The 72089-nt window shown below is 40.0% G+C and overlaps 1 protein-coding gene and 1 long non-coding RNA gene across 2 annotated transcripts; one reads left to right on the forward strand and one right to left on the reverse strand.

Annotated features, from left to right (window-relative positions):
• The first annotated feature begins 8523 nt into the window (after positions 1 to 8523).
• LOC307094600 lies at positions 8524 to 53296 on the forward strand. The gene is made up of 4 exons (XR_013813104.1): positions 8524 to 8612; positions 23023 to 23291; positions 25078 to 25133; positions 53231 to 53296. It is a non-coding gene; the product is annotated as an uncharacterized lncRNA (long non-coding RNA).
• Positions 13179 to 22670, reverse strand: RGS21 (regulator of G protein signaling 21; the record flags this gene model as incomplete). Its single annotated transcript, XM_079763738.1, has 3 exons — positions 22601 to 22670; positions 19456 to 19622; positions 13179 to 13382 (listed from the first exon to the last, which is right to left on the reverse strand). Exons 1-3 carry the CDS (start codon positions 22623 to 22625, stop codon positions 13179 to 13181), a joined length of 396 nt encoding a protein of 131 aa, XP_079619864.1. The 5' UTR covers positions 22626 to 22670.
• Positions 53297 to 72089: the final 18793 nt, after the last annotated feature.

Here is a 72089-nt window from a genome sequence, read left to right on the forward strand (position 1 = left end):
CCAGGTGAGGGTTCATGGTGTTAAATAGCATGGAAGGCCAACTGCTTTGCATTTGATAAAGTTAGAAATTTTGGTGTGCTGTGGGCATTATCTCAAGGTCAAAGAAGAACATTCCTCTGGAAGCCAAGAATGAATTTTATTTCATGTAGTTGACTTACTACTTAGTTATTCACAGACACTTAAGTGTCATAATAAATGTTAGCTTTTTTTTTTTATTGACAAAAATTCATTGAATTGTCTTTCTTCTTCTATGACTTAGGAATACTGATTGATAGTGTTTGTCAGGAAAAATCCCCAATGAAAAACTGCACTGCAGAATCTTGAATAGCTGTAATTGAAAAATTGGAAACAGAAAATGTTCTTAAAAAATTTTTTTGTGTGTATTAAATGATGTGAACTGGTGATAACTGTATACCATCTGGTGCATCTGCAATCTAAAAGAATGGAAAATTAGATCTGTAAACATATGGTAAACACAGACGTTTTGGTTAGGAATAGTAAGTGGAAAAAAGAGTCTGTCATTCAAAGTCCACTCTGACCACTTCTCTTAAATCAAGTTCCCTTTTTTAAATAAGATCTTATCTCAGCTGGCATACATGCTAAACTATCACCCATTTGCTTTCTCTATTGTGTGACTGATATGCCATTTAAAGGGACAGTATGCCACTTCAGTTACTGTTCAGTTAAGACCTTTTTGGTGCTGTCAGAAGAAGAGCTGCTCAGTTTTAAAATGCGGGTCAGTTAAGAGAAGGTAGCGGACCGGGCCAGTGTGGCTCAGTGGTTGAGCACCGACCTATGAACCTCCTGGGCTAAATAGGCCGTATTTTACGGGACACATAGCATGCCTCAAAACTCACAACATTTAAGAATAACTCCCCATGGGGTATTGATATTTTAGCGTGGCCTTGTTGGGTTTAGCTGGGGCAAACGTGGCTAATCTATGCTTAGTAGTATATTACTTAGGCACAATGTGCTTTTAAAAAACAACAACACAGGCGCACATAACCTGTGCAGCTGTCCCTAACCTGTGGAACCCCTTGCTTCAGGAAGTCTCCTCCCAGCTGTAAGAGACTAGCCGTGTATGGAACAATTTGCATTTAAACCTGATAATCAGGAAGAAGAGGTTCTTGACAATAGGAAACTCCGATAGAGAATACATTGTATATGCAAGTGTGCTGATTTGGATGCTGAAGATGAAATCTAACAGTGGGGCCACCGTAGAAATTAAGGCCTGTGCCTCCCCCAGTGTCCGGCGATGACGAGTGACAATTGATCCCCCGTGGAAAGAAAGGGGACATCCGCACGGGTCCCAAAGGGACATAGATGCTCTGTGATGTCTCGCTGAATTCCAAACGAGTCCTGACTGATGGCACACCACGAGGCACGGAAGTACTGCAGACACACGCCGTCAGGTGCCTGTGGTTAAATAAAGCGCCGTGGAACGTTCCTTACAGGAAACGAGTTGTTCCTATTCGGAGGGAAAGGGGAGTTCATTTCTTTCTTGCGACATCGCCTCGCAAGCGGGAGTGCCGTTTAATGCAGTCGCTTTGGTTTCCAAAGAAACTCTTGGCAGTTTTCGGAAGTTACTTTGCAGTGTTTTCAGACTTGGCTGTGCTGAGCTTGCCATCTGGCCCAGAAGGTGTCCTGGGCCTTCAGGGGGCCACCTTTTCCGGGTTGGCTATGGGAAGCAGTAGTGATGCATTCTGAATAGGTGGACTGATGGGCAGAATCGTTCATGCTACCAACAGGCTTTCCGGTAAACCAGGGAGTCGAGATGTTCTCATTAGTTAAATGCATGTGTGCGTGTGACTTGCCATTGAGTCGGCTCCTGGTGGCCCGTGTGAATGAACATGTGACGTCCACAGTGTCCTGTCCTCACAGCCCTGCTCAGCTCCTGTAGACTCACGCCTGTGGTTTCTCTTAGGAAAGCAATCCATCTCCTATTTGCTCTTCCTCTTTTCCTTCTAGTTTCCCAGCATACGTCTTTCCTAAGGACCCTGCCTCCTCATGGCATGCCGGAGTAGGACAGCATCAGTGTTGTCATTCTGCCTCCAGCCACGTTTCACCTTAATTTTCTCCGGAGCCCACTGGTTTATCTTTCTGGGTGATATGATATCCTTAGAGCTCTCCCCAACACCATATTTCAAGTGAATTGACCTCCCCCCCGCCCCGCCCCCCGCCACCAGCCTTCTTCCCTGTCCAACTTTCACATCCATATGTAGTAACTGGAAGACAAGGGCGTGGATGGTCTTGGCCTTGGTCTCTAATGACATGTCTATGCGCTTGGTGATCTCTCCTTCTTTTGCTGCCCTTCCAAGTCTCAGCCTTCTCTCGATTTCTTGGCTGAGTCTCCATTTGAATTGATGATTGGACCAGGTGAGCAAAATCATTCACAAGATCAGTCTTCACTGTCTGTTTTAAAGTTGGGTGGGAAGGGGAGCAGAGGTTGCCACCGTAAAATATATCTTTGGGGCCCGGCCAGTGTGGCTCAGTGTTTGAGCATCGACCTGTTGAACCAGGAGATCAGGATTGGATTCCCAATCAGGGCACATGCCTGGGTTGTGGGCTCAATCCCCAGTAGGGAATGTGCAGGAGGTGGCCGATCAATGATTCTCATCATTGATGTTTCTCTCTCTCTCCCTCTCCCTTCCTCTCTCTGAAATCATTACAAATATTTTAAAAAATAGTATTTGGGGATATTATTTTAAGATGGTTATTTTTAAGAAACTCAGGAAGAAACTGTGACCTTCCCCCTAACTGCATAAAAGAATTTAGAGAGTGGACTTGGTCCCGGAATGGAGGTCTCATCATGGATAATGATAATTCAATGTGAACTAGGTGTCATTGACTGGGAGGAACTTAACAAGGTCCATTTTATCAGAGTCCTCCCTGTGTCTCAGGGTTAAAGATGGCCCAACATACGTTTGTTTACCAAACACGGGCTTCCCCATCTCCATATGGATTGTATGACAATTTTAGAGAATCAGAAACCTTAGGACTGATTGACCATCATAGAGAAAACTGTCTAAGGTCTCTTCTTTCTGTATTTCTCTCCTATACACATACTCTTCTTATCCCAATTCATAAACATTTTTTTCTTGAAAGATGGTAACTATTGAATTATACTTCAGCAAATTTTGTGCCTGTCCTTGGTATTTGTAGAGTGAAAGAAAAATGGAAAGAAGTAAAAAAAAAATCAGTAACATTACCAGAGGGGGAAAATTTAGCCTCCAGCTCCAGCCATTCCCTGTACATGGTCTCTGCTTGTTTTTATGACAAATGAAAGTAGTATGAAAATTACTCACAGTCGGGCAGCAACCTGGATGCAAACCCATGTGCAGAAGGCCTTGAATAGAATCTGACTCCGCATCCGTTCATTTTAAATGCAAATTGTGGAATCCGAGTAGGACCGGCATGTCAGAGTGGAAGGGTGTGTTCCAGGCATTGAAGAAAGCCGCAGCGCTGGCTGGGAGGCTCAGCCACTTATTTATAGAAACAAGTCTGAGAAGGGAAGGACCCAAGCACAGGCTTGCGATTCTACTCCTGTCACTGTTAGATGGATGGAGGCTACAGCCTGCAAAATCTTAGTTATCAGGGTTCTGACCAAAAGCATTCGAGAAGGAATAACAACAGGAAACACACCTTTACAAAGGTAAAGCTATAAATTATACCCCTCTTCAGGTTATTTGAGATTCCTGTAACTTAGGGATTGGGGGACATTTTCCAAATTAGAGGCAAGGAGTCATTATCTTGTGTGTGAAATTAAATATATACACAAATACTCAGTCTTCCTCACAGGTGTGTTTCCCTCGAGGACATCTCTTGATTATCATAAACTAAATAAGTAGCAAAGACCAGGGAAAATGATGAAATTCAGAGAAAAATATTAATGAGCAATCAACCCTAACTAATATGGCAACACTTTAAAGGTCCACCCCCCTTCTCTGGGCATGGACGTGTTAGGGTCAAGTGTCACTGAGATGAGTTTGAGAAGGTGTGTGTGTATGTGTGTGATGTGTGTATATGGTGTGTGTGTGGTGTGTGGTGTGTGTGTGTGTGGTGTGGGGTGTGTGTGTGTGTAATGTGGGGTGTGTGTGTGTAATGTGGGGTGTGTGTGTGTAATGTGGGGTGTGTGGTGTGTATGTGTATGTGTGTATGTGGTGTGTGTGGTGTGTGTGTGTGTGTGGTGTGTGTGTGTGTATGTGGTGTGAGTGGTGGTGTGTGTAGTGTGTGTGTATGTGTGCGTGTGGTGTGTGTGTATGTGGGGTGTGTGGTGGTGGTGTGTGTGTGGTGGGGGTGTGTGTGTATGTGTGTGGTGTGTGTGTGGTGTGTGTGTATGTGGGGTGTGTGTTTGGTATGTGTGTGTTTATGTGGTGTGTGTGTATGTGTGTATGTGGTGTGTGTGGTGTGGGGTGCGTGTGTGTGTGTGGTGTGTGTGTGTGTATGTGGTGTGAGTGGTGGTGTGTGTGGTGTGTGTGTGTGGTGTGTGTGTATGTGGGGTGTGTGTGGTGTGTGTGTGTGGTGTGTGTGTGTATGTGGGGTGTGTGTGTGTATGGTGTGTGTGGTGTGTGTGTATGTGGGGTGTATGTGGTATGTGTGTGTGGTGTGTGTGTAAGTGGGGTGTGTGTTTGGTGTGTGTGGTGTGTGGTGTGTGTGGTGGTGTGTGTGTATGTGGTGGTATGTCTGTGTGTGTGTGGTGTGTGTGTGGTGTGTGTGGAGGTGTGGTTTGAGTGTGTGTGTGTGGTGTGTGTGTGGTGTGTGTGTGTGTGTGTGTGTGTGTGCGCGCCCTGTGCTGGGTGGAGAGAAGTCCCTGCCACTGCAGCTGTGAGTTCTGTTGGGGCCAGACCCCAAGGCCCTGGCGCTCAGCAATTAAGATTAATTGGCAAGCCACCCTTCCGTGGGGATTGTGGGAGAGCCCAATTAGCAGCAAGCGTTTAGTTTTCCACCAGGGTTCCCTTTTCCCTTTCCTCTCTGTTTAGACTTTGAACTGGATGAAAGTGTAGAGAACTTTTTCCTTTTTAATGGTGTGACTTCCGATGCGAATGATCAGGTAGAAAGTGCTCTCATTCTGGAATACATATGTCTGCTCTCCCGTTAGCTTTGCACACCGCCGTTTGGAATCCGGCGTTACTTCAGGCCCAGCCCCAAGGCCATTTTGCCCAGCACAAATATTCCAAAGGTTTGAGGAGAAGGACAATATTCTAAAAGTTTGGGGAGAAGGACAATATTCCAAAGGTTTGGGGAGCAGGACAATATTCCAAAGGTTTGGGGAGAAGGACAATATTCCAAAGGTTTGGGGAGCAGGACAATATTCCAAAGGTTTGGGGAGAAGGACAATATTCCAAAGGTTTGGGGAGCAGGACAATATCCCAAAGGTTAGGGGAGCAGGACAATATCCCAAAGGTTAGGGGAGCAGGACAATATCCCAAAGGTTAGGGGAGCAGGACAATATTCCAAAGGTTTGGGGAGCAGGACAATATTCCAAAGGTTAGGTGAGCAGGACAATATTCCAAAGGTTTGGGGAGCAGGACAATATTCCAAAGGTTTGGGGAGCAGGACAATATTCCAAAGGTTTGGGGAGCAGGACAATATCCCAAAGGTTAGGGGAGCAGGACAATATCCCAAAGGTTAGGGGAGCAGGACAATATTCCAAAGGTTTGGGGAGCAGGACAATATTCCAAAGGTTAGGGGAGCAGGACAAGAGAAGGACAATATTCCAAAGGTTTGGGGAGCAGGACAATATTCCAAAGGTTTGGGGAGAAGGACAATATTCCAAAGGTTTGGGGAGCAGGACAATATTCCAAAGGTTAGGGGAGCAGGACAATATTCCAAAGGTTTGGGGAGCAGGACAATATTCCAAAGGTTTGGGAAGCAGGACGAGCAGAGCAGCGCCTCTGGGATGGCAGCGCCAGCTCCATTTTGAAGTGACTCATTCATTTCTTTTTCACGGCGTGCAGGTTAATACCGCTCCCATGTGGCACCTACGCAGGACACCGGCCTTGTTGGCTTTTTGGGTGCTGGTTGGGAGAGGAGTCCTAGAATTCCCAGGGGTCCACATGTCCCCACTTTCAGATTCAGCACAGAAATGAGGAGACCAGTGAACACCATCAGAGACAGAATGAGGACCAGACTGGAAGCATCCACTCCCCATGGAGGCGGAGGGACCTGGGCTTTCCTGAACGCATGCTGCTCTCGCAGTTCCCAGTAACTTTCATATCCTTCACCTCGTGGGGGAGGATTTGAGGATTGGTTTAAGGCTCACTTATTGCTCAGATTTCTTATGAGGCACGGTCTGTTCCAAACAGACAGACAAACACACTCGCACACACATCTCCTCTTTCTCTCTTAAACTCTCTGCTCCATCTCATCTGACTCACATACAAGGCCTTCTATTATTGCCTCCTTGTAATAATTCCCTCCTAGTGAGATCAGTGAAGGTAACACACAGATGAACCCATTGAGAGAAGTCCCTACGTATCCACTTTTCTGTCAACCCCAGTTATGAAGCAATTCAACAGCTAATTACTTGCTGGAGTAATTAATGGTTGAAAGGATTGCATTGATGACTAGATACATAAATGGATGGATGGATAGATGGATATGTTAGAGCAATAACTGCTTTTTTTCATTATATTGTCAACTTGGATTATTCTTATGTTCCAACTATAGATTGTACAATTCAGACTAAAAACTGCAGGAAGGAATTAATAGCAAAATAATAGGCAAAATAAAGTGCATACAGTCATTACTTATTGCAAACAGTCTGGTGCCCAGCCTTAGACATTTATAACACCCAGTAAGTCAAGTTACTTAAGACGTTTCCCTGTTTGGTGGAGATTTCTATTAGGGTTGGAGTACAGATAGTATAAATTTCAAAAATGAGACAAGAAAACACAAAACTCAGTGATTTTTAGCCCATTGTTTTGATAATGGTTTTCCTCAGAACTTCATCCCATAGTTTATTGAGTGCGTTATAAATTGTGTCTGTGCAGCTGATGAATTAACAAATTGATAAAGAGCTGTCCTGTGCCACTCAGAGAACATGTTTAATTTTTTAAAAAATGTGTATAACCTCAGAATTTAGTGTTCAGGTCAATACTCACAAATGGATTTAAACAGGAATGGAGTGAATGCTTTGATGCCTCCTACATAGGGCTTTCAGGATGGTAGCAACACGGAACATGAAGCTGACTTTCTTCTTTGTTTTTGTAAAATATATTTTTATTGATTTCAGAGAGGAAGGGAGAGGGAGAGAGAGAGAGAGAGAAACATCAATGATGAGAGAGAATCATTGACTGGCTGCCTCCTGCACACCCCACACTGGGGATCTAGCCCTGCAACCTGGCATGCATCCTGACCAGGAATCCAACCAGGACCTCCTGGTTCATAGGTTGACTCTCAACCACTGAGCCACGCCGGCTGGGCTGAAGCTCACTTTCAAGTGGGCATCATTGTTTGGCTGCCATATTGTGTAACTCCAAGGCGCAGCCACAAGCCGTGTACACAGCCAAAGCTGTCTCTGGTACATGGGGGATTTGAAATGATGGCTCCTTTTCAGGAAACAGCCCACAGCAGATCTGAGAGCAGGGAGGTTTCCGTTGAGTCATCTCATTCCTGACACTTCTTTTAAATGCCATCTGTTTAACTCCAAGTATTGCCATCTTTAGAAAAATATAGGGCATGTCCCCCCCCCCAATATGTTTTTGTTGATTTCAGAGAGAGGAAGGGAGAGGGAGAAAGAGACACATCAAGAGAAACATCAATGATGAGAGAGAATCATTGATCTGCCGCCTCCTGCACACCTTCTACTGGGGATGGAACCTGCAACCCAGGCATGTGTCCTGTCCAGGAATCAAACCATGACCTCCTGGTTCATAGGTTGATGCTCAACCACTGTGCACACCAGCCAGGCTAAGGCATTTCTCTTATCTAGTCATAGGCGGTTTGTTGAAGAGCTTCCAGAGAGGAAAAATCCCATCTCAGATAAAGTAATGCAGGTTGACATATTTTTATGGGGAGAATCTTTTCTGATGAAAAGTGACTGTTGCCTTTCCCTGTTGAGGATGACCTCCTCACCTCCGGGAATGGCTTCCCTCGGATTCAAGTGCAGCTCTGTATTTACAGCTCACGGAGCAAAGATGTCCAAGCATCTCCCCCAGCTCCCTGTAATAAGACCAGCTATTTTCTAGGCCTTGGGTGGCTGTGGGGAGATAATTCTCCATGGGCCTCTTGCATTTCTGCCCATGTTGCAAACAGAGATACTGAGACTTTTGTTCTGGCCTAATTTTTCAAGATTGTTTGTAGAGCGAACAGCCTTGGAAAATAGAAGCAAGGATAGGTGTGTTGATTGCCCATGATCAGAGAATTAGGTTTCCTAAGTGCAGGCGTTCTCTCTCGTAACACAAGCCAATGAGTATCCGGGAGGCACTTGGCCCTTTTGTACGTTACTCTTTGGGAGGCGGGACTCGAGGATTCTGCTCCTCTGGCTACTCCTGTTGCCATGAGTAATGACGTCTTTTGTTTCAGATACAGAATCTATGGATTACAGCCAACCTGTTCACTTCAAAATAGGATAACATCGCCTGTCATCCCCACTGTGTGAGCATAGTAAGGTAAGATGCATTATTTCAAGCATTGTGATATAGAATCAGCCTGGCCGGCGTGGCTTAGTGGTTGAGTGTTGACCTATGAACCAGGTTCGATTCCTGGTCAGGGCACATGCCTAAGTTGTGGCTCAATCCCCAGCGGAGAGATGTGCAGGAGGCAACCAATCAATGATTCTCTCTCATCATTGATGTTTCTGTCTCTCTCTTCCTCTCCATTCTGCTCTAAAATAAATTAAAATATGTTAAAAATTAAAAAAAGAATTAACTAAAGCATTGGTTTTAACAAATACTTGTAACATATATTAACTAACCCTTTCCTGGTGGCTCAGTCGTTGTACGGTAAGTTTAGAATAGTACTAAGGAGAAATGTTTCATTAGGATATAGCATGCACATTTATTCAGCGTTAATGGCAAGGATAAAATTACATTTGCATAATGTATTGCATGCTCTTGACAGCCAGTGCACTGTATACTTTGTCCAAAAGTTGCCACTTTTCTAAGCCTAACATTTTAATCTTGAGAGGAAAGTAATTTTAAGTTAAAAGAATTATATCGTTAACATTTTTAAGGTATTTTCTACCATAAAGATCCTCAATTATTTTCTCATATTTCATGTCCCCAAGAAATACTTTTTCCCAAGGCATGTTTCTGAGATACTCATACTTAGCAAAAATATATGTTTGTTCACATTCAAATACGATTATAGTTAAAAAACTGGTGTGGCTTAATTACTATATTTTAAATTCACGGAACATCATAATTGTTAATACGTTTGGTAAGATTCTCTTAAAATCTTTATGAAGCCTAATTTAAAAAACAATTTTAATGAACTATAATACAGTTTCATAATTTAGGCATTTCATAAAATAAGCATTTTCATTAAGTACTCACACAGGGATTTAAATACCTTTTAATTTCCTACTGTAGATTTAATACAAGTAATTCACATAACAGTGTTCTTATTGTATTTAGGTTTTAGAATTAGGTGAAAAGTGAAAATTCAGTGACATAATAGTGTTCTTTTTCATTACACAAATTTAGTAGATTTTAAAAATAGTGCCTGATAATTATAAGGTTAATAGTGATAATAAATATGTTTGAAATCAGGGACATGCATATTTCATAGTGTATTTATTTTTAACATGATCTTTCATGGATTAGGTTGGGTGGTTTATTAGGGACTAGCAATATCCGTGCAGAAATAAATGCTTGCTTTCAAGAACTAACATGCTTGCCTGGCGGGTGCGGTTCAGTGGGTTGGGTGTCATCCCATGGACCAAGAGGTTCGGGTTCAATTCCAGGTCAGGGCACATGCTTAGGTTGCGGGCTTGATCCCCAGTGTGTGGCGTGCAGGAGGCAGCTGATCAATGATTCCCTCTCATATTGATGTTTCTATCTCTCTCTTTCTCTCCTTCCTCTCTATTTAAAAATCAATAAAAACATTAAAAAAAAGAATTAGCACACTTTATTGTATACACTATTCTTTCTTCTCTCTTAATTCTTCTTTGGTTTCTGTGTTTTCCCTACTTCTATTTCTGTAGTTATCTTATTTCCTCCTCCTCCTCTCCCCCCTCTACCTCTCCCTCCTCCTTTTTTCTCTTCCTTTCCTCCTTCCCTTACCCCTTCCCCTTCTCTTCGCCCCTCCCTTTCCCTCCCATTCCCCTCCTCTCCCCCTCCCCTCCTCTTCCTCCTCCTCTTCCCATTCTTTCTCCCCTTCCCCTTCTCATCCCCCCTCCATTCCCCCTTCCATTATCCCTCTCCTTTCCCCTCCCTTTCCCCCTCCTCCTCCCCTTCCCCTTCCCCTTCTGCTTCTCCTTTTCATGCTTAGAGGGGTGGGCTATGGGAGCATTAGACAGGATTGGCAGGTGGAGGGGGAGAAGGAAGAATCTGGAGTGTTTGCCCCTCTCTCTGTCTTGGGTGATGTCTCTAACAGGGACTGTCTTCTCCACGCCTTCAAACACAGCCCTCCTGTGGGTTCCAGTTTCAGCCAGTCAGCCTTCATCATGGTGTTCGGGTCCCACCAGACACTTGGGGCTTTTGATGTTGTTAACACTCCCTCTTCTCGGTGTGCCTCTAGCCCTAAAAGCAACAGTGGCTTCCTGCTGATGTTCGTCTGTTTCATCTCCATTCTTTGCTTTGCTTTTCCGCTCACCCATCACTTTTATAACATGCACGAAATTCGTGCAAGGGGCTTGGCCCTCACAGCCGTGGCAACTTGCCTCGGCCCTTGCAGCCCTGGCTTCGTCCAGAAGGTTGTCCGGAAGGAAGTCTGGAAGGTTGTTCAGCTGTCTGGTCTAATGAGCATATTACGCTTTTATTATTATAGATTCTCTGTGCTAAATTTTCTCTTTTTGACATACCCAGAATGGTTTTTCTTTTCCCTATTGGACCCTAACATGTCTCTTGAAGTGATAATATTTTTTTCCTTGTGCACACTAGTCAGACTTTCTTCATTTTCTTTTACTTCTTTCTTTTAGGGTTTTCTCTCTTCTCTTTTATTGACTTTTCACAGATAGAATAGACTATGATTCCATCCACACAACACAGCAATATGTGAAACACAGTCAACTGAATTTCTTATTAAGCATCTTGTGTATCACAGTATAAAAGAAGTGAGTAACATCTTTTAAAAAACAGTTAATCAAAGCTGTAACTTTGTGTACATATGTGTTTGTATACTTACTATCTGGCTATCTGTCTAGTTCCCTTATTAATAATTTTGGCAATAAGTATTTCATATTTGTATTTGAATCATATTTTTAACTTTTAAAACTTGAAGCTTAGATGATAAGTTGATGCCTCTCTTTTTTCTTATTTGATCATCTGCTCTTTAATGATTTCTATACAACATGGTGTTGGATAATTAAGAGTGGATTTTCCTCTATTGCTAATCTTAAACGTCAGTCTAGACATTCTCCTAACAGAACTCCACTTAAAGGCTGCTCTGAGTTATTATACTTCATCTTTTTAAAAAATATATTTTTATTGATTTCAGAGAGGAAGGGAGAGGGGGAGAGAGATAGAAACATCAATGATGAGAGAGAATCATTGATAGGCTGCCTCCTACATGCCCCCTACTGGGGATTGAGGCCACAACCCAGGCATGTGCCCTCAACCGGGAATCCAACCATGACCTCCTGGTTCATAGGTCAATGCTCAACCACTGAGTCACACCGGCTGGGCCAAAGTCTTTTTCATATCTTGGAATAATTTTTAAATTTTCTATTTAAGTAGAGACTAAATTAAGGTTAGAACCTTCAGAATAAATGTTGGAAAGTATATAGTGCTTCCCTGAAACTTCACAATGAGTTTGTATTTTTCTTCCTTTTTAAAAAATTTGCAAGTATACAGGGAATATTCATTTGCATGTATTTAAATGTTTATTTTTGATGACGAAGGGGAGATAAAATTTTGTCTATCAAATGAATTGCTGTAGAAACATAAAAATGTCATGTTGTTTTTTCCTTCATTTTTTAATGTTCAAATAATCTGCAAAATAGAGACATCAACGAAGATAAATAAATCTGTGCAAAAAACATGGAAAGACAGAAGATCTGTTGAATCCCTATAGCTTCTCATATTGACAGGAAATTATTCACACTTATCACAGGACATTTATATACAGAAAGAAATCATTTGGGAACTTCTCCAAGTAAATGCAATTTATGATTTCTTTGATTTTTATCAACAAGTTCCAGCACTAAATGAGTGAATGGACACTTAACTCCATACTTACTTGAGTGTGCAATGTTGCAATAATTTGTGTTTTATGGAACAATCGCTGCTGTACAGACCATCATATAAGGACTTATCCATGCTTCTTATTTCTTCTCTTTTCCTTATATTCTTACTAATCTAAGAAAATCAATCTTCCCCACCCTCAAGGCCCTTCCATACATGTGTATGTGATTCCGTTGAATTAAACCAAATGGTACATTTTGACAAAGTTTGATCAATGGTGTTGGTGGTGATGGTGTGTGTGTGTGTGTGTGTGTGTGTGTGTGTGTGTGTGTGTGTTACTGAATTTTTTTTAAATTGCTCTGAGAGTCATAGCAGTTTAGATAACCACCACATTATTACTTAGCAGATCCTGATAAAAAAGAAATAGTTGAATACACTCAAGGTGTTTGGTTCAGATTTGTGTTTTATGGAAATGAGTTTTTTTTTAATAATGCAAAGAGTATTTAAAATCATATTTATGATGCTAAACAGCCTCCCTCTCAGCAACATGAAGATATATAGTGTCTTGAATTTATAATGTTGTAAGACTATCCACTCATGGTTTAAGAGTGTTTTATATCTCTACAAACTCCCTTTGAACTCTCCCAGTAGAAAAATGTTAAGTATCCGATAAAAGGAATAAATTCTAAACAAATGACTGAGAATTTCAGGCTTCATAGTTAAAGCATTATTCTCCATCGGAGTAAAACATATTTCCTAAACCCTAAAAAACTTACATGGTTGTACATGGAAACCATTTTTGCCTTGAAGTGTAGTGATTGCATTGATCTGTTCAATCAGTTGTTTCCCCCCTTAATTATAACCTGGTTATTAGTGTGTCCTTTATCTTCCCTACAAGAAAGGGAGCCATTTTTTATTATTTCCAACCTGTTTGCTATTGACCAGTTTCTTGTAAATCTCTGACTTTAGAAATCTCGGAAAAGAATCCTTGGCCATGAGACTGTAGATTAGCTTTTGAGCCTCATCAAAACACTTGAGAGTTGGTTCTGTAATATTCTTTGAGATGAGGTCCCTGGTACTGAAGTCGATGTTAATCTGTGGAAATAAGGTTGCATTGCATGAGATTAGCTTAATCAAAGAATACACGATTTATACAGATGGCAGATACACATGCTATTTGAGGTTTTTTTCCTAAACACAAAGAGAATCTGATGCAAAACAGCAGAAAGGTCATGAGCTCATTTTCAGATGCAAACACACGTTGGGTGCATTGTTTCTAGGTTGGGAGGCTTGGCGTTGACAGAGAGCACAGCTAAAGCCTTACTTTGAGATTATTAAAATAAAATGGCAAAGTGAAAAGGCAACCAAAATATTTTATGATTTTAAATTGCTTTTCCCCACCCATCCTTTATTTCCCCCAACCCAGTGTTTTGATCTTAATACCTAAAATGTACCTTCCAGAGGTGGACAATAACTAGGATTTACTAGGATGGCTTCCACTAACCCATTCCTATCACTTTTCATTCTATATTCCCCCCACCAGTGAACCAAATCACACCCCCCCTTCTACACCGACCCCAGGCCATCTACATGTTCCCCCTCCCCTTTTATGGCCTCTCCAAGGACTTTGTGTTGCTTAGATGATATTTGCATTTTCCACATCCCTCACTATGCCTTGCACAGGGTAAGGACTCGATAAATATATGTTGCATAAATAAAGTGAAAAAATGTTACTATGTTTGCTCAAAATCATGTTTACATTTTGAAGAGAACCAGTTCATTTTAGTGTAGTACTGATAATAAATATTATATACGGAAATAATTAATCTTGCACTTCTGACTTATCCGTTTCATTTTCTGATCTGCTTGTTTTTCTACCAAGGATCTGCCCACGTCAGCTGTGGAGAGCTGAGTGATGCTCAGAGATGCTCCTCCCAGGAGACTATCACTGGTCTTAGGAAGATGGGTCTTAGCAGCTCAGCTTAATGTCAGGGGCAAAACATCACACCCACATGTTTGTTTAAATGTCATTATTTATCTCCAAGTTGTTCAAGCTTGAAACGTGGAAATTATATTTTTGACACCTCTTTTATTTCTCTGCTCTCCTATCATATAAATATACAACATTTATACATTACATGTATATACAGGGTGTCCCCCAAAACATGTATACACACTTTTAACAGCTGATAGCACAATTGATGTTTCTTTCTTTTCAGATATAACCCATTGGAATTAATAATGTCAGCCAGTAGGTATACATTTTTTGGGGACACCCTGTATATTTTTCCTCATTCATCTTTTACTTTGTAATTTCCCAATGGTCATTTTTCATTCTCACTCCTATCTCTCTAGTTTAGTTGTTGTTTTTAAAATCTTGAATCTATTCCCAAACCAAGGAATTTGCCTCTTACTTGGTACTTCTCATAATGTCTTTCCCCTCTGAATACTCTAAGATAGCATTACTACATCAGTTTCACCAGAATGTCATTTCCATCGGATAAGTATTCAGCTGAAAACCTATTGTTTTTTTATGACATAAAATTTAAACTTCGTACCCTGGCTCTTGGGCTTCCTCACACCTGGACTCCAATGTGCTATCCCCGAATTGTCTCCTACTTGTCCTGGTGGGAGCTCTGAAGCTGGTCTAACCACCCAGAGCAAATCTGACACCTAAAGCTCTCATTTATGCTGTTTCATCATCGTGCTTAAACAGATTTGGGTACAAAGGCATTTGTGAATGTTAAGTATTCAATCCGATTATCAGAGGAAAAGGATTTGTTAATTCTCTGCCGTCTCCAAGTTCTGCTCCAAGTCTTCTGGACTTTTTTTTTTCCTGGTGGCTCTGTCTTCTCCTATGGCTTCCATGTGGTATAATAGCTTGGTGTGGATAAAAGGAAGAAAAATTAGGAAATCATGCCAGAAGTTCATGTGGGAAGTGATGGTGATCTAGGCTGTGCAATGTCACAGAAAACGAAGGGAAATGCATAGATTTCAAAGGTATCTAAAAAGTAAATGGATGGAACTTGTGATTACATAGTTATGATCTGGGACAAGGAACAAAAATCTTTAAGAGTGGCCCGATTTTAGAAATATTCTGAAGAATGAGATGACAGAAGTTCTGATGGGTTGGATATGGGGTATGAACAGAAGAGAAGAATCAGGGATGACTACCAAGTATTTTGCGAGAGCAATGAGAAAAATGGTGTTGCCTTTGACGGAGATGGAGAGACTCAGGTGGAAGAAAGTTTGAGCAGGAAACCAGGACTCAGATGTGAATGTGTTAACGTTGAGATGCCCTTGACAGCTATGGCCTGGAAGAGATCCCGAGAGAGCCACTGCCAGCAGAGAATGAACGAGGAACACCTCCCTCATCATACTGGGTGTTGGTTAGGAGTGGAAACAGCATAAGGAATTGTTAAACAGCTTAGGGCGGAGAGGAGGAAATGAAATACCAGAAGCCAGTTGGAGACAGTACTCAACTACGAGAGGGATCAATTTTGCAAAATGCTCCTGAGAAGTCCATGTAAGTGAAATTTGAGGATAGGCTACTAAAAGTGCTCTATTCTCCTTCACTTCTCTGAAATCTCAGTATCAGGAAAAAAGTTTAGTACTGATAATATTTTTAGTACTGATAAAATACACCCTGTATATTTTAAATATTAGTCCTAATATATATATTTTCACTCATAAATTCCTTTAATAGAATCACTCCTGGGAAGCAAGTCTGTGGACTTCACCCCTAACTTTTCACTCATCTCAAATATAGTTTTTGGTTGGATTCTACCAGAAGATATGTGGATACATTTCTATCTCAGACAGTCAGACACCAGTGGTGCTGAGTTGGAATAAAGGGACAGTGGGAGGGACTTACCCAGGGGTGACCTTCAGAGAGGCATACTTTCCACCTGTACCATCTTGAGGAACTTCTAAGTCATTGAAAGTTACATAGAAGCTTAGATTTTGCTAAGCATCTCAAACTGGTAGGTTTGGACCTTTTATCAATGGATGAAATAAACAGAGTTCCTTCCACATTATTTACTGATACGAGTAAGTCGCTTGCATTTTGTTTGCATGGGTACTCTTCAGTTTCAAGGACTCTGAGGGGTATGATATTTTAATTCCTTATTTTTCAAAAGGTCACAGATTATCTTAGAAATTTGAAATCACTGTACTGCCAACTTCAGAAAACAGGACGAGGGGTTGTGATATTTACGGGATGGCAGCCTCGATGCCATCACAACCATTTAGAGGCTTCTAAATCCTCTTAGTTTTGAAAAGGCCTCAATACAGCTGATATCAGAATGCTGTCCCTGGTAGCTGTTGAGAAACTATAATAACCCTATCTAATAAAGAGGGAATATGCTAATTGACCCTCATGCCATCGCAAAGATGGCAGTGCCCACAGCCAATAAAGAAGGAATATGCTAATTGACTGCCCCACCCTCAAAGATGGAGGCATCCACAACCAATAAGGAGGGAATATGCTAATTGACTACCACACCCTCAAAGATGGCGGCGTCCACAGCCACAAGATGGCAGTGCCCAGTCCCCTCAACCCTGTGGTAGCAGCAGAGGTGTGATGGGGCATCACCTTCCCCTGATCACCGGGTCACCTCCCGCCCCTGAGGGCTCTGGGACTGTGAGAGAGGGCAGGCCAGGCTGAGGGACCCCCCTCCAGTGCATGAATTTTCATGCACCAGGCCTCTAGTAAAAGCATAATATGCTAGTTAGACCAGATAGCCAAAAGACTTTCCAGATGACCCTCCGGATGAAGCCGGGGCTGTGAGGTCCGCAGCTGCGAGGGTCAAGTCCTTTGCATGAATTTCGTGCACCGGGCCTCTAGTTTTATTATAAAGATCCGGGATATTTTCAATGCTCATGTGATGCATGCCCAAGTCCCGTTTTCTACGCCAGCAGTTTTAAATTCTCTGGGCTGTCAGCACATTATTTTTGCAGGAAGAGTACATTTTACAGTGTCTCTTTTGGCTTTCCTCTGACCCTGAACTGAGCTTGATATATTTTCACATGATTTGAATAAAAGGTTGTCAATGGTGCTCTTGCATTCAAATGAGCTAGCCTTCCTCATTTAGACTGTAAGTGTATCAGGAGATTCATTATGCAAAGGTGTGTGCCTGTGTATGTAAAAGGCCCCCCTAACATGGGGCAGGCAGCCTGTTAGCGAGCCCTCCCTCACAGCAGCGCTTAAAAATCCCTCTTCAAATTAAAGCCACCTATAATCTTGCTTTGGGTGACATAATTCTATGTAATCGCCACTAACACCTCTAGTCTTACTTCATTTTGGCATCATTAAAGGCGAACGCACTTCCTGAATGATATTCTCAGGGGTGGCTGTTAAAGTTGAGAGTGGAAGGCTTTGTAACATCTGGAAGAATTCCATCCATGCACAGGACCGCATTCCTCTCTCGTGATTGGTTTTAGAGACAGAAATAAATGATGCATACTACTAACATCTTCACTTGGGCAAGAGAAACGAAAGAAACCATCATATATGCAATCATAACGCAGAACACCACAATGTATATGGATAGCTAAAAATCCTAAAACAATCACTGTTAGCTAGATGGATTCATAAAGAAGAAGAAAAAATCTGGCTTTCAACCCAATATCACTATAAATAGAATATCTTTAGAGTTGATTTCCAAGTCTTTTAGGGGATGATGCATTAATCAACTTGATGAATCTCATATATTATATTTTACATTTTTTTAGAATTGTTTATTGATTCTTTACATGGTGACTGGAAAATGAATGTTTAAATAGACCCACAAGAGGTGAATTTCATGTTTTTTTCCTCCTACAAATTCCAGGCACTGCTTCAGTGGTTCATATTTCTGAAATGTCCTACTGGGCCCAATATGTGCTGCCGTAATTAAGGTCCGTGTAAAACTTGAACTATGGCAAGTTTATGCCCTAGATTTTGTGAAGGTGTTTGCACTTATTCTATTCTGTCTTTTTTCCCCATAAGTAAACAACCCTTTTTAAACCACGAGTCTTAATTTTAGATCAGAACATATGGTAACTGTCGCTTAGAAGGATGTGGGTATTGCCCCTCTGGGAAGATGACTTGTACTAGGTAGATAATGTAACTTCCTGTTTGCTACGTATCCATAAAAATATATTCAGTGAGGAATCAAAGCAGTTTTAAAATAGAAGTTGCTTAAACTTGAAAGTTAAACACTAGGGGGGTATGTGGAGATGATCATGGTTTTAGTGCTAGAAATTAAATAAAATAAAAATGTGATGTTAACATACAACACTTTTGGGGGGCTATTATCAAAGTCATTCCAGATTTCTCTCTAAGGCTTCCCCCCTATTTTTCTGACCCTGAAGTGGTACAGGTGGGTCCTGATCACTTGAGACAGTGCCTCCCACCTTTGGCTCATTTTCACCATCAAAGAAATACAAGTCAGCAAACCCTTCTTTTTCGGAAAGGAAGACATGATTATCTGCCATATTGGGGACCTCCAAAACATGAAACAGGAAGAATTTATACTGTTGGTTAGGAGTTGTTTCTTTCCCCACACATTGTTTTCTTTTTCTTTTTAAAATATTTTTATTAATTTCAGAGAGGAAGGGAGAGAGAGATAGAAATATCAATGATGAGAAAGAATCATTGATCGGCTGCCTCCTGCATCCCCCTGTGGGGATCAAGCCTGCAACCTGGGCATGTGCCCTGACTGGGAATCAAACCTGTGATCTCCTGATTCATAGGTCGACACTCAAAAATGGAGCCACACCAGCCAGGCCCAGATGCTATTTTTAATTACAAATTTTTCAAAATTCTATTCCACATTGACTTCCCTGATTTCGAAAAGGAAAGACAAGGCGAACTCGAAATCCAAGAGCACATGTCAGTGGGATTTCTGTAGCGTTAACTCCAGAGCTGTTTAATCTGAGAGAGCAGGTACTATTTCCCCAGAGCATGAATGCTGTGCTAAGGAAACAGACACGGGGCTGAAAAATACTTGCTGAGCCAGTGAAGGAGGGAGGGTCATCCTCAGGAACATCTCCTGGAGTTTACGGACACTTTCTATTTGGATACATAGCGGCAATTTGATTTCCCTTTAGATGGAGTCAGTGTCTTTTAATTGCAAGCAGGATTGCTGGGAGATGCATATTCACGAAGCTGGAATCTTTCACTCACCTCTTTGGGGGCATCAGCCTCAATGAATTCAGAATAAATCATCTTGGCTTTGGAAGCAATTTTTTCGGCACTTTCTGTTTTCTTGAAGTCTTCACAGGCAAGCCAGAACTCAACATTTTCTTCACTAAATTCTGATTTGAGAAATGTTCGAAAAGCCTCTAGACCAGCTATAAGATATGTAAGAAAAATTTTGTATGCCATATAACTCAGTAACATGCTCCAAATAAGTATATTTTATAGGGTGAGTATTCATGGAGTCTTCAGTGGCAAGTATTTATCATTCCTCTAACTATAACATTTATATGTTTGAGCTTTTAACTTAAAAAACCTTACTTGGATCAGTCATCATCATAAATATAAAATATTGTATCTGTCGTTCTACAATTAGCTCCATTAACCAAGAAAACCTGTACTTTTTCTCTTTAGATCCGAGGAGTCCAGGAATTATGTTTAGGGGAAAGTCTTAAGGTCAGTTACTTCATAGAAAAACACAGGAACTGTGCTTTTTTATACCCATTGCACTGAGCTCAGACCAAGTTAATGATGTTTCTAATTTAAAGCCAGAATTTATTATTTTAAAAATATATCTTTATTTATTTCAGAGAGGAAGGGAGAGGAGGAGAGAGAGAGAGAAGCATCGATGATGAGAAAGAATCATCGATCAGCTGCCTCTTGCACACCCTCTACTGGGGATCTAGTCTGCAACCTGGGCATGCGCCCTGATGGACCGGAAATCAAACCGTGAACTCCTGGTTTATAGGTCCATGCTCAACCACCGAGCCACACTGGCCAGGCATAGAGTAAGAATTTCTTGGTTGTTCTGAGTTGTTGAGAAAACACAGTTTGATGCTGGGAGATTACATACTGTTGGTTTGGCTTATTACAGCAAAGGAGGAGGGGCTGGCATTTATTAGTTTGGGGTGAATCTATTGGCCAACTCTAATCCCTAACCAAAAAAAGTAACTGGCAAGATATTTGGTGTGAATTCTTCTCCCTTTAATGGGGTGGTAGGTGGATTAAAATAGACTTAACGATGTTTTTTTTTTTTTAATTTTTGCAATAGAGTTGAAATAAAAAGTCACTGCAAAAGGTTATCGGGTGCCAATTAAAATTCTCCGTAGAAATATTGGAGACTATGGATGTCGTTAATATGTGAGCATTATAAAAAGTTCAATGACCTGCCTGCTTCCTGAATTTAAAAATACACCCACGAAGCTCTGATCACACAATTTCAGGTTCTAAAAATCCTCTTACTAGCCCTTAAAGAAAATTTACTAGGAGTTTGGTCCAAACAATGTGAATTTAAGGGTTCTACACAGAATTTATGATAAAATGTATTTATATTGATAATAAAATATGCTTTTAAGAATACTGAAAGAATAGTGTAGGTTCATGAAGGCACATGAAGCTTTTCCCCAATGAAGACAAAGAAGATCTAAATACAACCTAGAGAGACAGGTAGTTAGAGATCAAGAAGCAATCGTTGTGTTCTCCCATCCTGAGATTTCAGTGAAGGAGCATTCTGGACTAACAACTGTTGTCATTCAGGGACACAATGGAACAGGATACACAACCCAAACTGGAGCTAGTGATCGCTGTCATGGACACACTATTTATTGAACTATTTTCTCTATTCTATACATACAATTTCGATGTTCAAAAGATGTCAAGTGAATTTGGGATAATATGCTGCATACAATTAAAATCCGATTATCTGAGGGCACGCTCTGCAGGGTGGAATGGCTGTTGGTTAGATCCAGCAGGGGCTGATGAAAGAACGAATTCAGTCATCATTGGAGAAACCTACTCTAACGCCTGTGCCCAGTGCATGGGAGGCATCTCACGTCAACAAAACACTTCGGTAATCTGGTGAGCCATCTTATTGTCAAGAGCATTGAAGGCATGTAAGCTCTTTCTCTGGTGGTATAAAATACAAGAACCAAACAGCTGTTCGGATGAATCTGTGGGCATGAATTATACACCCAGGAGATGTGCCTACTCAAGCATCTGCTCTGGTCTCCGAGCCTCACGGCTGTGCTCTGTGGGACAGCGCCCCCCCAACCCCCCCACTACTCCGAGCTGCGAAGTCACTGTGGGCTGAGAAACTTCCTGCTCTGAGCTAATCCAACCTGTCCCACTGGGCATCCATTTAAGGAAAAAGGAAAACAAACCGTGCCATTCAAAACTTACAAAAATGCAATTCTGTATTCTTGAGGTGTTTCCTGTCTGACCTTAGTTGAATTATAGGATGAATGTGAATTATTTTTATGTCTGTGCTTTAGGAATGAGTTATTTAAGAGTGATAACATCAGAATGCAGTTTCATCTAATTCAATATTACTCTATATATGAATGAACAGCTTCATCATGTGTTAAATTTATTCAGCTTCATCATGTGTTAAACTTTTCTAATATTCTGATATTTACTTTATGGATTTAAAATGGGAATGCCATTTGATTAGTTCAAACAATACAATATTTTAAGATTTCTCCATATATGTCTCTGTAGTGTCATTTTCCCCTCATTTGAGATAGAATTGCTACAAAGCAGAATGATTTATCACAAGAAGTTCCAGCAACTTTCATCAGTGACTATATTGTGTTTTCTGGGATATTTTATTTATAATTGGCCAAGATTGCCTTATTGAGCCATCCTATCTAATATAAATACACATTAACACATGTGTACATTAGCATACACACATTCATTTCAATATGGTTTTGTATTTCCTAAAAACAAGAGAAGCTCAATTGAAATAAATACTTTGTAAACTTTACTTTGGCCTACAGGACATGAAAAACAAGCGATTTATCTAAGTTCTCAACTTTTCAATAGTTTGTATGTTTCTTGCAACTTGTAAGAGAAATAGTCATTATATACATCACATGATAATGAGTCTAAGGACATGACAAGATTCCGCACTTGCTTTCTGTTTTAATGTTTGGAGTTTCTATAACCCTGTTTTATTTTTGGCCCAACCCAATTCCAGTTAGACTCCAGACCTGTATAATTTATGTGACGGTGGAGAATCTTATACTTTGAATATAGATCAAAATCACACTATATAATATGTCTATCGCTTTCAGGATTTAACAATTTACTTTTAAGTGTTGTACGTTCAGACCTAGTCTGAGTTGGTTCTCACCTTGGTTGGTTAAAAGAGTGTCCATGTTTTCAGACCACGCCGCTGCCTCTGTCGTTGGTGACCTGTGGAAACAACATCTACCCTTGACAATAGCATTGTGATCTTTTTCTTCTGTAATCTATGGTCATATCTGAGTTACGAGTGTTTGTTGAATCACATCATTTAAATGAACTTTGCACCATGGATCCGACTGCGAAAGATCAACCAGAATTATCCAGGGTGGGGCAAGAGTAGGTTTACATTTATGAGCGCACGAAGCAGAGTTTATTCTTGTATAATTGCAATGCATAATCAGAATAACTGTGTATTTGTGTGTGTACGTGTGAGATTTGCCGAGAAAATTCACGGTGGAGCTGGAGCCAAAATTGCACTTAGTATTTCATGGGGTTTTGGCTGATTTCCTTTCTGTTTCCTTCATTAAGCGAGCACCATCAAGGCCAGCAGTCCCCACACTTTGTGTCCAGAGAAGAGCCAGGCCAGATGGGAACTGCGTGAAAGCTACCAGTTACCCCGCTAATCGCGCCAGCCAGAACCAGTTGTATTGCATTAAAAACTGTGGCATCCAACGACTTAGCTGTTCACAGTCAATTAGCAGTGCGCTGGAGAACGGGAAATTCAAGCCAGGAGCCCATGTGCTCGGGGAAGTGACAGCTGCCTCCTTAGCCAGCATTTCAGAGCCATCTTCAAATTGGTAAGTAAACGTTGCAACAATGAATAATCTTTGCAAGGATCACATATATCTTTTGTCTCTAACTCAAACATTTAATTCATTTGCCAAGCTTCACCTAAAGGAAGCTCAGTGGTTTTTCTCCCTTCTATAACCTTTCTTTTATATCTGAGCAAGGATAAAAATGAACCGAGTTGTTGACATGTTTTAGAAATGGGCAAGAAATCAGTAGAGAAGAGAAAAAAATAAATCAGAAAGAAAGGCAACAATTAGCATATTTGTCATAAATGAAGGAAACAAGACACGACTCAAGTGTTTCATTTGCACATCTTCGGAGATAGAAATAGCTTTAAAGGGCAACTCACTTCATTGGCATCTTCCGTCGCTCTGTCTGACTGTCACGGGTGATGCCACGTTTCACTTTCTGATGGATCTGGAGGCTGAAGGTGGTAGGACAGCGGGGACATCAAAGTTACTATGCAGATACCTGTCCCCTGGGTCACCATTAGCATTCTTTAAATCACGCTAGCCTCAGGTTTTTCATTTTGTTGTTAACTTTCCTCTGGTCAAAACACTTAAACTTCTAAGTAACAAATAACTCTCTGAATCAAGGCGACATCGCTTCCAGTCTGTGGTGTCGCTGAAATAAATTCCATGTGAAAGTTTGGTTCCTAAAGCTCATAGACATCCATTTGCAACACAACTATTGTGTGCATGAGGTTAAATCAACTCAGAAAAAAAATGTATAAAGTTTAATATTTACCTTCAGGTCTTTCAGCTGTCAAAAGATTATTTTGTTTTTCTTGGTTCTTTGATTTTCAAAAGTCTGAGGAAGACTCTACTTTTAATAGTTATCTTACACAACTATATATGTCTATTTTTACAATTTTATTCATGGACTAAAATGTTACAGCATAAGGCATTATGCTTTCTTTTTAAAAAAATGTGTGTGCTTTTCACAGCTTAATCATGTATATTTTTCTATTTTTTTAAACCATGAATCTCATAGCATTTTATGCCAATATTTCTTTATGAAATGCTAATGTTTAAGGTTAAATTGCTTGAGTATATTTATCAACACTAAGGCCACATATTGCCATTTTTATTCGTGCTTAAGTTGTGTACGTATAACCCCATGCTGCATCAAGCTTTTATCCCAGCTTAACAGAGTTCTTTTGGAGTAAAATTCTACTGGTGTATATTTATGACCCTCAGTGTAATCAAACACTCCTGGGAGACTGATGAATTTCAGGGCGGAAGGGAAAAAGGAGTCAGGAGACAGCAGAAATCTGCGTCTCCCCTTACTGAGCGCGGCCGCTTCCCCATTTGGTGGATCGGTAGAGAGGCCACAGGTACCTCGGCTGCAAGGGCCCTGGGCTGACGAGCCTGATGGGAGTAGAAGGGATGACCTAAAAAGCCAGTGTATCATTAAGGAAGGATCTCATCAATTAGCTCAGCCCATTTTGTTCATTCAAGCCCCATTAAGTCATGTTCTTATGATATGCAAGAGCCGAATCATTAAGTAGATTTAGACTTTGTTTTGCTGCGGGGGGATAATGAAGTACTAACTTTACAACATATGCGTGAATGTTGAGGAAAAATAAACTGTTAAAATGTAAAGACAGCCCCCCCCCCTATTAAAAATATGCTAAGTCTGTAAGAAATAGGAGCCAGAGTAGGCTTATTTTACATACACACTTTAAACTAAAAAATGAAATTTCTGTTTTGCATTCAGGGCAGGATTCCTCATGACCCTTGACTGTTCATTTACTGGGCACGTCCCATTCCTTACATGCTTTTAATTTTTCAGGGAAAGCTAAGAAGTGGATCCAATGAATGAAAATGAAGGCTCCTGATACATGAGCGGTGAGTAAATACCCTGTCTTCTTAGGTTAAACAACTCTTTATTGTGTCCAGTCATCTTGGCTAAAGAAGACCATACGTAAGTATTGTTGAGACATCTAGACATCGCCAGGGGTTGCAATACCATTGGAACACAGCTCCTGCGAGTGTGATAGGCTGAGTCATGTCCAGAGCATCCTACACAGTGCTATTTATTTATGTTTCCTTTATTCCTCTTCTCCTTGCTTGACATTCACGGAACCATAGTTAAGATGTAGCGTGGGATGCTATGGGCCGTACCGCTAGCATCATGCAATCCACGGGGGTTTCTCTGTAAGGATATGAGATTTATTCTAAATGTTTTGAGTGTTTGCGTTATGTAAGAAATCACTATAGGAGGTATAGGAATACAAAAATTCAGTCAGATAGCATGAAATTGGCCATTTTGGAATATTAACCTGTGAGGTTGTGTGTAGAATGAATTGGAAGAGTGTGAGAATAAAGGCAGGGGTGGGGAGAGGTAGACGTATAGGTGGTGGTTGGAACAGGAGATGATGGATTCGGACAAGAGCCATGGCAGGGGATGCAGAAGTGCATGTCAGTCATGGGGTGCCCATGTAGAAGGGACAAGACAGAGCGGATCACAGGACAGAGCTCAAACCTGGCAACCTGCAGATAGTCTTCCTACCAGCACTCACAATGATAACAAAAGAAGAGCTGGTTTGGAGAAGTGAGCCGGAAAAATCAAGTTTAGAGATACAGAAAGATGTTTACAGAGTGTGATCAACTTCCTGTCACATGCGGGTGACAGCACTTCACCGCTAAAGGTAGGAGAAGAATAATTATGTAAGCATCGCACCTGGAGAGTATTATGCTAAGGGAAATATGCCAGTTAGAGAATGACAAATGCCATATGATTTCACTTATAGGTGGAATTTAATGAGCAAAATAATTTAGCAAACAAAGTAGAAACAGACTCAGATACAGAGAACAGACTGACAGCTGTCAGAGGGGAGGAGGTGGGGGGCTGAGTGAAAAAGGTAAAGGGATTAAGCAAAAACAACAACAAAAACAACAACAAAAAACACAACCAACCAAACAAAAAAAAACCCTAAACTCAAAATATGGTGATTACCAGAGGGAAATGGAGTGGGGGAGGTGGAAGAAGGTAAAGGCGCGGGGGACACATGGTGATGGAAGGAGACGTGACTTGGGGTGGTGAATGCACAATACAATACACAGATGATGTATTATAGAATTGTACCCCTGAAACCTATGTAATCTTATTAACCAATGTCACCCCAATAGATTTAAAAAAGTTTAATTCTTGTGCTTGCATAATTTCATCTAAGTGAGAGTATAACACTTGGTGAAGTGCTAGACAATGTTTGTATTTTTAAAAGCATGGTGAATTGATTGCATGACACCCAAGTGAAAATGTCATAAAACTTTTTTTTTTCAGAAAGAACAATAATAGTTAAAATAATTGGACACTTAAAATGTGTCAGAAACTTCCTCCATATTATCTCCTTGGCCATGATTGTATGAGAGAGGCACTATTTTTATTCCCATTTTACATACGAGGAAACTAAGACTCAGAGAAGTTAAATGACTTGCTTAAGGCTGCATTGCTCGAAGAGGGTAGAGATGGAGCAAGGTTGAAAAGCAGGACTTGGTATTTGAGTAGTTCAACCTGTGAGATTTAATTTCACCAAGGGCATAGCGCAGAAAAAAAGAGCGCAGAGAGCCGAGGGCATAACTACTTACTCAAGAAATATTTAAATACTTTAGGAGCTTTGATAGGTCGAGCAACACTTAACATGAACTGGGGAAGAAGACAGCACAATAGGTCAGAGGCAGACTAAGCTAGAGAGTGTTGTGGATCTCCTTTAGGAACGCCGTTCATGGCATTTTGGTGAATAGAACAGATGCTCAAGAGTGTCACGTGACTAAGAGAGGCTCAAGAGAAGGAGAGGTCAGATATTGTGTAACTGGCCAACGTGGTCACTGGAAGAACGAACAGGACCAGCAGGAACGAGCTTAGATGAGAGGGACAGCTCACAACCAAGTTGCATGAGTATTCGTCCATATTATGTTCTTATTCAAATAAAAAGAAAAAGGAAGGATAATAATTATTATTGCTATTGTTATTAGTTTTACAATTGTCTTTCTGGACTTATATAATAGGCTAATAAAAGCAGTTATTTGGGGGCTGAATAATTTAAAATTTGTCTCTTTTTATAAACAGAAAGGAAGAGAAAATAATATTTTTCAATTCTGCTTTGCCTCCAGTTATGAGACGTAATTTATAAAGCAGTGAGGCTGAGTGTTGTATGGTTTATAAATTAGTTCTGAGAGCACTCTGAGAAAGAAGTTTGAAACGTTTTGAGCAACAGCAACACCACTGAAATGTGTCTAATCTCCCAAAGTGGCTGCTTAGGAAGAGAACGCTCGTTTCGCTGCTTAGATCTCGGAATGCTTGTTGACAAATCCATCACATTGCTTGCTAGTCACATCTCAGGACTGTGTGTCCTAAGTGCTCTCTCTCTGTGTTATGTTAGAATCCCAAGTCACTAATAGTCAAAGAAACATCTGCCTCCGTAAAGTGAAATACTGAGAAGTTTAACAAGCCTTCTAATGCAGGCAAAAATGCATTTTCTTATGCTTTAAAAGTTAAATATAGTTTTGCATATCAATGCATTCATATACCTAAATTAATTATAATTAATTTTGAATAGTATGATAGAGATAAGTAAAGCTAAACGTATTATTCAGATCAAACCATCAGCTTCTCTCTCTCTCTCTCTCTCTTTTTTTTTTTTTGGTAAAGAATTTTTAAGTTCATGCTGTGATCTCATAGTCTTCATAGGTATTAATGGACTTCTTATAGTCTTTCTTTACTGTGACTGAGTAGCTTAACAACATAGAGACGAATAACCATTTCATTGACTTTTCTCCCCCATGTTTCAAATTTCTGTGTTGGCATCTGTACACTCAGCCTTTATTTGATTTTTCTCCGAAGCTAACGTTCCCTTTCTCTTTACTAGGTGATAAAGAGTCCAGTAGTCCATGCAAAAAACACAGAAGGCAGGATAGCAGTCATGGAGATAGTAATAAAGCTCAATAAAGTAATTTATAAAGGAATATTTCAATTGGAAAGTAAGCTATCTTTTGCTAAAATATTTTGTTCACTTTTTGTGGCCCAACAGAATATTCAAGACCTTTTGTTTGGGAATAAATATACTATCTGGGTAGTAAAATTTTGACATATTAAAAAAATGACTCTCTGCACATTGTAGCTTTTAAAATATGCACTAGAGAGAAGATGTTAAAATCCTGGTGTTTGAGAGCATTAATCTATATATATATATAAAAGCCTAAGTGGCAAACGACCGAATGACCAGTTGACCAGTTGCTATAATGTGCACTACCACCAGGGGACAGATGCTTAATGCACAGGATCAGGCTCCCTCCTATCTGGATTGGGCCTGTGGGGATTGGGCCGAAACTGGCTACCCAACATCCCCCGAGGGGCCCCAGATTGCGAGAGGGTGCAGGCCAGGCCGAGGGACCCTACCAGTGCACGAATACATGCACCGGGTCTCTAGTCCCTAATAAGAAGGGAAAAACACAAATTCTGATATATATCTCTAAATGGAATTTCTCTGTTCAAGCATAGCCTACAACTGTGGTCGGCAAACTGCGGCTCACGAGCCACATGCAGCTCTTTGGCCCCTTGAGTGTGGCTCTTCCACAAAATACCACGGCCTGGGCGACTCTATTTTGAAGAAGTGGCGTTAGAAGAAGTTTAAAAAATTTGGCTCTCAAAAGAAATTTCAATCGTTGTGCTGTTGATATTTGGCTCTATTGACTAATGAGTTTGCCAACCACTGGCCTACAATATTCTTTACTATTGTATAAGGCAGAGTCTTCCTTTATTGTATTGTCGTTACTAGAATCAATTATCTAAGTCATGATGTAAATTCAAGTGTATTTAATTCTGCTCTGGCAATCAGATCCAAATTTCAACTTGGGATAACTTGTCCCTTCCTACTTATTGGTTATCCAGAATGGAAAAGGAATAGAGAAAATTCTCACCAATCCAGCACCTTTCTTCCTCAAAACACAAGATGAGATTATTTTTTTTCTTTATAGCAAGATATTTACTCTTGCATAATAATTTCAGTTTCACATAAACTGTATATGAAAATATATATATACTAACTATGTATATATTTAACTTTTAAACTTGGAAAATTTATTTTTACAGAATGGAGAAAGAAAAAAGGCAGTGGGATCCTAGTCATTCTTTTTAGCAAGTATCAGTACAATATCTGGCTAGATACTTAGGGATATTCAATCATCTAATATTTTGACAGGCTGAATGAGCTCCTCTTAATTTGTGGATTATTGCTGGAAGAAGTCTCTTTGCAACCTTATAAAGAAGTCAGGAAGTCATCAAATTTGTGTGCTGCTGGGAATCAGACTGTAGCAGTATCAGTATCTTCCACTGAATGTGTCATTACTTTGACTATTTGAGCCGTTTTAATCATCTGACCAGGGTGCTTCGGCCTGACGTATAGACTGGCTGCAGGAGACTCAGGAATGTCCTCCATACATTAATTTTCAATCAATCGATTTTCAGACAGAGTGTTTTACAGAGAGGACATGATACCAAGTTGTTAACCTGGGTATGAGTACAATGAGAACACTTTTCTCAGCAACAACAAAAATCTTTGGTTTTCCATTGTTGATCTAGACTCTAGAGCATCCGGAACCCTTAGCATGATAGTATGTAAACGCCTTCTATAAAACACAGATGTTTTTTCTTTCTCTAAGATAAACTGCCTCTCTTCTCTAACCACTCTAATGCATGGAATGTTCACTTGGAATTTTCTACTCATTTTTTGTCTTCTAAATATCTCCGAAGTGTAGCTTTATAGTCACTTCTTCTTAGAAGCCTTTGGAGTTAGTTGTCCAAGGATCCCTCTTATCCATAACCTGCTGGCAGGATGGCAAGATTACTCATTTCCCTTTCCTACTGCAACCCTGTGCCCAGTCTTACTTCCTTTTTTAAAAAATATTATTTTATTGATTTCAGAGAGGAAGGGAGAGGGAGAGAGAGGTAGAATCATCAATGATGAGAGAAAATCATTGACCCATTGCCTCCTGCATGCCCCCTACTGGTTATCGAGCCCACAACCGGGAATTGAATTGTGACCTCCTGGTTCATAGGTCATGCTCAACCACTGAGCCCATGGGCCGGGCCAGTCTTATTTCCTTGTCTGAGGCAGAGAGCCTTGGACATCTCACAGCACATGGAATAGTACGTTGTACTCTAAGAGTGCCTAGTGAATATGATATAAAAAAGATAAAATGAGATGGAAATGGTCAGAAACCAATGTGTAAAAAGAGAATACTGGAGGTGTTAAAAAACAACAACAAATAACAATGAGAAGGAAGTTAATAAGTAAAATATCTAATGATAGTGATTGTCATCAATAAGCTTCTATTGCATGCCAGGCATCATATATAGGTTTACATAGAAAGTTTGATTGCATTCTTGGGGAGATGCTGAGATTCTCATTATGTATGTGAGGAAACAAGCTGAACATGTCCATCCCGTCTGCCCCAGAGCCACACTGTGTAAGTGAGGAAGCAAAGCTTCAAACATGCCTTGAACTGATTCCAAATCTCTTCTTTCCTTGTATCGGATTTCAAATTTCAAATTATGTGCATCCTTTATGTGAAAGTGTGTGCCATACATTTGAAAGAACAAAAATAGTAAGCATTATGTATTTTTAAAATAAAAGTCTAATGTGGGTGAGAGTAATATAACGTATCTCAATAATGCTATTTGTAGGTCTAGACATGGCAATCTGTATTTAATAGGAAGAGTGCATGAAATACAACTTAAAAATAGGAGTTGTGCAAACTCATTAAGCAAGATTTCAAGCTTCATAATGACATAAATGGAATATAGATTATGATTTATTTTAAGAGAGGTGCCACCCTCGTCTCAACCCAGCCTTACTGGGAGAAGGGACAGGAACTGATGGGGGTGGTGGTGGATATAGAACACATATTCTTTTGCAAATTTAATACTGTTATTTCACGTACTTTATGCTCTCGATTTTTAGGAGACTCTTAGTAAGTTACTTCTTAAGACATAACCTAGATTAGGCGAGAACAAGCTGACCCAAAGACAACGCTGTATATACAGGAAGTCCATCTTTTTATAACCATTATGTTTGGGGAGCCATCTGGTGAACTAGTTCACTTTCTCCACATTTTATTAATGATGTGATTTTGAGTTATATTGAAAGCCAACCAATGTTTTATTTTACTCTTTTTGAAGACTTTTATGTTGACACTAGAGACCTGGTGCATGGATTTGTGCACCGGTGGGGTCCCTCAGCCTGGCCGGTGGGGATCAGTGGACCTCCACACCCCTGCAGCCCGGCCTTACCTGCCAGCTCATCGGGCTCCAGCCTGCTGTCTGCGTCGATCCCTCACAGCACAAAGTAGTGCGCTAAGCAGCAGGCGGCCAGGGAGGAGCCCGAGCCCGGGCTGGGCGCCGCTCCCGCCCATCCTGGCCCCGCTGCACCTGCCACCGCCACTGCTCCAGTGAGCAGGGGAAATGTCCGCGGGAGAGGCTTGCGCTGTCCCAGATGCGCTCGCCAGCCTTGAGCCAGGCATCTGGTGCCTGTCTGTTAGCTGAGTGGTGCTCCCGCTGTGGGAGTGTATTGATCACCAGGGGCAGCTCCTGCATTGAGCATCTGCCACCTGGTGGTCAGTGTGCATTGTAGCTACTGGCCAGTTGTCCGGTTGTCTGGTTGCTTAGGCTTTTATATAAATAGACTAGAGGCCCGGTGCACGATATTCATACACAAGTAGGGTCCCTAGGCCTGGCCAGCGATCAGGGCCAATCTGTGGGGTCCCCGCTTGCACCCACCTTGGCCTGGCGCTGCCTGCTTGCCTGCTCCACCCTCCTGCCAAGGCCCCACTCTCATAGGGACCCATCGGGGCCAGCAGTGCCTCCACTGCCACCCGCTGCCAGTGCCACGTTGCTGATGCCTGTCATGTTCTGTGCCGTCCCCTAGTGGCCAGTGCATGTCTAACTCCCGGTTGTTCGAACTCCCGCCCATGGGGACAATTTGCATATTAGCCTTTTATTATATAGGCTAATTCTAGATTCACAGGAAATTATAAACGCAAGATAGAGAGGTCCCATGTACCCTTCACCCAGTGTCCCCCAGGGGTCACATCTTGTGTAATTATAGCACCTTATCCAATTGGCATCGGTACCTGTGTGTTTAGTGTTGTCATTTTATCACAGGTGTGGATGCATATAATCCATCACCCCAGTGATCTCCTTCATGCCTTCCCTGTATCGTCACCTCCTCTGCCTTTTATCTAAACCCTGGAAACCATTCATCCGCTTTCATTTCTCTATTTTTTGACATCTTGACAGTGGTCTGAAGACTCATTGATTTTTTGATATTAAAGAAAATTCTCTATGCTGATGTTTTTATATTATTAGCACTGTTTGTGCTAATAAATGTATGTATGTATGTATGTATGTATGTATCTATATCCCTCTGTGAATACTTTTGTTTTTTTATGTGCAGATTTCCAAGTGCAATGTAATTATTATTTCTACTTTCCCAATGTACAGTTCACATTGAGGTGAAATACTATTCTAAAGGGAACAGCAAATCATATTTCTGACTTTTAGTTCAGTTTCTCAGCCAGTGCAACATGAAATCTCTGTTAAGTGCAACTACTAATATCTCATCCCTCTGAGAAATAGATCTTTTTCACAGAGAAACCTAAATAAGGGGGGGTCTTATACCAAATGTAGATCAATAATCGAAGTGAAGGGAAAATTCTCCTAGTGGGAAAATCATTTCAGTAGAATAACTGTAGAATTATTCTAGTAGAATTTGTCATCATACCAGGGCTTTGCCAACTTCATTTTAACCAAAATGTAACTATATATATATAGTTGGCCAGAAGACTCATTGATTTTCTGACATTGAAGAAAACTCTATGCTGGTTTTTGACATTATGACTGTAGATAAACATACATGTGTCTATGGAAACAGTTAATGTTTATTACATGTGTATCACATCTGTCTGTATTTAGCTATGTGTTTGCTTTTATTTGTCAAATGTGGCATTTCTTAGGGTTAAGTAATGAAACATGATATAAACATTTATATGAGACAAAATTAGTTTTTATCAGTTTTTTCCCCTCCAAACTACATTTTTTTTTGCATGAATTCCTTAGCATAAGTCTATGCATTTATCTAATAAATTACTAGGTTAATAATCTCTAGGCTGTGCCTTTTTATGGCTTGGCAAATGACTTTTTCCCATTCCAAATATGCATTTGTTTGCATTATCTCGATGACTATTTGGATAATCTTCAATAAATCTATGCACACCACCTTAAGGCCGGCAATATTCAAATCTTCAGCTGCAGCTCCGGTCCTTCTCCTGCTCACTTATTTTTTCATCTACTTAAAATGTCCACAAACTTATAAGCTTATGCACATGCTTATCATCTTTGCCTTCTACCTCAGTGTCGGCTTCTTTCATAATGTCTTTTCCAGTCAATTTTTCTGTCATCTACTCAGTGACCTGAGCAAAATAATTCAGGGAATCATTTCTGACTCTTCCCTCTCACTGACCACATTCCATATGGTTTCTTCACATCACCTCATTCATTCATTCATTCATTCATTCATTCATTCATTCATTTCACCTTCTTTTAAACTGTTTACCTGATGTCCTTCCTTGTCTTCATATAGGCCACTCACAGTGCAACAAGATTCATCTTTCAAGGAAACCTGAGGTTAGGTTTTGCCTGCCCGATGTCTTGCAAACGAATGCAATTTCCTTCCTGGCCAACCTTGATGCAAAGGCAGACCGCTTGAGCTGCCTCAGGGAGGGAGAGTGAGGGTGACTGATGGCTTTTCATCTCAGACTTCTCCCTCTGCAGCACCCTCATTGTATCTGAAATTTCCATCTCCCTCACCCTTTGTTTTAAAATGCAACACTTGTTTTTTAGTTTTAAATATATTTATATTGACTTCAGAGAGGAAGGGAGAGGGAGAGAGAGATAGAAACATCAACGAAGAGAGAGAATCATTGATCGGCTGCCTCCTGCACGCCCCCCACTTGGGATCAAGCCCGCAACCTGGGCATGTGCTCTGACTAGGAAGTGAGCTGTGACCTCCTGGTTCAACGCCCAACCACGGAGCCACGCTGGCTGGGCAATGTGTGGTTTTTTAAAATAAACTGTTCTGGACTATAGTTTTACAGAGAAGTTGCAAAGATAACGCAGATATCACATACACCCCTCATTCTTTCTTCCCTCCCTGCCTTAACATGTTACATTATCCTGGTGTATTCATCAAAATGAAGCAATCAACATGGGTGTATTACTATTAACTGAACTCCAAACTTTATTCAGATTTCATCCAGTTTCCTACTGATTCCCTCTTTCTGTGCCAGGACCCAACCCCGAATGTCACAGTGCATTTAGACAAAACTTATTTTGATAGAGAAAATTAAATACATTTGTTGAAAACTTAGTGTAGGACAATTTTCAGATTAACCATATTAACCAGCCAGTCACTCTTCATCCCATGAAAAAAAATTAGAGAGAATAGCTGTAGAAGAGCAAACAAGTAGAAAAAGCGCAGTGAAAGTTGGGGCGAGTGTCTCGGGTATTTGAATGGGGAGCTCTAGTGTAGGATTCCGTGGTGTGTGTGTGTGTGTGTGTGTGTGTGTGTGTGTGGTGGGGGTATGGCCAGGAAACCCTAGGAGACCAGAGCACACCCTGGGAAAACTCAACGTAGGAGATACATCATGAGGGAGGAATGAATACAGGAGCAAAATGAACCATTGCAAACAAACATTTCAATTACTAGTATAAGTTTGTTTGAGAATAATATTGCTAGATTACATGGATAATGATTGAATAGTTATGATTCCAAACCCAAAATGGGAAAATCTTTGGGGGAAGATTAAAAGTGTAGGTACCATTGGCCAGAACTGCAGATATTCACATTTCTTCATAATAGGTCCCTTGGGGGGCAGTTGAGGGGGAGGGTTTGGGGATGGAGAAGGTATTCTGAGGTTTGGGGTAACTAGTTTGATTACTGTCTTGCCGTCATAGGATTTTATTTTCTTCAGCTGATACGGAATGTGTGATTGACCTTAGGGGTTTGAATGCCGTGTTATATTCAAATGAATCATCTCAGGTTCCAAAGGGGGAAAAATCTAACCTTCTGGCTCAGCCATCTCCACAGGAGCCTGAGGGGTTGTCTGTGTGGTTCTTAAGCTCCCCAGAGGCCTCAGCGGGTCCCCTGGAACACTGTTACTTTCCCGTGAACATATTGTGTGTCTACAGGGATGTAATACGACAAATCTGCATTATTTTTTTTTTAATGAGACATTTCAAGAGATTTACTTGTTATATCTGTATTTGTGGGGGAGGGTATGTGGCTGTGGGTTTGTGTTTTGTTTTTTGTTTTTTTAGAATCAGATTTTCCATTCTAAGAGAATATAATGTGCTACTCAGAATTAAGGATTTAAGTTTTGAAAATGCAAAACATATTTTTAAAAAGCATCTTATCATCCTCCGATCAGGCTCTTCATGTTTACGATGTTAGTGTGTAGGTAAGGTTCATGAAAATAGTTTGATTTATGCTAATTGTCCAGCCACATAGCAGGTCTTTTAACTTATCATCACGTTTATATTATATCTGGCTATGCAAATAATTCATAAAAAAAGCAATAACGAGGCATAAAAGTAAAATTAATAAGAATTTGTTCCTTGCTATAAAGTGCCAATAACTTGCTTATTTATTTATATGTTTAGTGTTAGTACCTACATTTATGATCAGAAAACAGCCAGGATCAGGAAGATTTTTTATGAGAGAGGGATTTCATCGATATGCTGGGGGATTACAGAAGCCTAGAGTCGTAAAACTTTCCACTAATTCCAATAAAATCCAGTCCTAATGTCAAATCAGGGTAAGTTTATTAGGCACTTGTCATAACAGCACTTGTTGTAAATTAGATCATTTTATGTTCTTGCGAATAAGGAAAGTAATTAAGTTAGTTTCATTAGTTGATGGACAGTTTTAAAAACTCTATTTCTTTTGAAAAATCAAGGTGTATTGTTCTTTCTTTTACTAGATAAGTGGTTAGCAGAATAATTAGCTTGACAGAAAGTCCTAAGTCTAACAGAATAAAACAATTTTGTTATGAATAGTGACTTGTTTTTATTAATAAACTTTAATATACTTATTTTAATGATGTGATGCATTAGCTTAGGTTTTAAATAGTAGGATTTTTATTATGTAAAAATTTTATTTAAAATAAATATGTAATTAGATGAATTAAAGACAGAGATTCATGAGAATATCTGTTACATAGTTTATGCTTTGAAAATATATTAATTGCGGGCTTTAGAAATGACATGGAGATTAAAATCTTTGTAAGTCCTTAAGCATCATAATGAGCCTGTGTGATTTTATTTTGCTAGCCAAATTTAATAGCATGCAAATGATTTATTTAAAAGTAGCCAAGCTGAAAAATAGTTTTTCAATTTTTTAGTCAGCTGGCAAATTTTAAATTTGCTTTGTTTCTTCTCATGCAACTTCATAGTCTCATTTTTTTTTTCAGTAGGGAATTCAGTTCACAATACAGCAAATCAAAAATATCATATTCTGATGACGTTTTCAGCCCACTGTTTGTAGCCCTGTTTTAGGTTATAAATATTTTTCATTCCAGATAATCCTGAAGGACTTATTGCAATGCACAATTAGACACACACACACACACACACACACACACACACACACACACACACACGGTTCCCTTTACATTATATTATGGTCTGAGAGTTAGCATTTACTGAGTTTCTTCTCTGTGCTGTCCACTGACTCAGCCTCTCATGCAAACACTGTAATGTGAAACACTTCGTGTGCAAAACTCTTGCAAAGTGCATATGGCTGTTTTGTATGCATAAATTTTAATTTAAATACGTAAGTGATGTTGTGTAATATATTCATCCTGCATCTCGTCTTTCAGATGTATCCATGTTGCTGTATCCTTTGCATCTAATTGCTGGAATACACTTCATTGTGTTTATCCACCCCATCTGCCCTATAAACAAATTCTCCCACCCCCCAGACATCACAGGTATAGCTCAGTTGAGCATCCTGCTACAGCCTCCTTTATCACCATTTTGTAGATGAGGAAACTGAGGCAAGGAGCGTTGAGGACTCTCCCAGGATTGCACAGCTGGGGTCGGAATTCTGACAGTTCACTCTAGAGTCCACCAGCACACCGCGCCCCTACCCTGTTCCCCTTATTTCTGCTAGAATATCAACCTTGGGAGAGGACAACATTGCTGATGGGACAGAACAGAGAATTTAGCTCAACACAGAAGTTCTCACAGATTTTAGCGAGAGTCTAGCCCCCCCAGGAGGGAAAGGTGAGGGAAGGCTGATGGGGTGAGATCCCGGGATACTGTCCCTCAAACCTAACCACACAGAAGATTGCTCCACTCCTGCCCCACAAAGCGCTCATTCCCCTCACAGGCAATTAGCAGAAGTGATTAATAGAATTGCTTCAAGAATCCAAATAGAAAATTGTAGTGTCCTCTTAACCCACCTAAAGGCATACTTGACATTTTTAAGTTTAAAGACTATGCTTTCTAGATAATGCAATATTTTGACAGTGTCTAGAAATAGCAAGGCATTGATCTCTTTAAAAGGCTGCTATATGGTGGAGATATTAATATTTATCTATAAAAGCCTAAGCGATCTGTACAACTGGATGACCGGCCGGTAGCTATGATGTGCACTGACCACCAGGTGGCAGACGCTCAATGCAGGAGCTGTCCTTGGTGGCCAGTGTGCTCCCACAGTCAACCTCCCACGGTCCCTCCTCCCCCCAGCCAACCAGCCCCAAATGGGACTGGGCGAGATGGCCCCAATCGGCCCCATTGCCGGCCAGGCTGAGGGGCCCCACCCATGCACGAATTTGTGCACTGGGCCTCCAGTTATAATACGATAAATCTTAGAAACAGAGGAAAGGTGCTGTGGGCGCTCGATGTGAATTTTAGAGCATAGTACAAACCACTAACACATCTTGTATGCACCTAGGGACTAGACTGATATATATTCTAGAAAATGTACAAACACGGTAACACCACTTCACGGGTTTGGACTGGGCACACTGACTATTAGTATCTTACTAAACCGCAAATTTAAAATATGTATAAACTACTTTGAAAGAATGTAATATTTTAAGGACTTACACTTTTATGTAGGACAGTATGAGGCTAGGGTTTTCAAAATGATCTTTAAAATAAATAGTTGAAGAACAGTAAAAAGAGTAACTGAAATAGAGCTTTAAGACGTTAAACATGATAAAAGTAGCACTTTACAAGTTCTGCCTAAGTTATTTAAACTATATAAATACAGAAATAGAAAGAAAACTTTTATATTTAACATGCTTTTGTGTGCTCAAACATCTTACATTTTCTTTACATTTTAGAGTATGGTAATCAGCTCTATACTAACTGAACGCCCCTGGGTAAGGTCTCCTTATTACTTGTTCTAGATGCTTTTCTAAAAAGGTAGAGGGAAAGGATGAGATAGTTTTGTTTTTTTAATATTCCTTCCAGCTCTAAAATTCTGTAGGTTCTGTGATCCTATGTCATGTCTCTTTCCCTCCTCTCAGTGGAGGCGTATATTCTTTGTTCATTTTACTCTTTTTACAAATTTCAATCAAAGACTACTTGACAGAGTCGGTCCACTGACAATATGTGACAATCTATCATTTTGTGCAAGTGACCCAATGAATAGCTTGCAAAGGTTTTCGTTTTTATGATTCTAAACCTGCTGAATTGGATGAATATAATAGAATATTTGGACTTTTTATCTTTATATGTTATCATTTTACCCTTTAGCAAGTTCATTTATACAACAAATTTTTAATCTCTTTATACTCACACAAATGACGTGCAGGAGAAATCTTTCCTGCTTGCTCTCTTGATTCCTTCTTTGTTGATGGGATGGATGAGAGAATCAATGCTTCTTTCAGATGATTATTTTTCCCAATTGGTAACTTTCTAGGTTGACATATCCCCTATTACATATATATATTTCTCTATACAATCTTCATATAACTGCATTATTTTTGAGATCAAGTTTAATATCTAACCACCATTGAATCCATTCCATACTCAAGATATTTAGATGTTAGTTTGTTTTAATTTGAAGGATTTGGGTGGTGTTTCTACCCAGTGTACAATAGACCAAGTTCAACAATAACCTTAACTCTCCCAGTCTCTTTTCTTAATGACAGGATATCAATACCCATCAGGGTTCTGAAATCTTCACATAGTGAAGTCACTTACCTTGTGATATGTAAATTACCTTTCAGTCAAAAATATGTAAATCTTTACTTTGCAATTGTCCTCTGAGGAAAGGGTTTAATTTGAGGAAAACAACCCACAAGCCTTCCCACCTCCCCCTCTTATGAAAGCATCATTTGCATGCCTTTCATATGGTATAAATGTTTGCATAGGAAATTTATCACTTATTTTACATCCACATGGTTTATAGCCTTTAGGGTCAAGGATTCTAAGCATAGCAAGACATTTAAAATACTTAAAAGCTACTACTATTTTTATAATTTCACCTAATCGGGAACTGATTTTAAATGCATAAGCACCATCTTTATCGTCAAGAGGACTTGCAGGGAAACTGTCACACTATAGTATTTTTTTTTTTTTTAAAGTAGAAACTCGGTAAATGCTAATTCTCAGACCTTGATTTCAGAGAAGAAGAGAGAGGGAAAGAGAGTTAGAAACATCAGTGATGAAAGAGAATCATTGATTGGCTGCCTTCTGCACACCCCTTATTGGGGAATTGAGCCCGCAACCCAGGCATGTGCCCTGACTGGGAATCAAACCAGTGACCTCTTGGTTCCTGAGTTGATGCTCAATCACTGAACCACACCAAACTGGGTAGGATCTGCATTTTCAAATGTGAATTCAGTATGACCATAAAAATCAAATTAAAAAATGTTTTTAATCATCTGTAGAAAAAGAAAATAAACCGAAAAGGGACATAACTGTAATTTAGAGCAAAGATGAGTAGCATGGTTGAGGAAACACAGGCACCACATATTACCGAGTCATGTTATGTCCCTTTCATGAGAAGGGCTCCGGGAGCTGTAGCAAGACCTTAGTCACCTGAGCCCCCCCAGGCAGACTGCGGTCAGGGCTTGAAATAGACATGGCCAATCCTGAGAACTAGGCTAGAAAGAAAAAGTCATGTAAGTGACAGAATTATGCTTATTTTCTACAGATGCAGAATTCTGAAAATGTGATTTACAGAGTTTATAAGAAAGGCAGTCAAGGAGGGAAGAACTAAAGATACGGATCGAGGTTTCCACCGAGGCATAGTTTAGCCGGGGCTATGGGTGTTGTGAGAGAAATTTTAAGGATGGATGTGGTAATATATATGAAGCACTCTGTTCCCTGGAAGAAAGGTTCTATAAAAACATAACATATTGCTGATCCTTCGAATGCATGGTGAAGGTTGAAAGATTTTCAGACACAAGGAAAGGGCACATTCACAACCCAGTGAGAAGCAAAGGATATTGAAAGAGAAGGTCAAGAAAAGTAGAAAAATTTAAAGCTCCTTCAAAGAACACACACACACACACACACACACACACACACACACACACACAGAGTGTTAAACAAGACTATCTTCATTTTGAGTTATTCTGTAATACAGTAGATTATTTTTAAAAGGATTTTTTACTTCCAAGATAACTGCATTTAGAATTGAATAATTTGAATGCACAGAGTTAAAATGAAGGCAGTGGTCAAGTAGAGCAAAGAATGAACTTGCAATAAATGTCTAAGAGAACAATGCCATAAGAGAAAACGTACAACAGAAATAGTAAAGAAGTCGGTATCTACATCAAAATTATTTTGCCCAAAGCTTTGGGGAAATGTTCTGAAAGATTGAATTTTCAAAAGAACTTCCCCAAAGAAAGCTGGCGTGCGGTGGCTAGAGAGCGATAGCTTGCAGGAGGAGTTGTGGCCCCTTTAAATGCGCACCATGAGCGGGAGGAAGCACAGGAAATTAGACGGTGCCACCCCGAGGGTCCCATGCGGAGCTGCTGATTACTTGTCCGGATCTCGTTAATTGCTACAGATGTGGCCATCAGGTGACCTGGCCAACAGAATGCCTTGGACACCAACCAAGTGTTTAAATTCCAAACACTGTTAAATTGAAACAGTGTTGTGTTGCCATTGAATGTCTATCCTCCCTTCACCATCTAGCTCTGGATACACTTTTAATGCCTTGATTAATTAGGCAACCGTATTATGCTCCTACTGAAAAGTCTTATCAATTGGAATCTTGTAATTCAACTAGAGGCCCGATGCACGAAATTCATGCAAGAGTAGGCCTTCTTTCCCCCAGCTGCCGGCAATGGCTGCTCTCTGGCACCCAGTACCTGGGTTCCTGGGCTTCCCTCGAAGCCCCGGCTTCATCTGGAAGGTCGTCCGGAAGGATGTCCGGTCTAATTAGCATATTACACTTGTATTATTATAGATGGGATTGAGGTTCTCATAGGGAATGTTTTTTTTTTTTTTTTTTTTTTTGCCGTGGACATTATATCTCACAATTTCATTTTATTTTTAAAATCTTTATTGTTGAAAGTATTACATAGGTCCTCCTCCCTCCTCTCTCCCCTTAAATTCTTCCAGCCCTCTCTGGTCCTCTCCAGGCCCTCACCACCCCATTGTCTGTGTCCATAGGTTATGCATATAGGTATGCAAGTTCATCGGTTGATCTCTTTCCACCCACCCTCCCCTGCCTTCCCTCTAAGGTTCAACAGTCTGTTCATGCTTCTATGTCTCTGGGTCTATTTTTGATCATCAGTTTATTTGGTTCATTCGATTCCACATATGAGTGAGATTATGTGATACCTGCCTTTCTCTTAAATGGCTTATTTCACTCAATAGCGAATGTCTTGAAGTTACACACAGTGGGAAGAAGTGTCCGGTTACGTGTGGGAAGTGGTACTTACTGTGAGAGAGAGAGATTAGAGACAAAAATGAATGAAAGACTGGAAAGCCCATTGACATGCACAAAAGAAGTGAAACTATGGTCTGATTTGCTTGAAAATATAAGAAGGCACCTTTTCTTTTTTTCCTTTTTTTTTTTTTTCCAAGTTAAGAATATGTAACCTTTGGGCCAATTAAAAAAAAAAAATCCCCAAGCTTAAAACTTGTTCTAAAACCAGATGTTTAAAGTTTTGTGTGTGTGTGTGTGTGTTTTTAATAACAAAATTGGTTTTCTATTTAATTTGTAATCATATGATGGAAAAAATTAAAACAATTATTTATGCCACATCTAACACTGAATTTCAGTGTTTGGGGTTATATATTTTACATATTCATATCCTTACATAACTTAACCAAAACTATAGCTAAACATTGGTTTCTAAATAAATGTCAATATCCAAACTAGAGCCATTAACATTTTTATCTGCATTTCTAAGTTAGTTGAAGCTTGTCTATTCATTTTTGCCAATAGATGTCAGCAGTTGACCATATTAGTAAAATTATTGCCGATGTACTTGTGCACAGGCTAGCCTTTAAAAGAATGCATTATTCCTTAAATGGTCCTTTTTTTATCATTTCACCTTGAGAAGTAATATATATTTATGACATGATAGAGTTGACAATGGGAAATGTTAATAGATTCCCTAATTGATTGCACTGTTGCAATATCTAAGAGCTGTAGGAAGTATTCAGAAATTAAAATGACATTTTAAAAGGCTTGCTTTGTTTATATAGATTTATGTATATTCCTCCAACCAAGCAGTTTTCAATATACAAGAGAAACTGGCTCATATAAAAAGTGTTTTATTCCCATTCATGTCTGCTACAAAGCTTTTTTTTTTTTTCCATTGAAGTTTCCAGCAACTTCTTTAAAAACAAACGCAGAAACACTGTCCAAGGCAGTTGGCAAACAAAACGTCATTTTTTAAAATTATAAGTAGTTTTACGGTAATTGAGTAGTCATCATTTTGTATCTGTTAGACGGGTGGTGAACTTCACATGCGACATGAACTATTCTTGTTCTAAAGTCTTAAGCACATGCAGTGAGATAGTCTCTGTCCATTTCCTTTTCTACTATTTAGTATCTTCTCCCCTCAATGCCTCTTTTCTTCAATATCTTCTTGAGTTAGAAATGATGTTAGAAATAAAGCAGTATATGGTATATTTATTTGAATTAATAATTTTTAAAAACCCTGCTAGTTCTTCAGAATTTTCAAGAATGGTTCACCAGGCTTTTCTTCTGTGTGAAATGCACAAACCTCTGAAATATTTCAAAATTTTTCTTAATTATGATTTTTCTGCTAGAAAAAACGTAGTTACTATGTTAAACACATTATTGAGGCAATATTTTGATAAGGATTTCATTGACCCAAACTAAAATGAAATATAAAATTCACTTAAGGGTAATTCAAGACATATTTATTGAACTCCTCCTATATGCCCGGAACTTAACACATTTTCTTTCTTACCTATGGTTTTCTGTTGCCATGTGGAGAAGTTCTTTTCTCTCTTTCTTATGTCTAAAACAACTGTGAGAGAAAATATTTGCAACTTATAATCTGATAAAAGATGTATGTGCAGGACATAGGAGGAACTCATAAATCAAGGAAGACATTCACCTCAATTGAAAAATATGGCCAAAAGCGTTTGGGAAGCACACTTTCTAACAGAGGGTGTCTACCTGGCTAATCACATGAAGCGATGACCTTCGGTAATAATCTTCTAAGAACTAAAACGAAAGCCACAAGACACCCACCACAATGTCTAAACTTAAAAAAAGGCAATACCAAGTGTAGGCAAGGCCACAGAGCAACTGAACTCCTCACTCACCGCTGATGGGAGTGTGCGTTGTGATATCCATTTTGGAAAATTGTTTGAAGTATCACTTAGAGCCAAACATATAAAAACCTACAACCTGGTAATGCCAAGAGAGTTGTGTAGACACGTGTCCCAAAAGGTACATATCTAAATGGCATTAGCAGCATTTTTTTTTTGTAAAAATAGAACCCACACCACGAACAATCCAGATGTCCACTTGCAATAGACGAGATAAATCATTTGTGGAATAGTCCACACTCCACAGCAACGATAAAGAACGAACTATGGCCGCATGCAACAACATGGGCTCATCTCGCAAATGGCAAGTGAAAGAAACTAGGCACAAAAGAATGCGTACCAGTTAGTTCCATTTATGTGAAGTTCAAAAGCAGTTAAAGCTAAGCTATGGAGGCAGAAGCCACACTGCTAGGAGGAGTGCTGGTTCAAAGGGGTCGTGAGGAGATTTCTAGAAGGACAGTAATCTTGCTTAATCTGGGTGGTTTCACACAGAAATGGGCACTTGGTAAAATAGTCATGATTTCTGTGCTTTTCTCTGTATGCTGCACTCGGGTAAAACATTCCCTTGAAAAGTTGAACTCTATACTCTTTTCATCATTCTTAGCAGATGACACATACATTTTCTACCATTTGATAAAAACGCTTTATTATTCCAGATAAAGGCTTTTTTTTTGAGACTCATCATAAGATATGCAGATGGCTTTCTCCATTCACTAATTTCCATTTTTATAATAATGTGTGGGTGACAGGACCAGACTTTGTAGTTGAAGAAGCGAAGGAATTCTAATTGAGATCCAGGGCCCAGCCAGGTCATTTAAAGCATAACACTTAGTTCTGAAATTCCTTGAAGGTACCACCAGGAGAGAAACAATGAACTGAGTTGATTTGTTTGGTTTTGCTTTGTTTCTGCCTGATATAATAAAGACATCAGAAGAACCAACCAAGTTTCGGCTCCCACTTAATACAAGGGAATTTTGTGATATGTGTATTTTCTTTTCTAAATACAGGCATACCTTGGAAATATTCTGGTTTTGGTTCTAGACCACTGCGAGAAAGTGAATATTGCAATAAATCAAGTCACATGATTTTTTGTTTTGTTTCCCAGTGCATATACAAGATATGTTTACACTGAGTGGCTATATTATTATGATCTCTGAATGCATAATAATCTGGCCACTCAGTGTCTCTCTCTCTCTCTCTCTCTCTCTCTCTCTCTCTCTCGGCCCGGTGCATGAATTCGTGCATGGTTGGGGTCCGGCCAGCCTGGCCAGGGGGAGGGGACATGGGCGGTTGGCCGGCCTGCCTGCTGGTCGAACTCCTGGTCGAGGGGACAATTTGCATATTAGCCTTTTATTATATAGGATATACACTGAGTGGCCAGATTATTATGCACTCAGAGATCATAATAATTTGGCCACTCAGTGTATATTATACTGTAGTAAGTGTGCAATAGTGTATGTCCAAAAAAATGTACCACTAAAGATCACTGATCACAGATCACTGTAGCAAATGTAATGATAATGAAAAAGATTGAAATTACCAAAAGGTGACAGAAACATGAGCAAATGCTATTGGAAAAATTGAATCAATAAGATTTGCTTGATGCAGGGTTACCATCACCTTTAATTGGTAAAAACGCAGCATCTGTAAAGCACAATAAAACGAAGTGCATCAAAATGAGATATGCGTTTAAATAGTTTACATATATAATATACAAACTTGTTGTATACTACACATCAGTACATACATATAATAGAAGTCAGAGAAATTATTAGGAAAAAAGACAGAAGTGCAGAGGATTATTAGGAAAACTCATACTTCATTTTAAAATTTCATTTTCTTGTTCTCTAGGTTTATGTGATATTTCTCTTGAGGTTTCGCACAATAAAGGAAAAATAACTGTTTATAAGCATAAATCTTTCTTTTCTACTTAGCCATAGTCCTTGGGCAACATCTTGAAACTTAATAAACTTGAATTTTGTCAGGAGAAAAGTGAAGGTAATTTACTGGTCAAGACCCCGCCATAGAAGTAATGCGTCTTGGAGCTCTGAAATGTGAGTGGCCGAGCTTCTCTCTGGCTAATGGCAGCCCAGAGACCAACCAGAGAGATGGTCTTAAAGCCAGTGATGGCGGAAACGGTAAAGCAATACAGAGTTTAAAATTACTGCTTTTATGTAGGCCACTTTAAAAAATATATATATTTTTTATTGATTTCAGAGAGGAAGGGAAAGGGAGAGAGAGAAACATCCAGAGAGAGATGAGAATTATTGATAGACTGCCTCCTGCACACACCCCACTGGGGATTGAGCCTGCAACCCAGGCATGTGCCCTGACCGGGAATCGAACCTGTGACCTCCTGGTTCATAGGTGGATGGATGCTCAACCACTGAGCCATGCCAGATGGGCTAGGCCACTTTCTATAGAAAAACCCAATGCAGTGCCAATTTCACTGGACTTAAGAGTTAGAAGACACGAGTCCAGATCCTCCCTGTGCCTTTCCCTCTGAGGGATGGGGAGAGCAGTCATTTCTGGTTCATGGTTTCCATGGTTCAGAAAAAAAACTGGGAATTAGGACAAAAGATTTGGATGGTCCCTCATGGTTCCAAAGTAATACTAGACATTCCATATATTTAAATATTAGCAATTTAAAGTAATTTAACAAGTGTCTTCCATATTTTATTTTTTTAATATATTTTATTGATTTTTTACAGAGAGGAAGGGAGAGGGATAGAGAGTTAGAAACATCGATGAGAGAGAAACATCGATCAGCTGCCTTCTGCACACCCCCTACTGGGGATGTGCCCGCAACCAAGGTACATGCCCTTGACCGGAATCGAACCTGGGACCCTTCAGTCCACAGGCTGACGTTCTATCCACTGAGCCAAACCGGTTTCAGCTTATTTTATTTTTTAAATATATATATTATTATTGAATTCAGAGAGGGAGAGAGAGGTAGAAACATCAATGATGAGAGAGAATCCTTGGTCGGCTGCCTCCTGCACGCCCCCACTGGGGATCAAGCCCACAACCTGGGCATGTGCCCTCAACTGGAATCAAACCCGGGACCCTTCAGTCCACAGGCTGATGCTCTATCCACTGAGCCAAACCAGCGAGGGCTTTATTGAGTGTTCTAGTTGCTGTTGCTAAAAAACCAAACAGGAACACAACAAAACTCTTTCATAAAAGCACTCTGATTTGCTCATGAAGAGCCTCACAGTCTGGGGTCTGGACAGGCAGAGTGAAGAAATCTGGCAAGAAATACAGTTTAAGAAAGATCGGTTCTTAGAAATGGCCAACATTCATTAATTTGGTTGGGTTACTATCATTGCTTAACATTTATAGAGGTGGTATCTTTCTAAAGAACCTTAAGAGTTGAATGAATTAGATCAGGAAAAAAGGAAAAGGATTTCCAATGACCTGCTTTAGCTTACCCCGTTTTGTCTGCAAAATAGTAATGATAAAGGTGATTTTCAAACTGTAATCTTTGGCAATATTTAAAAAAAAACCCTCAGATTTTTGGTCCATTAAACCCAATGGTTGTCTCTGACACTGGTTCTAAGGACGGTTTTGAAAGTGAGGATTAGTATTCTTTCTGAGGGAGTCAGCCATGACTGTCTCCAGGGGGCTGTTTTTACAGCATCTCTACTCTCAGGTTTTGAAGATGTGACTCTTTCTGCTCTAGTTTGCTGCTCCGCTTGGATCAGAAAAGTGAACCTACTGAACTCACTAATTCTGTAAATTTGGCTTTACATTATAGTTCACATTGCATCACGTTTTGTTCCTGATAAAAACGTTGCATCACATTTTGCATTGAACATAATACAGTGTGTCTTACGACATGCGGGAGGCCTAATACCAGCTCCCTTTGAGTAAAATAGTGATAATAAACCCTCACAGCTTGCCTTCTAAAGTTGTTAGGTAATTTGGATAAAAAAAAATGATTGTAATTTGTGAAGCATACAGTGCTATAAAATGTATAGTATTGCCGTTCGTGAGTAAATACACTCAGAATATGGCTTTCCATCAATACTCATGCATGCTTTTCCTGTATGACTTTGAGTATGTTCTATTTCAGTCTTAATCTTTGTTTACTTGTGACTACTGAGGATAAAACTGACTGGTATCAATTCCCAAATCCCATTCTGCAGATTTGCTATCTGATGAGATAGCTGCATTATCATAAAACAAGAAGTATAGAAATAAAAAAAGACCAAAAAGTCCATGTGGTATACTTTACAGCTGCCATCTAACTAAAAACCTCAAATACAGATGCTAATGAGACTTTAAATGAATTATTAAAATAAAAGTAATGAATATTCAGATATGTTATAATCAGCAGGTAAACTGCTGTTGAGAGAATTTCTAAATCCTAAATGGGTAATAATGGAAAAGCTTAAAAATATGTCAAAACATTTCAAGATTCTTTTTATATTAATGCTACCTCTAAAAAGAAGTTCAGTTTGTATCTTTCTTTGTATGTGGGAGAGAGAAGGAGATTTTTCTGGAGTGAGTCCCTAGTCAAGAAATGAATATTCTAAGTTACATGTAATTTATTGCACTAGCTCATGTGTTGCATACTCTTATCAGTTTCTCAACTCTCATAGTCGAAGAGATATTTATCTCCTCAGATGGTTTCTGTAGGCATTGTGATTAATATTCTAGAAATATTGTGTGTGTAGTGAGGGCTGAGCTTAGGGTGAGGCAAGTGAAATGCTCTCAGGTGGAAAATTTAAGGGTGCAGCAAAAATCATCTCAGGAATCAAGATAATGGTTCAATGCAATATTTTATTTTAAATTTATTTTTATTTTAATTTTTCCATCGCCATTTATCCCCTCTATGCCCTCTTCCACCTCCACCCACCCCAGTATCCACCCTGTTGTCCATTTCTATGAGTTCTCTCTCTGTTTTCCTTTTTTGCTCAATCCCTCCATACCCTCCACCCCCAACCAGAGCTGTCTGCCTGCTCTCTATGAGTCTGTCTCTATGTTGCTTGGTAGTTCAGTTTGTTCATTAAATTCCACATATGAGTGAATATTATACTAAGTGAAATAAGCCAGTCAGGGAAAGACAAGTACCATATGATTTCACTTCCTTGATGCAGTATTTTAAAAATAAAAATGACCGCGGAAGTCAACGATGAACACAATGTCAAATGTTAATAACTACAGGGTCAGTATTACTGATTTTTAGTTTTCCTCAGTCTCTCACCTGGCTCAGTACAACACTGGTGTAAAGATATTACTAGTTTCTACAGCTATAAATTTCCAAATTAACTCTTCTAAATCGGGTCCAGAGGTCAATAAGGGGAACACACATTTATTATCAGAACTGATGAAATATTTTAATATATTTCCTGATTATTTTATTTTCAAAAATTCTATAAAGATTTATAATGTTATCTTGATGAGTTTTGTACATAGGTGATTGAATAATTTAATTTCATTCATATATAAGTTTTCTCGACCTGCATCCCACACACCTAGTATGGAGCAGTCAGGGGATCTTAAATCGTTGAACAAGCCTCTCTAATCTTAGGCACACATGGATGCTGCTGAGATGCCCGCTGGCTGTGCCTCCAGCCCTCTTTGCTGGCGCTGGGAGCTTACCTGCCCAGAGTCCATCTCTAGCTGTAGGAATGAGCCAACGCCCTTTGAGGATCTTCTGCCTCAGACGTCATCAGAGTTTGGAACAGAGTTTCTTGTCCTCAGCACATCTTTGGTATTTCTAGGATTTCTCTCCGTTCTTGGAGAATCTTTCCATCCCTTTTGGCAGCCCTTGAATTCAGTCTTTTTTTCTCTCTCTCCTCTTGGAACTGTTAGGCTAATCCTTCAAGAAGTAAAACGTCTCTAGAAAGGTAAGGAAATCTGTTGTCTTCAAGCAGGTTCATCTGTCCTCTCTGCAAATATTCCATTTAAAAAAATATATATATTTTATTGATTTTCTACAGAGAGAAAGGGAGAGGGATAGTTAGAAATATCGTTGGGAGAGAAACATCGATCAGCTGCCTCCTGCACACCTCCCACTGGGGATGTGCCCGCAACCAAGGTTCATGCCCTTGACTGGAATCAAACCTGGGACCTTTCAGTCTGCAGGCTGACGCTCTATCCACTGAGCCAAACCAGTTAGGGCTCTGCAAGTATTCTTAAAGAATCATGAAGTGTTTTTCTTTGGGGAGACAGATGTAGGTAGAATGAACATGAGCCACCCTGTCCAGTAGCTGTGACATGTATATTAGGTTAGAGTGATCCTCGCACTGTCTTGATGCTCAGTAGAGCTCGGTTGCACTTTGCGCTCCTCTCCCCATATCCACGCGAATAAACGTGCTTCTTCAATAAATCAAAATCTTATTTTTTTCCTACACATGCACAGAACTTTTAAGAAAGAAATTTCACTGAATAAAGATGCAATTTCCAAGTTTTAAAAACGATTGTTATTTCCTTACCTGATGAGTGTGGAATACCAGGGGTGACACTTAACTTTTCTGTTAATGAATTTACTGAGCCCACCACACGGTTGGGTCCAGGAGGAACTGATGTAGTACAATGGTACTCTCTGTACAGGCAATATCAATACCGTGATGCACAACACTACAGGTATATTTTGAACTCTCTCTATAAAATTATTTTCTACATTGTATAAAGGAATATAGTAAATATCATAAATATTTTAAAAATCATATGAATTATGTACAACATATGTCATTTTCTATTCTTAAGGTGTCATTAGATATCGAGCAAGAAAATTTAATTTCTCTTTACATTGCTTGGCTATATATTTTCCAACAAATAGTGAGAAACAAAAACATAGGACTTGAATATCACATGGTAAATAAAAAATGAGCTTTTATTATACTAACTGTATTAGGGTTCTCCAGAGAGAACTAACAAGATAGGTGGATGGGAAGGTAGGTGGATAGATAGATAGATAGATAGATAGATAGATAGATAGATGTAGATATAATTATAATGATGTAGGTGTAAAGATTTGTTTTCAGGAATTGGCTCAAGTCATCTGCAGTGATGTGTTGTGCTCTTTAAGGCAGACAACCTCCAGACTGCCACCTTCAGGTGCCATGACATTTTTTTGTCATCGGGGGTAAAGAGAAGCGTTCTTTGTTTCTCCTGAAGCTTCCAATTGAACCATGCTAGGAATTAATTTAAGAAACCCTCTCTTTGGTGACATTCCTGATGTTGGTAATGAGAAGGTATGTTTACTAATGACAGAAGATAAAAGGCTAGAGGACTATTGAGGAATTTCTCATCACCTATTTAGAACTCAATGGTGACTGCTTTAGAGATAAATACTTCTATACCACGTCTGATATAATGCTTGGCACATAATAATTTCACAATAAACTCCTGAGAAAATGATACATGGACAGATAAATCAACATTTTTTTCCTTAGCATACTAAATAGATTGTAAAAGGAACCCTACTAGTTTAAACTTTTGCTGTGTTTGTGAAATTATACCAAGATTTTACTCAAAAGATTTATCAAGGTAATGTAGAAATTGCAATATCATTTCTTGTTCTGGGCATCTATGAAGATAGACTACACCTCATTTTTTTCACTATGACTTGTCTGTGGAGGAAAATGACAATAGACATGACCTACTTCTCCTTTTTTTCTTCTTCCTAATCAGATCAAATAGCAAAGTGGAATAAATGGCAAGAGAAACAAAAGCATTGCCTCACCTCCATTATATTTTTCAAACAAAAGAAAGTCCTCGCATGTGTCCTCTGTCATGGTAGAACCCTAACCTTTAACATGCCCTTTTTCTTTGCTTCGACGTTCTATAACCCATCAAACAATAAATCTGAGATTATGACGTCATGGCTGTGGACGATGGACAATCACCACATTGCCATCAACCGATCTCTCTTCTTATAACCAGACAAATCACATAATTAGATGAGCTTCTTAAAGTGTAATTACGAAGAGATCATAACTGATCATTACTTCCCAAATGTCTTCCCTGTGTAAGTATAATGATCACAGTATTAGTTTACACATCTATCACCTCACATGGTTACCACTGTGTGTGTGTGTGTGTGTGTGTGTGTTTCAACACGGAATGTCTGCTTATGTGGAGTCCTAAAGTTGATCCACCGAAGTCCAAGAAAATATTATAAGGACTTCATTTTATAGTTATTGTTATTTAAAAATGAAGATATATCCAAAGGTCTGTTATATAAATAATACAGACTGATGCTGGTGGCCGCAGTTTATGTAAAGTAAAAGTAAAAAATTATATTATTTATTGTTTTTGCGATCTAATGTTCTGAAACTGACTTTCACAAAATGGATGAGTTGCTTAGAAAGATTCCTGCCAAGAATCCTCAGATTGAAAGTCAGATGAAGGTCAATCATCTCAGCTTCTTGTCAGGCATATGCTGGGTGGGTCAGGAAAAATAAACCAAAGCATTCTAATCTAATAGTACTCTCTCATGGTCGCTGACACTTATTTTTTAAAATGATCACATTTTATTAGGCGCCTCTTGGTAAATAGGACATTTTTTTCCACAGTCACTGAGGAAAAAACTCATGCCAATGAGAGAGCATTTTGAAGATAGATATTTGGAGATATTTTGTTGCAAATATTTCACCCATGAAAACTCTCATTGCTCTTCACATAAAAAAGATTTAGAAACCATTTTCTAACCAGTGGGCTTAAGGAATACAGAAATACAACATAAAGCTAAATTTCAATAAAATCTTAGCCTAATTACATATGGATTGAAAACCGTGTGTCATGATTATTAATGCAGCCAATGGTGCATTGCTTCTATTTGTATTTAAGTGTTTTCAAGATATTTTAACTAAAATGACAATGTCGGCTCTCAAACCCAAGTACCAAAATATACTCCACTTTGGATGCTGTAATAAAAATATTGAGGCATTCTCAGTAAGAAGTTTTTTTGTACCCTCTTAACCATTAAATGCTTTATTAAAGTGTTTGACTCGTTTTTGACAAGTGATTTCGTGTGTGTTTATTTTTCAATGTATGCAACCTATTAGCTCAATAGTACGTGAACATTACGTTAAATAAATACATACTGTGAGGGCACATGCTCAATTTATCTTTTTCTTTTTCCCAATAGGAATGAATTCAGAAAAGTTTGGGGACCACCAGAAACCACCTCCATGGAGAGATTTTAATAATAGAAGCACACTTCTTCTTTCTTTCTGCAACATATTCTGTAAGTCATCCAACTTTATTCTCTGGTTTTATTGGCTTGTATTCTCTTAAATATAATATATAATTGATTTCAAAGAGGAAGGGAGAGGGAAAGAAAGAAACATCAATGATGAGGGAGAATCATTAATCGGCTGCTTCCTGCACACCCCACACCAGGGATCGAACCCACAACCTGGGCATGTGCCCTGACCCGGAATCGAACCGTGACCCTCTGGTTCATAGGTTGATGCTCAACCACTGAGCCACACCAGCCAGGCCAGGTGCTGTCTTTTTAAAGGGGTGACTAGGGCTCTGCCATACTTTATATTTAGGGTGTCCCCCCAAAATGTATACACACACTTTGGATAATTATAAAGGCAGTATTTATCAAAATACATTTCATTTGCAACATTGAGCCATCAGCTGTTTTCGTTTTTGAAAAAAAACATAAAAATAAAAATCCAGGCAATCATTTAGCTGCTTTCCTCAGACAGTGGTAAAATCTGTCTTGTTATTTTAAAAAAATCCATGTTCTCCAGGGATGTTTTGGTGTTTGTATGATTGATTGCTATCATGCTCACACAGTCTTCCTTTAGCATATTCCCATAAACATTTATTGCAAAATTTATGTCCTTGTAGAATACCTCAAGGTCATCAAAATTCCAACAAAAGTGTGTGGCATTCACCTTGTAGGTCATCAGATAATGGCCGCTGCCAGAGGTAAGATTTCTCTTTCCCCGCCCAGAGGTAGGATGGTGACACAGAAAGCAAAGGTCAGATCTCATAAAGCAATCTCCCTCTTCCCATCTTCTCCGTTCAGCCCCTGAACTTAAGAAATATGTGTAGGTTGTTGGCAGTTTATTATATCCAGAAGGAGACTTGACTTATTTTTTTTAGAGGTGAAAAAATCTGAAAGTGCAGGCAACTCAAAATAGCACTTACCTTTAAGATAAGTGAAATATATTCAAAATTAAAGCGTCTTTACCCTTTTGATTAGTAGCTTGCAGTCTATAAAACATGTGGTCCTGCTTGGGGAAAGGGAGCCACGTAAAACACAACTGTAGCGACGAGGAAGCGTGGTGTGAAAATTACAACTGAGCTTTAAATGTCCTTTAATGCCAGTTTAACCATCGGAAGAAAAGCACCGTGATATTTTCCGTATAACGTTTTCCAAATCGACTAGGAAGTTTTTTCTTTTTTCCCCCTCCTTACTATCATTGCCCAGAATCTAACTAAAATCACCTTAAATCAGCGCACTGGTCCTCATAAAGACAGGAGAGTAAACTTTAAGCATTATTTTCTTTCCATAATCCCTTAGGTCTTCAAGTTACATAAATGCAGGCATAAAATTATTTTCTCATAAAGGGAATCAGGATGGCTATGGCAAAATGACAGGGTTAGGTTGCACAAGTGGTTCTCATGGAAGAGATGCTATGGATGCAGAGAGAGGAAGGAGGGGCTGTGGGGAGCCGTGGTGAACCTGGGGGAATAATGTTCCAAGTGGGGGACCAGCTCAGCCCTAGTCCTCATGGGGGGGGGCGGGTAGGTGGACATAAGCCTGGGGAGTTTGAAGCACAAGGAAGCCAGAGGATTGGAGCTGAATGGAGGAGGGAAGAAGGGTAGGGGTTAAAGTCAGGTGTAATACAGGCCAGATCACACGTGACCGTTATTGTAAGGGGAGCATAAAAGGTCAGGAAAAGAGCTGAAACACACGTGTTAAGGACCAGCACATTGCTTAGCATGTCTAGGAAGATTATAGCTCGAGTTCAGGCAAACCTTGCTTTTTGGTTTCAAACGGAGAGGACTTATTTCACCCCCCCCACCCCTTTTTTTGGTTGTTTCTTATTCTTTAAGAATCACACTGGAGGAGTTTATCTAGCAACCACCATATTGAGAGGCATCTTTTCTTCTGTTTTATGAATATATCTATTAATCTTAAAAATTCTTGTACTGCTTCAAGCATGCTCTTTGACCACAGGAGTCTACAGAGACCAGTGAGACAGGCATTAACATGTAAACTTTCCCCCTCTCTCATGGCTGATAAATCCTAGTTCAACCTATTGTGACTACAGTAAGATTTATGAGAACTTCTTGAAGGCTCAGCTCAAAACCATAATCATCCCGGCCAGTGTGGTTCAGTGGTTGAGTGTCAACCTGTGAATCAGGAGGTCAGGGTTTGATTCCCTGTCAGGGCACATGCCCGGGTTGTGGGCTCGGTACCCAATAGGGGGTGTGCAGGAGGCAGCGTATCAATGATTCTCCCTCATCATTGATGTTTTTATCTCTCCTTCTCCCTTCCTCTGTGAAATCAATAAAAATATTTTTTAAAAATCCATAATCACTAAATTTGGAATACAAAATTCAAACTGTCCAACAGAGTTGGGTGATTTTCTCTCAAAAGCCTCTTTGTACATGGCAGGCACGTTTTCTGGCTCCTCCAATGTCTCGTACAGTTTTCCTCCCCTTCCGTCTCCCATCCACACAGAGGCCATCTGAGGTGGACCAGTTGGTGTGCTTCTCTGAAATCCATCCTGCCTGATCACACCAGGGTGCGTTTCAGCTCAGATCACCTTTCCTTGTGCAAACTGTTGCTCTTCAAGATCAAGTATGACTCGTTTGGAAACGGTTTTTCAAAGATTTAAAAATATGGATCTCCTAACGCTGCGTCCATGCCACTGCTCAGGAATACAGTTGGGCTGCCCTTCTTGTTGTCTGGGTTACATACCTGATGTAGAAATATTGTCATGAAGGAGCTGTCATTACTAAAAAAAAAAAAAAAAAAAAAGTACCTGTGCCCTAGCTGGGTTGCTCAGTGGTTAGAGCATCAACCCTTGGACTGAAGAGTCCCCGGTTCGATTCTGGTCAAGAGCATGTACCTTGGTTGCAGGCTCAATTCCCAGCCCCAATTGGGGGCTTGTTCGGGAGGCAACTAATCGATGTGTCTCTCTCACATCGAAGTTCCTCTCTCTGTGTCTCTCCCTCCCTTCCACTCTCTCTAAAACTCAATGGAAAAATATCTTTGGGTGAGGATTAACAAAATATATATATATATATATATATATTTAAAATGCACCTGAAAAAGAGTTGAGACGTACTTTGATTAGGATCCATAGCACGATGATGCTTATGTGGCGTAATTTTTCTGGGCTTGCCTTTGAGAATTCTGTTTGACAGAGAAATTAAGTCATCGTTTACCGCAGAATGATCCCAAGAAAAATGAACGTTGCATCGTTCTGAAAATGCAAGTTGATGTAGGGGAAGGTTGACGGAATCAATGAATCACTGCCCTAATATATTTTTGCTACTTCAACCGTGATCATTAACCTAATGGATTATGTTTTGTAGTAGATGCATTGTTTTGGATCTGTGTACTAAAAGAACATGAGGGGCCTTCTCATTTTAATGGTCAGTTAACTTTCTCTGTGTAAAAGGCTTGAGTAAATTTAAACCTTTGTATTAAAATCTATACCATTTATCTCAGATGCTAAGTACCTAAAGGTTGCAGTGGGCCCTCCGATCCAATTAGCAACTTATAGAAATATTTTCATTGATTTCAGAGAGGAAGGGAGAAGGAGAGAGATAGAAACATTCATGATGAGAGAGAATCATTGATCAGTTGCCTCTTACATGTCCCACACTGGGGATCAAGCCCGCAGCCTGGGCATGTGCTCTGACTGGGAATTGAACCGTGACCTCCTGGTTCATAGGCCAATGCTCAACCACTGAGCCACGATGGCTGGGCCCAATTAGCAACTTTTAAAACACAAAATAATAGCCCAAAATGAAGTCACTTATGGGAAGCTCCATGTTACCTACAAAGACATCACTTAGTTACAGATTCAGCTCTCCCAGAAATGGAATCTTACACCAGTCAACAGAAGTCATCTGATCAGTACTAGTTAATCATCTGCCTTAGACTCCTAGCCACCCTCGAAGGAAGGTAACTTTGCAATAAATAATCCACTTTTTTTTCTAGTAAAACTGTTTCCTCCCCTTCTTGCCTATAAAAGTCTTTTAGTTTTAAAATATATTTTTTATTGATTTCACAGAGGAAAGGAGGAGAGAGAGAGATAGAAACATCAATGATGAGAGAGAATCAGGGTAGTTACAAATATATATATATATATGATATACATATTTTAATGTATTTATACTTATAAATATATCTTATAGCATATAAATGTATGCTTTACATAATATTAATATATATACTTTACATAATAAAATACGAACATAAATAAATATATAAAGTATATACCTTACATAAAATAAATATATAAATATATACAAGGGTTTTTAGACTTCCTCTAATTTTTAATAGTTTTCTATTAATTTTCCATGTGAGGAAAAATGGAAAGTTACTGATATATTAGAATACTCTGAATATACCCTTAATATATTCAAAGTATGCTAAGCCAAGGTTGTTTTTTTTTTAAATCCACTAGAAAACACTTCTGTGTTCAAGTCTCCAGTTTAGTCCTTCTGTTGTTTGCTGATGGGTGTTGCAAATCAAGTCCTTCACATATATGTGTGTATGTGGAAGGTGGTGATTGACATGAAGATAAAGGGCCATGAGAGCAAACAGGGATAGAACAGGTATAGTGTAGTCTTGGTTACAGATTTCTGACATGAAGTGAATGTCTGCATGTTTAAATTTCATGTTCAAAAAGACACAAGCAAGGAAGTGTTTTCACGGGAAGAGATGAGTGAGTACGATGTTTTGTCAGAGTATGGCTTATAGGAAAGAAATACAAGACAAACGAGAGAAAAGTGGGCTACTAATGCGTCATTGAATGTTCCAATAAGCAATCCAGGCTGTGAGATGATAATTGCAGAGTTTGTATTTCAAGTCAAATTTCTGCATTATCTGTGGCATTTTAAGCCTGGAGTCTATTATGCTGCCAGAACAATTAAAAACGTTCTGTGACACCAGTAAGTGCTCTTCTGTTTCCCAAGTTAAAGACCTCCCTGGTGTTTTACTAACAGCTCCATTGTCTTATTTGTCATTGTGAATAGTGTGTTTTTAGTTGGATATAAAATGTATCCTTTTACACATTAGACTTTGGTTTCTCTTAAGTGTGTTCCCAACTTTTTCTTGTGATGCACGCACTATCCTAAGAAATACAAACGTTCCATGAATGTGTATCCTCTCTAGTTATTCTATTAGTGACTGTTGTTGATGCAGGTCAAATCCAAGTGGTAATTCTGAATCACTGCCATTGTTCTAGGCCTTATATACATATGTATATATAATAGTACTAGAGGCCCGATGCATGAAGATTTGTGCAAGAATGGGCCTTTCTTCCTCTGGCTGCTGGCACCGCCTTCGCTCTGGCTGGAGCCGCCTTTTTGCTCCGGCCCAGAGCCACCTTTTCGCCTTCCCACGCTTCCCAGAGGCCCTGAACGGCTGGGGCAGTGTGGAACGCCCCGGCTGCTCAGCGCCTGCATATGCAAATTAACCCACCATCTTTGTTGGGTTAATTTGCATACTCACTCCTGATTGGCTGATGGGCATCGCAAAGGTATGGTCACTTTGCATCTTACTCTTTTATTAGTGTAGATGATATATGTCACCTACAGAATATGTGATAGTATGATATATATCATGTATGTGTCTGTAAATGTATGCTCTATATCAGGCATCCTCAAACTACGGCCCACGGGCCACATGCAGGTATTTTTGCTGTTTTGTTTTTTTACTTCAAAATAAGATATGTGCAGTGTGCATAGGAATTTGTTCATAGTTTTTTTTTTAAACTATAGTCCGGCCCTCCAACGGTCTGAGGAACAGTGAACTGGCCCCCTGTTTAAAAAGTTTGAGGACCCCTGCTCTATATCATATAATGTGTATATATAATGGTATGATGGATATCACATATATACATGCGCACTCACATTCTATTTCCCATAATGTAGTTAGAAAGTAAACATTTCTAAGATGTTTCCGGTGAGTTTCACTAGTTGACCCTAAAGCCAGGTGTTCCAGCAGTTTGGGAGATATTTTGCATTTAGGAAAATGCCTTATAAGCCAACTGCTAAATATAGCTTTTTTTCCAAAGGACACAAGATTCCAAGGAGCCATTGATTTGCACATTGCTTGGCAACATAAGCATAACATTCCTAAAATTTAGAAACTGAGCATGCAAACGAGGTAACCCTATGGTTGTTTCCATGTCCTGTTGTGAGGTATGGGGGCAGATTTTCTGTTATATGCACTGAGCAAATGAAAAAAAATACAGTCCATTTGCATGTAGTTTTGTTCGAGAGCATGTTTAAAAATAGTTCTGAGAGTTGCCTGTACTCTGCATTTCTTATTAGTACCCAGGGTGAGAGAAACAGCTAAAATCTGGGAAGAAAGAATTAGGACTTAAAGTGAGTATTTGAGAAATGGTTAGGGCATGCTCTGTGCTGCCTACATTCTCCAGTGGAGTGCTTGTTCTCACTGCTAAAAACAGAACAAAGAAAATTCATTTAAATATGAGCAGAACAATTTGGATCAAGCATAAGAAAAGGTTTTTGTTTGTTTGTTTGTTTGTTTTTTGGTTCAAAGAGAAGTCAGACATGAAAGTGGGTTATGGGTGAAAGCTGTATTTTCCCATTCACTGCAAATCATTAACTATGCATGAACTATGATTTGGACCCAAAAGTTAAGGTATACATAATAGGGTCAAATCAATCGCCAAACTCTAAGGGATTGTTTCCTCTTTTGCCTGTTTTCCATATCGATGTTTGCTTTCCATTATATACATAAAATAATTAACCTTAGGCAAATACATGAATACATATTACATGGACAGTGATTATTTTAAGAAAATCACGTTTGGGAAAAATAAATAACGCTTTATGGCTATTTATCAACTTTGGATGGGTCTAGAACTTCGAAGCACTTCTATGAAAAAATAGGAAAATATTTCCTGTTCCTTAAAAATAGTACTTTTTCCTTCTATCACTGTTGCTCCCTATCTGTGTGGGGTCAGAAATGACTACTGTCTCGTACCAACTGGGGTGATCCCAGACAGTTCAGGCTGTTGCTATTTGGGAGGCTCTTGTCTGCTACTCAGTTTTCTGTCACTTAGAGTTGTGATTAAATGTCTCTAAATGCTGACCTCTTCATTTTCATGCATAGGAGTGGGCCATCGCTGGGGTGCTCCACCTGTGACATAATTCTCATGAGTAGGAATTGTTTCATTTGTAGACGCTTCTCTTTTTATTAAGAATAGAAAGTTGCAAGTCTTTATAAAGTTTAATATTCAGCAATAAATCTAAACTTCTCTTCTGAGGTCCTTTAATCCATCTCCAGTATAAAACATAAAGTAATATGAATTGCATGATGTATTTATGGGGATAGATATAGCTAAAAATATAACCCTGGGCAAAACTTAAAATGAAATCCAGATAATTGATTTTTAAAAAATTCTTATTCTATAAATAAAAAGAATGGTATCTTTTTTTCTATACAAATTATTCACTTAGTGCAAACTATTGAGTTTTAATAAAAATATAGATTGCACTTTAAATTAAAATGTTGTAATAATGATTGCTTGCAAGTTGACATTTTACTATAAATACTTAAGTCTGATTTTCTAAATTTTTATAAAATATAAATTAAATTGAAGGCAGGTCAAAAAAGGTACTGTTCTTAAAATTTATTTTCCCCCCTTTGTCTTTTACTGGGGTGTTTGCACCCAAATGAAGTTATTCACCTAAACTCTTCCACTCCCACCTCAGCCTCCCTACACCTGCCAGCAAATGGAAGTCCTTAGGGCCAAAGGACAACAATCATTTTCAAAGAAATTCAAATTAACTTAAAAGTGTAGCAGAGTAGATTGTTTATCTAATATCATGGTTTTGGCAGAACAAATTGAAAGAAAGAAAAACTCTGGAAAGAGAAAATCAAAGTAAAATAAAACAGTTAAGTTAAACTCCGAATTAAATTGAGCTAAAACTTGAAAAGATCACATATCTAGATCATTTTACTTGAGTTTTCTACCCTCTTCAATTCTATCAGTGTTTATTTTACCTCTATTTTACTGAAGTGCATTTCTCAGCATGTGAATGGTTGAGAATTATTTGTAAATAATTTTAAATGTTGAGAGTTTGACCGGTGAAGGAGTTTTAGGCTTAGACCATGACCCTTGACCTATCTATGGATAGAAAGTGGAAATTGCAAATGATGGTGTTTTGTGTTTCCTCAGTGTGGAAACTCGGAGGCTTCCCTGCATATTTCAGGTCCCATGCAGGATCTAGATTTTTTTCCTGGTGCCTCATAAATCCTCCACATCTAAGCTTTAAAATTTATGAGCAAATGCTTTTCTTGCTTTCGCAGAAGGAACCTGTTTTCCACTGTTTAGTTCTATAGGTTCAGTTCTTCTCTCTTAAAATCTCTTCCAAGAGCATGTTGGAGAATGTTATACTGGTCACACTGTGCCGGCAATTTGCCCTGTTATCTCATAACAACTCTTACGACACACGCGCTGCCTAGGATCAGGTTCTCAGCGTGGATAATGGCCACCGTCTTCGTTGTCTTCCATTTAGACCTTAAATTCTCTGCTTGATGTGCTGATCTCATTATAGAATGTCTGTATTCATGATGGGTTGGAAGGGCTTCTATAGGTTTCCTGTTGCTAAGGTCGGAGGAGGACTCACGTATTCCTGTCCATCACAGGACTACTAGGCAAGACCCCTCTCTGAGAAGAGACAGTATACTCAGTGTCCATATAGAGTGGACACTGGTTTTGCTGTATTTATATGCATATGCACTGCACTAAACTTTAAAAGCCCTGGAAAAAGTGAGGCCTCGCCTCTGTGCTCATGCATAGCTTCGTCCCTGCCACCATGGATACTCGGCTCATTGGTTAATTGTGTGAGCAGTGGGATGGCCGAGGACAGAGGCAGACTGACCCCTACTGGCCAAGTTATCTCACCATCCAGTTGTTCGGTATCTTCCCTGCAGTACATGTTCTCCTGGGGACTTTGACGCAATGCATACAGATCTTCCTACTTCCTGTCCGTTCCCATAGACCCACCCACATTCCTCTACACCTTAACTCCTTTCTTATTTTGTTGCCTCAAAAGCAGACCTCAGAGAAAGACTTTAATTCAAGTCACACCCCAGTGCTGTGAAGCACTATGACTTTAATTATTTTTTTAACTGCTGTATCTGCTCATCTGGAACAATACCTAATACCTAACACATGCCTCAAAATAATGACTAGATGACTGATGAAATGCAAAGCGGATTCCAAATTCCTATATCTTCTCCAAACTCAGCAACCACGGAGTCGCTTTCTGATCTGTCCCTAAGTCTGTTTCCAGCCACATCATCCACAAAGCTCCCCTCACGAAGTCCACCCCCGTCTCCTGCTTCCGGTACCATTATATTCCCAGGCCCAGCCCTTCTCAGAATGAAACAAGCACTCCCGAGGGTAGACTTTGGCTCTTCTTCCCTCACGTGTCTGAAATGACCCCTTTCCATCTCTCTCATCTGCTCATTAGCGAAGGCAGGTCTCAATGAAACAGTCCGGAAAGTTTCTTACACCGCTAGAGTTCAAGCAATAATGATGTCAATGTCTGTATTGTAATAGCCAGTGGCTGGTGAAGACAAATGAAAAATATCGCTTTGGACAAGCGTCTTACAGAGGATTTCATGTTACTGTGCCGAGGATCAGCTGTGATGGCCATGGCAAAGAGAGATTCGTAGGGCAGGCACTCTGAACCCAGAATAAAGAAGGCAACCTAAATGATCCACCTCGGTCCCATAATAACTCAGACCTTTATTTCTTGTTGTTGTTACAAAGCCTTATATCTGGGATGACCTTCTAGAAAGTCAAGGTAGTTGCCTTCATCAGTTTTCATCAAGTTTCCTTGACTTCCCTATGTTATGCATTTTATTATCCTTTTGTTAGTACAGGGTGGGGCAAAAGTATGTTTACAGTTATGAGTATGTGAAACACAGTGCTTATTCTGGTATTATTTATTGAATTATTGTATTATTTTCCATATGAACAACTGTAAATGTCCTTTTGCCCCACCCTGTATAGTAATTTTGCAATGTTCACCTTAATTTTTAAATACTGAAACTTTTGCTTGGCTGGTGTGACTGAGTGGTTGAACATCACCCATGAACCAGGAGGTCAAGGTTTGATTCCTGGTCAGGGCACATGCCCGGGTTGCAGGCTCGATCCCCAATAGGGGGCATGCGGGAGGCAGCCAATCAATGATTCTCTCTCATCATTGATGTTTCTATCTTTCCCTCTCTGTTCCTCGCTGAAAACAATAAGTATAAATAAATACAGAAAATTTTATGGCAGAAATAGAATGGGATTGTTCTGAATGAACATATTACTCAGTAAAAACAGGAAAGATACAAAGTAGCCCACAGATAAAACAAAGAACAAAATATAAATTGCCACCTCTTAATTCTGAAGGCACATGTAGTCCGACCTTTGTCAAACATGTTGGCTGAGCATGCTTTGTGCATTTCAGCAACCACGACAGCCCCCTAAGTATGCACTGCCTATGTTTTATTCATTCTTTGTTTAGTCATTCTTATCATATTTTACGGCTAAAATAACTTCCTCTTAGATTAAAAATAAATCATTCTTCTTTGATCGAAAGAGTAGTAAATCTTTATTTTGTCAGCAGTTTGTGCCTATTAGCATATTTGAAATGAAAGAAAACTGCGTGTTCCTTCCTTTGATATTGTGAACGGTAATTAGATTATTTGCTAAGAAATTACTTTTCAGAATTAACTCTATTATTTTTCCCTGCGGTGGAACTTAACTGATTTAATGTGCCTCCAGCGCCTTTGGCAACAATATACGAATGCGTGGTGGGATGAGCCCACGTCTGCACAAGGAGAACTTGAGAACTTACAGGGACAGATAAATTTCTGAAAATTGAACTTTAAAAAAAAATCTTCCTCCTTAAATCATGTGTCTTATTCACATAGTGCTACGATTTCCCTGTGGGGTGACAGGAAGCAGATTTTCATTAGTTTTCCAAACTGCAAGGAGATGCCAGGCAGGAGTGTGGGGACAGGGACAGTGAGGATCCACGTGTCTGTAGGGAGGGTGAATCAGGACGGTTACTGTGTGTGAGCCTTCCTGCTCCTCCCCCGCTGGCTCCTGCCTTCCTGGGAAATTGTGGGTGTAACGGTTACCCTCATACAAATCTCAAAGGTATGTAGACTTTTTTTTTTTTTTTTTTTTTGTGATTGTGACTTTGCTACTATGACTTCCATAGGGAACTTTCTTGACCTGATCACCTTCTGTCCCCCAGACATGAGAAGTCCCAGGGTCACAACCATGAAAGAGAAAGGAGTCCCTTTAAGTTTCTAAACACATGGACTCCATTGCTTTTGGGGTAAAGGAGCCAGGCTGAACCCAGAGCCTGCACAGCCCATGGCAACCCCAGCTGTGAGATGTGAGTGGAAGCCAGCTGGGTTGTCCCTCAGACCCAGTGTGGCTCACCTGCCCAGGTGCTTATCTCTATCTATCATCTATCTATCTATCTATCTATCTATCTATCTATCTATCTATCTATCTATCTATCTATCTATCTATCTCCCTAATATGCAAATAGACCAAACAGCAGAACAACCAAACAATTGAACAACCAGTTGCTATGACGTGTGATGACCAGCAGGGGGCGCACGCAGAACATGGTGGGCATCGGCTGCAGCGGGATGGTGGAGCAAGTGAGCAGGGGTGCCAGACCAAGGCAGGGTGCTGGTTGCTATTATCGGGGCGAGCCTCTGGTGGTTACTAAAAATTCTTTGCTCCTGTGCACTGTGGTCCCGCCCAGCGCTTGCACCTGAGGGGCGATCAGGGCTGGCAGCCACCTCTCACATCCACTGTTGGTGACGGCCCCGCTTGCACCCACTATCAGTGCTGGAGCCACTGCTCGCACCTGCTGCCAGCACCCAGTGCCGGTCCTGATCACTTGGCGCTGTCAGCGGGTGTGAGTGGCAGCTGCCAGCCCGATTACCCCTAAGGGCTTCTCCACCTCCCCCTGCTCCTGAGGGGCGATTGGGGCAGCAGCCACAGCTTGCCCACGCTGCTGGTGCTGGAGTGGGGCCGGCATCGTCAGCACATGGGAGTGGCAGCAGTGGGAGCGGGGCTGTTGGTAGACAGGGGACTGGTGGCCGTGGCGGGAGGGGCTGGGCAGGGGCACGGAGGATGAGCCAAGACCCGCCCCTGTGCCCGCCACAGCCTCTCGGCCCGCAGTTCCTTTCAAGGTGCACGAATTCGTTCACTGGGCCCTAGGATGAATATAAGTATATTGGCTTCGATGGCACAAGCATCATAAAGCGGGTGGTACCAGGGTCTCCTGCCCAGAGCTGGTGTCGGTCCTAAAATTATGGTCTCCTTAACGTCTTCTGTGGTCTGGCTTCCGGGCCCACCGGCTATAAACATAGGGCTATTGTATACATTCTTCTGCTGGGCCCATTTCCTCCTCTAACCCTTGTGCATAATTTAAAATATATTATGCGTGCCACAAAGATTTATGGGTCTGGGTGGGAGGCAGAAGTAAATCTTAGTTATTTACCTCCTCACGTGGAGACTTTTCATTGCGTGCCATGCAGAGGTGTGGGTGACATTTGAAGCATGGCTAACTGAGTTAGAAGAAGCTTTTTATTTTTGTTTTTACGTAACTTGGGAAGCTTTTAAAAGTCGGAGTGGGCGTTGCACAGCAGGTGGTGAATGGCAGGCATTTGGGCAGAATGGGAATGAGAATATCAGACACCTCCACAGGAGATGAGCTTCAGAAACAAAGTATGTTGGGTCTGCTCTGTGACAATGCATATGAAACCACCAATTCCTGCTCAGTCCTCTCTGTTTTTCTTTTCTTTTTTTTTTAAGTTCTGGTGATATTGCTTCTGTAGATTTAAATGAAAAGAAGTCTATTTTAGATACAATTGGCGGTTTGAATTTAAAACTCTCAATAAAACTTTTCACCAGGGCTATGATTGTAGTTTTAACTGTTTCAAACTCCGCCCTTCTCATTTGTCATTTCTGGTGAGGGAAGTAATGAAGGGGGGACATTGTAATTGGAAAAACTCTACATTTGAATTTGGATCTGACTTGTCATCCCATTCCAACCACTGTCACCTTCAAGTCGTTAAAACGGTGTATATTAACGTAGATTTTTAAAAAATCTTTATTGTTGAAAGTATTACATATGTCCCCTTTTTCCCTCCATTGACCCCTTCTAGCTCACCCCTGTCCCCTGCCCCAGGCCTTCACCACCCTATTGTCTGAGTCCATGCAAGTTTTTTGATTGATCACTTCCCACCCACCCACCCTCCCCTAAACACTAAAGTAGTTTTTTGTGTTAAAATCTTGAAAAAGTCAATGTCTGCTTTTCAGTGCAGACATTTATTCATTCATTGAAACTTCTTCTATTTCTACTCTGTAGGACACCCCATGTTGGATACAAACATGATAAACCATAGTCAGAATCTTCAAAGAGCCATTTCTATAGCAAGGATGACAAGATGGAGAGTAAAAAAGAACATAAATATGTGCAGAGATGATCACATCGGGATGTGATCAGTGTGTTTTAGAATTTAGAGCATTTCCAACAGTCAGGAAATGTTGCACATTTCCAAGTGCAACAAGGGGGAGGACCCTGTGTTTATCTTGAGAAATATCTATTATTTCTACCCAAGGAAAGAGATGGGACCTTTCACAGAATGATCTGGGCCACACTTCGGAGAATAGGAAGTGCTGAGTACATGCAGAGCAGGAGTGGTGTTGGTAAAAAGGGGGGGGGGAGAATATGAGGGTTACACCAGTACATCGCAGAGACAAAAACGAGGTGTCACGAAGGCCGGACAGTAGAAATATTCTTGACGATGAAATGAAAGAGTTTCTGTATACTGAGTACTGTGATTCTGGAACAAAGTGGATGCTACACAAATATTAATTGGATGAATGTCTTATCTTCTTTGATTCCCCTAACAATTAAATGAAGTAGGAATAATCATTGTCCTTATGAGAAAGCTGATGAGTAGAAAGCAGTTTGCATCTTGAGCAAATCTTTACAGTGAAGTTTTTGGGATAGAGATTCAAAGTTAGCTGCGCCATATTATGGTTGTTTTGCTTATTAGCAGGAAGGGAATTCTGATGCCATAAAGATTTCAGATTCCAAGCTGGGCTTGTCACTCAAGTGCTAGGACACAAGGCAGGAGAAATGATGTACCGAAGTCATCGGCAGTCCACCTGATAATCGTAGCTACGCTGTGTGGTAGGAGCAGTGAGTTGGAGAGGGAGTTAGAACCTTCCTAATTCTTGCAGGAATTTTCACACTGTCGTCATTAAGTGAATTAATTTGTATGGAAATGAAAGTTTGAGTCGTTATTCTGAAAAGAGTCCTCCTTACCTGGTCTGTTCAGTCTCTGTTTAACGAATCTGTTGGAATCCATCTGGTATAAGTCTACTAACTTATTCTGACTCATGACTTTCAAAAGACAGTAAAGAATAAGTTAAGATGAATGCAACCCACATTGAAAAACAACCACCACTGGATACTGCTACTTAAGCAGTTAAATACACATAAACATATAAATTTATGCCATTTACAAAATATAAAAATGACATAGTCTCATAAATAAATGTATAAGTGTTTTAATATACATATCCAGGGAAAGCCCAGCCCCCTGTCCCTGGATGTAGCTCATTTAAACTCAGTTAGCAGTAACTCAGCACAACATGTACATACTCCTGCTCACACAGTTCAATAGAGTATTTGCTAAATACAGGTATGCATGCTCTGTGTTAAATAGACGGCTCGGCGAATTCTGTGACTGGAAAAATCTTAGTTCTAAACACTCAGCGCTCAGATGAAATACTGAAATACAAACCAACATACTCTATCCTGAACTCCCCACCCTCACCACATTTAAAAAAGCAAAATACTTCAGCAACCATTTATTTTATTTCTAAATAAACATATTCTGTGTATTCAAATTTTCAGATATCAGTTGGTTGCAGATAACTAATGCCATCAAAAGCAAAATCATAGATGGGAGTGGGGTGGGGTGGGGACTAAAGTAGGGTGTCTTCTAGTGGGTGAACAACATTTTGGTCACAAGATTCAAATAAAAGTTCAGTAAGGCAAACATGGGCCTTTACATGAAGGATATTTGCTTTTTAACTTCATGCCTGTCATTTTGTTTTCAGAGGTCACAGAATTATTTAAAATGTCAATAATTTCAACGTACATTAAAGAGTTGTTCAGAAGTTCCTGCATGCTTATAAGATAGTTTTTACTATGCATCAGTCACCAAATCACAATTACAGTAGATGTTTCTAGAAATGTCAACGGCTTTCTGGTTTAGATTCACTCCATAACACCAACAGGAGCTTGTAATTGACATTTTACTATTCCACTTCAAGCTAAAGACAGACGGGAGTGTATATGTACGGGATGAAAAGTAAGTGTTTTACCAATTTTTTTTCCAAATCAAGTCATGGTCAGGTTTCAATACATTTTTGAAGAGGTGTGTCTATTCTTTATTGGTAGAGTGGTGTTTTGTTTTTCTAGCTCGAATTGCAACCTGACTCAAGGACTTGCTTCATAGAATATGGCAGCAGGCAACTGGAAATTAGAGTTTCAATATAGCAATCGTCTCTTTGGGAGGTATATAGGAATTAGTGGTAAAATAATAATGAAGGATCAGGTTAGACAGTATGTCAGTCTGATATCTGTTTCGAGAATTCCAAATGAGAACATTACAGTTAAGGTTGTATTTTAATTTACTATGCTCCTTGAAATCATGAACCCATCATCAACGATGAGTCTGATGCCTGTTGAAATGAAGGTTAAGATGATGCCTATAAAATGTCATTTCATATTTATTTCCAAAACTAATCATTGCAAAAGATAGAGAAATATATTTGATCTGGTGAAGTCACTAAAAATTAAGTCTGTTCTTAAATAGGACACCATGGCAGTATACTTGGATAAGGGAGACTCTATAAATAAGATCATTAAAATGCCTTTTGTTATTAGTAATCTTCTTTTGCATTTGCAAAGTGTACTTGAAGAGGCTTAAAGTGCTTTTAAAAATATCTTTGTACGGCTTCACAGTAACTCTTGAACAATGAAACAGACCTCCTCTCTAAAAATCATCATTGCAAAGGGAATTTTCTCTGTGGGAATAAATGACCTAACATTGAATAAATAGCCTCCTGCAATCTATGGCTACCGTTGTCTGCCTCAAAGTGTACAGTCAGATCAATGGTCCCATTGAACTTTGCACTGGTCAAAAATCATCTGATGTATTTGATCAATTTTGGGTGTAACATTTTAAAAAGGAGCAGTCGATCCTGTTTAATGTATCACCAGTTCCAGTACCCCCAGCGCCTCTTATATGTTCATGATATACAATGGCTGTTCAATAAATATTCAATACCTGAAATAATATCAGGTGGTGCCTATATAAATGCCATCCAGGTTCTACAGATAAAGGAGGAAGTTTTTACTGTTGCGTAGAAAACTCCCACAATCTTAGCAGTAGATCTGGGATCTAGGCAGGGCTCCCCTGGGTTCTCCGCTCAGGTCTCTGTAGGCTGAAACCAAGGCACTGGCCAGGGTTGTGTCGGCCTGGGAGCGACCATGCCCTCATATGCTCAGGTGACATCCACATTCAAGGCCCGGTGGTTGTCCAAGACCTGTGCATGGGGGAGTGAGAACATTGAGGGACCATCTTAGACTTTTCCAATGGCAATGAATAAGTGTATGCACACACACACACACACACACACACACACACACACACACGCAGGCAAAGTCCAGGAAAGCCCTCATTTAAATATCATTATTGTTCCTTCATTGTTCTCTCCTTGCAGGAATAGGGATAGGAAAGAGGATTGCCACTTCTTTTCTGCCTGTGGATCAGCTATTTCATGGGATAATAATGTAGAGAGGACTTGTGTATAGTGCCAGCTATGCATCCAGCGCTTTAGATGCACTAGCTCATCACCTCCTCCAGAAACTGGGTGAGGAGGTAACATTATTGTTACCGTTCTATAGTCGAAAAAAGAGCCACAAGAAATTGAAGTGTCAGAGTCTATACACTGGGAAGTGCCCTATAGAATACTACGCTTAACGTGTATTATAGACTCAAGACATGGAGTTATTGATTGGATTGTTAGAGTTATCCTATATTATAAAGATGTAATCTGCAAATGGCCGTTACGCTGTGAAGCGTAACGACTGACTGTGTAACGACCGGATCACGGATCAGCAGGAGGGTGGGGCAGTGAGCTACAAGTGGGCGGCAGAGAGCTACAGACGGGGGCAGGGCAGCAAGCTATAGAGGGGGTGGGGAGAACTACAGGAGGGCAGGGCAGCAGGTGGAGAGCTACTGGAGGGCAGCAGCGAGCTACTGGCGCACTACTGGCGCACGGATTTGTGCACAGGGCTACTAGTTAGAAAATAAAAGAGTACAAAAAAAACCAAAGGGCAGGGATACATACTGGTGCTTCCCTGGCTCTGTTGCTGTTTATGTTAGTGTCACCCCAAATGAGGGCAAAGCCGAACTGGAAATGAACTTCTAATTCCAAGTGACTTCTGTTCAGTCCTGCTTGGTGATACTCCATCCAGCTTCCCAGTATATTGACCAAGAAAACCCGGGGGTGGAGGGGATCAAATCTTAAAATGCCCATGAACACTTCAACAGAAGCAAACCCCACTGGGTAAGATCTCCATTCTACAATATTTAAGATAGAAGATAGTGAAGGAAAAACGTTTGACGCACGTTTTATCTAGTGGCATAACCTGACTGGAGTCCATGGGAAAGAAGCTAACAAAAAATGCAGCAAATTCTCTCTCTCTCTCTCTCTCTCTCTCTCTCTCTCTCTCTCTCTCTCTCTCTCTCTCTCCTCTCTTTCTCTCTCTCGGCCTGATTTTGGTTCTTCCAGAGGAATGGAGGCCATCTCTCCAGGTGCCAAGGGCTGACAGTGAGGATGCCACAGTATTGTGCCTCTTCCCTATCTCTTAGCAGCATGTCCCCCTCCCTCCTCCCCAAGACACTTGTTTTCATCTAGGGCAGAGACTACAAAGCCCGATGAATAGCTGGGAATCCGGGCTCTATGTCAGGGTTGCTGGAGCCAGTAGAGGTGGCCCTGGAAGGATGGAGGGAGCAGGCAGGCGCTCCTACAGGAAGTAACCTGGAGGAGGTAGTGTGAGCCATGCAGTGTGCTTTCTTTTAGCTGACCCAGCAATTCAGACCAGCAGAGAAACAAAGTCATGCCTCCGAATCAGTATTTTGTAGGACCCTTTATAAAAGGTCAAGAAATTCTGGAGCCCAATTGAGTTCCAGAAAATCAGACTTCTTTATCAAGAAATATCGAGGATTGTGAGTTATTCTTATTTGAAGGGAATAGGGTAGGAATCACTCGAGTGACCCAGAGAGAAACTGTCATTCTGTGACACTCTTCTTATTAAAATAATTTAAGATAAACAGATCAGCCCAGCTGGCATGGCTCAGGGGTTGAGCATTGACCTATGAACTAGGAGGTCAAGGTTTGATTCCCGGTCATGCACATGCCTGGGTTGGGGCTTGATCCTCAGTAGGGGCATGCAGGAGGCGGCGAATCAATGATCCTCTCTCATCATTGATGTTTCTCTCTTGCTCCTTTCTCCTTCCTCTCTGAAAGCAAGAAAAATATATTAAAAAGATAAACAGATCAATGGGTGTCAGCCACACTATTGTGAATAAGAATGCAATTTCAATCCTGTTCAGATAAATAAATGTGGGACATAGCCAATAG

This window comes from Cnephaeus nilssonii (genome assembly GCF_951640355.1).
Source record: "Cnephaeus nilssonii genome assembly, chromosome: 23".
Taxonomy (NCBI): Eukaryota; Metazoa; Chordata; class Mammalia; order Chiroptera; family Vespertilionidae; genus Cnephaeus; species Cnephaeus nilssonii.